Consider the following 66,217-nt stretch of genomic DNA (forward strand, 5'->3'; position numbering starts at 1 on the left):
TACATTTGCCCAGGGGCGGAGGGAAACCCGTAAAACTTCCGCCAGACCACCGGAGAAGAAGTGTGAAAGGGAAGAAGTAACAGAATAGTAGAATATTAACAGAAGATTAATAACAACAATATAATTAAACAGTACGTAAACATAACAAGAGTTTTTATAGTTTATATTATCACATTCACTGAATTTTCCACTTTTATCACTATTATCGCTGAAAAACTGTTTCTCTTCTGGCTCTTCGGCGAGGTGGGCGTAAGAGCGGCAGGTCAGGGTCGGGGAAACGCCACGCCACGAAACGCCACGTTCTCTATAGGAGACGCTGGCTGGTCTGAAGTGAACTGATTGGCCGTTTCTTGGTGGCAAGGTGGAATTACCCTTTTTCAAGTCGAAGCCATGGTGTAGCCGTCCTCAAAGTTGAAATTATTTGGATTATTCTGTACTTTCTACCACTTCTCTTATGAGTCTCGGGATATAGCAATTTTCCCTAGCCAGCAATTTTGTTTGGTCGAACTAAATTGTGTCTCCTGGTTCCGTCTAAGCATGTTCGGCGATTGCCGAGAGTCGGAACTGGTAATTCCCGGAAGTTTTTCAATTCAAAGATTCATGGAAACTTCCATCAGAAAGACGTCGCGGAAGCCTTAAAATTAGCCCTTGACTTACCAAATCAATTACTAAATTTGCGATTTCGTGAAGTGAACGACCCGGATAACATTTTAAAGGATAACAACTGAAATTTTGGGGTGGAATATTTCTATCTAGTAGAATTTTCTGAATGCGCGAAAAAATGTCAAACAGAGCCACAAGGTATTACAACATTTCTTCGTAACTTGAAATGGGAAGCTCAAGAGACTGATACAATCAATTATGGATCGAAATCATTACATAGGCATCAATCCCTATAGTTCACTTGCGACGTGGAGGAATCGAAGCATAGCCATAAGCAGTTCGGACAAGAGTGGGGAAACTAAAGCGACGCAGGTTCTGTCGGGGTCAGAGATTCAAGAATTTGTATTTCTCTCGACCACAGCATAAATGGAATGAATCACGAGCAAATTATTTATGTGCCTCGTCCCCCTCATACGTGCCTCGTCATTTTTTCTGCTTTCGAGGTTGGTGTCCAAAAACTCACCACCTCAAGCCCTTGCGACGGATTACTGAGTAATTTGTTGTGGATGCAATGTTCTTTTTGTAGCTTTAAGTGTTTCGAAACTATCAACAAATATGAACTCAAGAGCACCGCCTGGCGTATCACGCGGAACAGAAATCAAGTGACGCAAGTTGAGTATAATAAAGGCCAGACCCAAGGCGGGAGGTTAAAGAGAAGCACTACGCATGACGAATGAAGTATGTATCGTAAAGGAAAACCCAATATGGTCATGTTTTCGTTATGACCTGGGGGTCCGGAATTTGAAGAGATCACCTATTTGTACACTCCCTCCGTAACAACCATTCATATTTAAGATGTCGATACACCTAATTCGCAGTTTCACTAATTTACATTTAGTACCAGGAAACCAGGGATTTGCTCGTTCAATCGACTGTTAAATATAGCCATAACATTTTTCATATTATTTTGTTATTTTCAAAAAACGTAATAATAAGAAAAAATACCATAGATTAATAATGCAAGATATATAGGAGACAAATTGGGAATCAATATCGAAAGAAAGATTAATTGTCAATTTTATTTTTTGGCATCATAATAAAAATTTGAAGCTATATTTATCATCAAAATCCTTACGTACCAATAGGTACTAGCATAATTACTCCTTTAATTACCATTATTTCTAAATGATCCATGACACGATAAACAAAAATCATTCCTCAATTTTCGTATTCAACAAAAATTAAATGCGACGACTTTTAGTTAATGCTAATACCCTTCATCCAAAGGTTTTCCCACAGCGGAAAAGTATTTTCCCACTTTCAAGTCACTTTCTCGCATCCGGAAACGATAGATTGAACGAATTTCGTAGAATTCCACCGACCGATTTTCAATATAATATGCACAAGAATTATTCTTCGGATTTAACCATTTTTGCTATCCATATGGATTGAGTTCATAAATGAACTCAACTGAAATATACTGCAGAAGGAACCTTGCCTAGGGTTATAAGAATATTTCAGTGGAAAGCAATGAATGCAATATTCCCTTGAATTTTTGGGTAGGGGAGAGGGGGGCACAGTGAGACAGCGGGTACAGTGAGACAAAATTCATAATATCGTTTTGAAATACGTGCCGAAGAAGTAATTCTGACTGCCGATAGATGTCCTAAGGACCTACATCTTCGCGGGATTTTGAATCTCTGCGGCCATTGTAGGTGTCGTTGGATTCAGAAGTTTATTTTGGTTCAGTAAGATATAATTATTCGGTCAAATACTTTAAAGTATTTTGTTTTCTGCAATAGGAATATTACAAAAATCCTTTAGTTGTGACCAAATGGAAACATTCAGAAATAATTCAGGTATATATTTTCCGATTAGCATTCTTAGGTGTTTGGATATTACTGTCAATGAAATTTTTGGGCATTCGGGGCACAGTGAGACAAAAACTTAGGGGGTACAGTGAGACACTGTCTCAGTGTGCCCCATGTGAATTGCTTCATCACATCATGTAAGTATTCTAACATCCATGTGCTTTTACGTTTTTAGTGTTTCAGTATGGTACGTAATAGAAATAGAAATACAACATTTGGGTTGTTCACAGAAGAAGAAATGTCTGGTGCAGTAAATTTAGTAATAAATGAAGGGTATTCAATTCGTTCTGCAGCAAAAATTAAAGGAGTGAAATTCCAAACACTACAAAGGTTAATTTATACACTACAACACTACAAAGGTTATTTAAATCTTTCAAACACTTTTATTATTCTGCCATAGATTCTTATATGATGTCTCATCCAGGTAAAACATTAACAATTTATGGCATTGCAGAGTGTGTAGGAAAAGCGTTTGACAAATCTATGACCATTACCAATATCAAGAAAGGTTTCTCAAGTACTGGTATATACCCTTTTGATAGTAATCTTTTCACTGATGATGACTTTATGTCCTCATCAGTAACAGATCGACTGTTGAATCAGCAAGATAGATCCTCAAATGGAGTAATGTCCCCAGTTAGTAATCATATGCCCATTTTGGCTAATTTGGGAGGCATTACCGCAGCAAATGATACAGATATTGGCGGTGCTACAGATGGTGATAACTCAACATACATTAGCCCTAGAGAATTCAGAGGTTTTCCCAAAGCACCACCTAGGAAAACTGATAGTAGACGGAGACGGCTAGGTAAAACCTCCATTGCTACGGACACGCCCATTAAAAATGCAATTGCAGAGGAAGAAAGGGCCAGAGAAGAAAGAAAAAGGAAGAAGGATGCGAGGAAAAAGCTCATCATCGACTTCAACCTTAAATCTCAACCTGAAATCTCAATGGAATCAAGGAAAAGATTCAAAAATAGGGATCCTGTAAATTCATGTTTTGAAAAAAACTATATTGATCACAAGGAAGTATCAGATTCAGCCACTGATATTGATTGCCTCCCACAGGTTGGTCCTTGTTTTGAAGAGTTAGATCAGGAGCCAGTGGAAGGTGACTATGTTCTTATTGGGTTTAGACATAAAAACACTAAGGTATTCTATGTAGGGAAAATTTTGAAGAATAAGGATGAAGATGGTGACTATGAAGTTTGTTTCCTACGTAAAAGCAACAAAATTGCAAATGCATTTGTTTATCCTCTTTTAGAAGATGCAGCATCAGTGTCAGGAAGTTCAGTAAAAATGATATTGCCTCCACCTTTCAAGAGTGGTTTAACTAAACGACAACTTGGTCATATAAAATTTCACATTGACTTCAGCATGATTAACATCCGTTAACAAGATGTTAAAGTTACTAATATTGTATTTAATATTTTTTACTTTTCATATATATGTAAAAAAATAAATTCACCTTTAAAGAAATAATTCAATGTAATCATTTGAAGATTTATATATCTTGTCTCAGAGTACCCCATACTATGTCTCACTGTACCCCTCATTGGGGCACAGTGAGACATATATTTTAACTTTAGTCTTTGAAGAAAATTTATGCCAATTGCTGAATTTTGGCATTCGAAAAAATTCTATATTAATCCTTAATATGTGCTTCATTCATACGTAAAAAAAGATTTTTACATTCAGCGATAAGCTTGCTCATAAAAAATATAATAGCCAAAACTGTCTCACTGTGCCCCCCTCTCCCCTATATATTCTTCGGGAGTACAAATCACATGTTTCAAACTTAAATATTTACATTTGCATGGTGCCCTGCAAACTACCGTTAGGGTGTGTGGCAGGGGGTCATTACAAAACAGACAATTTTGACTTTCTCCCCTAGTGTGGTCGCAGAATGTTATTCTGATCCTTTATCTTTCATAGAAAATATGACATATTAATCCTATAATTTATTATTAATCCATTCAGAAACAATATGAGTGAAAATTTTGACATTATTTTGAATATTGTAAAAGACAACACCATTAGGGACCTCGATATGACTGTATACACAGAGAAATCAAACATACATCTACATTTACATAAATATCCGGCTTTCAACCGATAAGGTGTGTGGCAGGGGGTGCAAGAATCAGGTGGGATGGGAAAGGGATAAGAGAGAGGAAAAGGGTTTAAATGGTTATGAAGAGGAAAAAAATATTCACTAAAAACACTTGTATCACGAAAATACTTGCAAATCCATGCATGTGCTAGAGGAAAACATAGTTCCATTAAAGGGTTAATTTTAACCAGTAAAAACGTTAGTTGGTGTACAAAAAAAGAAGGAATTAAATGGACCACAACCACTTACACAATATACCTCCACCATAAATGTAATGCATAAATGACATGAAATGCAATAACTGAAAAGTTATATTAATCCATGGTCATTAAACTTATGGCCCCCACCCCAAATGTCACAGGTAAAAAATATGACACCCCGCTGTGGTCAGTAGATGGTGTGATTACCCTCACAGAGGAGTGTAGGAGAAACAGGAAGGAACATAAGGAGCAGAAGGCTGCTTGTCAGACCAATGATAGAGAGAATTAGGAGCAGTAGCCAATAAAATCCTCAAACGACAACCATTGTCATGGGTGAGCACATATGCCATTAATATCAGTTGCGATTTCATGGGCAGGTGTACATAGAGCAGTATGTTTTAGCCAATATAAATCTAGTGGACTCGGATGTTATGGTATACAATGATTTTTTGGGGCAATGTCTCAATTAGCGAGTCAATAGGATTGTACTCATGAAGCTCCCAATCCAAACCATCGCCTGACTCTTAACCTCATCCAAGAACAGACCCTAGTAAAATCCTTAGCATTTTCCTCCCCCCACCTTGCTTGCCTAACATTCTCCCCACAGTTATCAACACTCCATTGCCAGTCAAAATTATCTGCATCCCTCCTTTCTGCCTCCTTACAACCCACTCACATCCCTCACCCCATCTAGCATTTGCTCATTAGTCTTCCTTTCTATCCCTTTTAATGTTTTCCTTTCTTCTTCACACCCACATCTCAAAAACCTCTTAACCATGCCATTGATTTTACTTTGGATTACTTGCACAAAAAATTATTGAGCACAAAACTTTAATCAGTTTTTTTCTGCTTCAATAAACTACATTGCGCAATGAATGAACCTATGAATTGTGGATTTGACCACATTTCTTACTTAAATTTAGAGTCTTAGGTGTAGTCATGGAGCTATGCATCATTTGCACAGTAAAACTTTCACCTATTAACATTCAGAAGTTTTAATGCAGAAAAAGTCTCCACAGAATCATGGCACATACATAACCTACACAAGGCTACAGAAATTGATTAAAATTAGATGGATTTCGAATTCAAACTCTGTGTTAAGGTCCTGTTCAAATGTATCACAATGACTGAAATGTATGGAGTACACCCCTTTGGACTGAATCACTGGAAAATATATATTGATGATTCACACACAAAAGAGGACTCTAATAAGAGTGATGAAGCATTTTTCTTATTTTGTCATTACTATATTTCTGTCAAGCTCTTGGTTAACAGAAAGCTCTACAAAAGAAAATGTGGTAAAGGAAGGATAAACTATCATATTTCTTCTCTAAGTTAAATCTGGTCAAAAAACATCTATTATCAGCAAGAGATCAACAGAGAGGAACCACATAGTCTCTAGCAACTAAGGCACTGAGAACTCTTCATGTAATACATCTTGCTGAAATTATGAATAATGAGCAGATTTGCTCAAGATTCAGGTTTCATTGATGTTCACAATTAACTCTGGTTAACTTCTTGAATAGTACACAATGAATTCTTGGACTCCTGATCATTAATTGTTTCAATGATTCCCATTGAAAATAGTCGAAGGTATAAAACTATTGCTTGCAGGAAAAAATCAGAGAATAATATTTCCATTTTTACTAATGCATCACAAAAGATAATGCCTAAGCTTCATGCTATTATTTAATAACTCAATGTTTCATTCTAACAATCTGTGAATTCATGGGATTAATGCACAGATCATAGTTCCAGTCACTCAATACATCATATCTGACACATCCCCTATGACATTAACCAATATTGTCAGTTTATTGATATTTGTCAAAACGCTTCCTATGACAACTAAACTATATAATTAATAACTTTATAAGTTTTAGTTGTTCCCTATAAAATATGCACAGGTTTAAGGATGAAAAGAGATTTACTACAAAGGCAAAAACTATCCCGTGCAATATGTAATTTACTGCATACAAATTTTAAATTTAAGATCTCTTTTTAAAAATTAAAAGGGCCATTGAGAGAAGTAGTGAGAGAGAGTGTACAATGTTTTTGTGTTTTAAAGTGGATCAATAAAATGTATTTAACAAGTTTTATTCTTTTTTTGGGAAACTCTAAATAAGGGTGAGCTTATTTAGAGCAAAAGAGTTAATTCTTTTTGAACAAATTCTTAAATAATTCAAATTCTTTCTCTATAGTTGCATTCATTCAGGGAGAAGAGGGACATTTCAATTTGCAACTACCTAATGCAATGCACATTACCATTAACAAAAATCTGGAAAAAAACCAATTACTGATTAAGAAAAGAAGACATACCTTCACCAAAAGAAACCAGTTTATGCCAACTTATAAATAACTTGGCTTCCAGTACCACATAGTTAAAAATGGTTAATTCCCTATACTTGACAGTAAAATAATAATATTTGAAAAAGGTTCATTTAAACCTTGTCATATTGTCATGAACCAAACATAGAAATTTGCTAACAACAAACAAAACATCACACATACCCTAAGGCAACTTTCAAATTTGCAAACGTATCATGGAGTAAGGAAATATGTACTGAGTATTCAGCATTGGATGAGCAGATATCACAGCTGCCTTCTACATATTAGGAAGTGCCTTAATTGAAAGTGAACGAATAGTTTCAAAAGCCTGGGGGAAATTACATGGATAATGAGGAGATGGAAAAAATAAACTTTAAGGGGGGAACTGGAATAGAAGCTAACAATAAAATAAGGTTATTATGAATAATATCAGCAAAGCATTACTGGCGTCCATTAAACAAGCACATAGAGCAATTTATAGGACACCATCAGACTTTTTCTAACATCACAATATAAAACTCCTAAAACTAAAATAAAATATGATAGGTTTGAAAAAAAGAAGCACACATAATTATAATCCATAAAACACTAAAATGTATACAACAAGGTATGTTCTTTCTCAGGTACCAGAGTCCTTGAAAAATTTAGTGCTTTAAAAATCTTAAATCTAGTGTAGGGTGACACCATACATCCACATCTGCACCCTTCGGTACTTAAAATGTTCTACACACTACACCATCATGGCCCTTACATGAATACCATTTGGTGTAAATTAAGCCTTGGAGTAACTCAAGAGGCATGGTAGTGAGGGAACAAGGGTAAAAGTTAATGAAGAAAGTGAATACACTTGAACTACTCTTCCTACTATTATTTCCAATGTTTTCAAAGAGTTGATTTTCTTTGCTAGTATTCTACAGCTTGAGTCTACAGTATTTTTCCTGGCTTGAATGAGCTGACTGTAGCATGTGACATCATTAGGAACACATGCCCTAAAACAGTCATGTATTCCTAGTGATCCAGTCATTTGTGATACATATTGCAATGGTTGCAAGCAGCAGATTAGTAAGAAAGCAAAGACACGGACACCAAAAACTATAGCTATAATCACAGTGCATGTAGAGAAGGCCAGATTGTTTGAATTCCTGGAGTAACTCCCTCCAATGCCCATTAGTTAAATTTACCTCCTGGAATCTGAATGAGCGTGTATCTAACATATGGATGACAGCAGCACATCTACCATACAGGACATGTTGATAATATTTACCAATTAATGCTAAAACCATATTTCCTACCTGCAGAAAAGTCCAAGATACAAAATGGCAACAAGTTGATTTTCAGTAATGCTGAAATGTTTCAGCAAATCAGACACATAAAAACTCACGTCTAATTACAACCTTAAACAATTTTAAATTGAGAACTTGGAAAAGTTTCATAACTAATGATATCATATCATCAAAACAAGGCAAAAATATATACACTGAGAGGATTTAATTTCAAAAAGAGATATAGGAAGCTAAATTTTGCAAGGTGCAACAAAGAATAATACTGACACAATGGACAATAAAGTAAGAAATTTTAGCTGGTTAACCTCAAAACTGCAGTTTTTCAGCACAGCAATGACCCTTTTGACAGTATATTTTCTGCTTTTTTAGTGATAGTATTCCTACCATGATGGAAAGCATATTTTCTGCTCCATCACAGATGTACCTGTGTATCAAATTAGTCTAGTAACAAATGGCATGGTCATTGACTGCAATACGAGTTGCAATTGACTGCAACTTCACCATTTAGTTATCAATCATATTATAGGGCAAATATTGAAAAGTTAACCAGCATAATTTTCCCATAAATCGAAATAAGCAAAAAAATGTACAGGACTTGGGAAGCGGATACTGACTGTTTGTCTTGAATTATGATTGGGGGTCAGTTATTTCCATTGGGACGCAAGAGCACACTTAAGTAATTTCCTCACATGCTAGCTGAGAAAATTCATCACATCTTAAAAGGAATCAGCCAGTACCTAACTTAAACAGGATGATATGGCTTCTAACTGAATGCATTATACGAGGGTCATCCGGAAAGTAGTACCCGTTCGTGCCGCATGAAGTGCTGACGACGCGAGTAGCCGCTGGACGATGTCAGATAGCTTCAGTGGCTTGTCTGCCTTCTCTGAGCCAAGTTGCGTGACGCTAGCATTGCCTGTGTTGTTTCTGTGATTGTTTACAATGTTTAAAAAAATTGAGAACGCCGCCAGTTGTGAAGTGAGGGCAGTGATTAAATTCCTCAATGCAAGAAACGTTCGCCCATGTGATATTCATCGCCAATTAAAGGAGGTGTATGGAGACAATGTAATGGACGAGTCGTCTGTTCGGCGGTGGTGTCGCAACTTCAACATGGGGAGGGGGAACACACACGACGATGAGCGTTCGGGGAGACCGTCTGTCATTACAGACCAACTGGTGAGCTCAGTTGACGAATTCGTGAGGAACGATCGGCGCGTCACAATTGATGACATCTGTGAGCATTTTCCCAATGTTTCTCGAACAATTGTTCATGAAATTGTTAAACACCATCTGCATTATGCAAAAATTTGTGCAAGATGGGTCCCTCGCGTATCTCAATGAGCTGGCGGCGAAGGACTATGCAGCAGGAATACAGAAACTTGTCACACGTTATGACAAATGCCTTAATTTGCTTGGAGATTATGTTGAGAAGTAGTTTAAAGTATCCTCTTTCAAATAAAATTTTTTATGTTTGTTAATATTTACTTTTGTCTTTTTATTTCACGAACGGGTACTACTTTCCGGATGACCCTCGTACAAAATGACTCCTAAAATAATAAATTTCTCATTTAAATTGATACATATTCCCCAGAACTAACATGCAAGCAGTACTTACATTTCCCAAAACAATTAGTGGAAAACAGCTTAAGTGGGAATTTTACCGACCACAAATTTACCCCATGGAAATTCAGAAGACTGATAATTTTCAAAATATATCCATGGTGTATGACAAAAAATACATTATTTCTCGACCTACAAAAGAAACTTGACTGGTGCTCATTGTTTTCCACTAATACAGATTTCTTAATATTCTCTTAGTAATACAACATAAAGCCGATTAATATTTTAGGTTCCTAAATACAGGGTGCAGCAACATAACTTCCTTTTTCATAAGGCAAAAACCCTACAAATAAGGAGGCTATGCTGCCGTACCCTGTATCAATAAGGGATGGGAGCTGTAACTTTTCACACATTACTAAGCTACTGGTCACAACCACTAATTTAAAATCATTTTAACATGGAACTTTTGTTTTAAGTTCATTCTGTTTAGTGAAAATTACAAAAATTTTTCCAATATGCAATAGCTTTCAGAAAATCGCAGCGAGGTTAGTACTATTGAAGACATTAGAGTTTGACTGAATTTGGACACAGAAATGTCACAATTAAATTCAAAATCAAGGAAAATCAGTCATATGCATAAAACCATACTGGTGGAACTACTTAAGGAAAATGTTGAAGGAATAGTTTTCACGGGCTTACTTTTAGGATTTATGTGGCAGAAATATTAATAGAAGTGTAGGCTCCCTAACCAAAAATTTCAAGCATTAAAAGTTGCCTTAATCAAGCAGTGAACTAAGGATCATCAACAAAAGATTGGAGAGGATAGCTAACGGTTACTTCAGAGTTCAGAAAGGGATTAGATAAATTCAAAACCATTGCGGCAATGAGATCACTAAGAGAAAGGAAGAACACAATCCGTAAGTGTTTTGAAGTTTTCAAGGTGTGTGATAGAATAAGTTGGGTAGAATTAAGGAATGTATTACCACAATTGGGTAGTACATAAGTAGGAGGGTCACAGAACTCACTTGTATCCAGCACATCAACCTGCTTTTGCATGAGTGGCAGATGGAGTCATAATGGGCAGTAAAAGGAAGAGGGGTAAGATGGGGGTGCCCATCATGATGTGCTTTCTAATATATTCTTGTAGGAGACTGAAAAAAATCATGTCAAGAACTTGACGTAGGAATGAAAGTAAGGCATTCATAATACCCAGCTTGTGGATGACTATGCTTCAGCTAGCCAGTCTGCATAGGTTTTCTGATCAATACCACGCACATTACAAAATCAGCATCATAGGTTAGGAGGAGAGTTGGGAGAGAGATGTACATAAAACCAAGATGGTTTGGCTTAAGAGAAAAAGTATTAAACATTAAAATAGGAATTTATTCACTAAAGAAAGTGAAAGTTTCAACAGAACAACCATACCTCTGAACAAATGAACGTAGTATGGACAAGAATAATTGTATTGGGCAAAGAATTTTTCTCAAAGATGGAACAGAAGAAAGGGACAAGTTTAAGAAGAGACTAGGGAAATATATTAGGCATGGAATGCATTTTGTGGTGCTTGTAAATTTGGTCGTCGAAGCAAGATGAAAGAATTTGGAGTAGAGGAGTTCAGTTTAATTAGGGATTTTAGGCTATCTGGATATAAGAGGCTAAGAAAAGCAGGCCCAGCATGTCCAAGTAAGACCAACCTTAATCAGTTAACTACCAAACAATATTATTGGTACACATAACTTCCACTGGATGAGTTTAACAGGGAATTCCAATGCATAGTGTGTGAACACAATGCTTTGGAATACACTTATGTTTAAAATTATCCAATATACATGCACATGATACCAAAGAGTACAGACAATACATAGGATGAGGTTAATCCACTGCAATTTTTAACCTCAGGATACTTTCACCGACCTTATTCAAATAAATTTCTATAATCTCTGGATTTCCCAAGTGAGTAATCACCCTAACCCTATCATCTGTACACACAGCAGATAACATGTTTGTTACAAGAAATTATACAGGATAGCTTCCTTTTTTCAAACACTAAACGCTTTCAAAAAAGGAAGTAAAGCTGTTACATCCTGAACAAACCAGCATTGGCTCTCCGTAAGCTGACTATTTAAATATCCTGAATCAACAGCATTCTCAATACCAAAAAGCAATTTTCAGCATTAGTTTCTAAAACTGAACTATGCCAAAGAAAGCCTAAGACTAGGTAACTGATAAAAATCATCATCCACAATTTCACTAAAGATCATAGAATATTTTATCAATGAAAAAAGTTTTACATTTTATGTAGCAGTTATTAATCCTGGATGCCACATAAAAAATGTCAAAAATCATCCCAACTCAGGGAAAAAAGATTTATGGGAAATTGCAGGTGATAATACACACACCCCAAATACCAAAACAATGTATCTTCCAACATGTCAACTAGTTGCCCTCATTCAGCGACAATTGTTGAAGCCAACCTGAATAAAATTATTACAATTAACAGTTGAATAAATGCCATGAAATGAAGAGCAGACAGCATCCAGCATGCTAGAGAAGTAGTTCCCTTACAATTTGTTTGATACCTAACATCAGAACTGAATTAGATCACTACAAAAGTCACTAAGATAGTTTATTATTGAAATAAAAAATATCTGTAGATAAAAATATGAATTCAGGAAATTATCTCACTGAGCCTTCTTGTAGTTCATGATTGTGAAGTAATTGTCTACATTCCAATTACCTTAAAAGTACCAACATCAAGTTTCATCAGCAATGATGAACATAATCAAGGATAAAACCAGGGATCGTATAAATGAAAACTCTTAGCTGTGATCCAAGGCTTTATTTTGGAATTCCTTGGTATAATAAATCACGATGGTACAAAAAAAGTGATTTCCACTTTAACGGTTGGATTTGGCTACACGCTCTAACTCATCCTTCTTCTTGATGGCATAAGAATTAGATGATCCCTTAGCAGCATTAATAAGTTCATCAGCAAGACATTCAGCAATTGTCTTAATATTTCTAAATGCTGCTTCTCGGGCACCGGTGCACAGCAACCAGATTGCCTGTAAGAAATAATAGTCATTATTCATATGATACACAATAAGAAGTACAGAAAAGCCACCCAACATATTTTCAGGTTTTTAGGTGTTCAACCAAGAAATTCTCATTTTAGAAAAGGGCAATGATAGTATTTATAACTTTAACTATTTCATTAGGTGCCTGTGTTACGCAATGACCATGGAAAACTGTCAATATATACTGAGAAACAGTAGCGGAAACAGAAACTACAAGAGTTTAAGCTTTAGCTTTGCATCTACAGATAATATGAATGATATTAAAAATAAATTGTAAGAAAATGGTATAATAATATCTCTTAAAAGTCCTTAACTACCATGAAATTCTGAATTTCCCTGGTTACTGTACTAACTATATAACATAAAAATAATATGTCTACATTGCAGCATGATTGACACCAGGCAGTTCCTTCTTTCATCTAACCCACATTCAAGTATTGTATTAACAAAGGATTATATATTAAGCCACTTCATGGAGTAAAAAACTATGATGACAATGATACAGAATACATTTTCAATACCAGGATCAATGTATAACATTTTTGGGGTTTATAGCCCACTGTGTTAAATCCCCAGAAAAAATGCATGTTTTCTCATCCAGATAACCTCATTTTAAAGTTACATAGGTCCCATGTCAAGCATAACCCAAAAAAAAACAATTTTTGCCATTTCATTCAAATTTAGGAATATGAGGAGCGGATAACACCCTGAATGCCCCCAGAAATTCAACCATATGATGAGTAACAAAGCATGCTAATGTTTAAATTACTATTCCACATTCCACAGTGTATTAAGGAACCATTTGATGGGATTTTAGGCGAGAAAGGAGGCTGTGATTAGAATTAAAAGCCAATAACCCCAGGATAGTTTTGTTGTAAGACTTGACTTTTTCAAATACACATCCTAATCTTCCCTGGTATTTATCTCATTTCAAGATATTGTTTATCACCACCAAGAATAATGAAAATATCACCCTTCCGGTTCCATAAAAACCTGAGAAAAAATTCTTTACAATTTGCAAGGCCATTCATTGTTTTTACAAGAATTTAGATAACTGCTATTTTGTAAAATTAAAATTTCTGTTAAATTCATATTTATCAATTAATCAAATGTTTCATATTAATTCAATGATGGACTTAGATACTCGACTGTTCCAATTGTAATAACATTTTTCTTAGGGATGAGCACTTGAGCTTTTGATTTGCTTCTGAAAAAATTAATTCCTACGAAGACTACAATTTAGAGGTTAGTTCAGTGCTGTGCAACATAGGGTGGTTCATTGCAAAATTACTAAATACAAACAAGAAACATGGAATCTTAAATTTTTTAAATGTAATAATTGGGATTTTTGGGCGCTAGCTTAAGAATCCAATATTGACTGCTCTTCCAGAAGATATGGTGTATTCCTATTCATTTAACACAGCCAGATGGTGATATGAAATCACTGTGAAATAATATTACCTACACCTAATTTTCCAATAACCAATATGAATCAAAATTTGAATTTAATGCAATGATTATCATGTTAACCTTACCTATTTTAAAGAGGTGAATTCATTCATCAATCCCCAGAATCATTATTTTTACCATTTTAAATGATTAAATTATTGGATTCCATTGAGCATCCTAAAATCAAATTAGGCCAGTTTCTTTTTTTATTCATATCTTAAAAGATTCATCACATAACACACTTCTGCATGCAGGATCAGATGTTAGGATATAATTAATCTATGAATCATCGAAGAAATTGTGATGGTTAATTGGAATCTTTAAAAAATAAGATATTTTGAACAAGAAAACCTTTTAAAAAGCAAACGAAGGGATTATACGAATTAATTGTCATAACGCCTCTTTTAGTCCCTAGAAGCAATTAAACATGGGGCTTCATTCTATAAAGCAAAAGTTAAACAGAGCTGAGAATAAAATTCGATTGGAGCAGTAGGCATTCACTGTTGTATGACACCAGGTATTGTATGAAACTGCGAGCCACAGTTTAGAATGTTAAAAAGAAACTCGCTAAATGAATGCTAATTAAAAGAGACCATTCTCAGTTGCAAAATATTTAAAATGTCAGAAAAACATTACCCTTTTAATTAAATTAATATACTCAATGTTATCTTAATATGCTTGAGTTTTCTTAAACAACAAGAACATTACTGGAACACCAACTTAATACACCAATGTCAATCAGGGATACTATCAATAAGGATCCAGATTAGGTGATACTTTCCATTAGCATATAATATCTCTTTTCCTACACCCTGGGTTAAATGGAGGAAGGGACCATTAGGTCCCAATTTCGCCCTAAGAAAGACACATATCTTACTTTTTCAGACTTACCCATAGAATAAAGGTAATGCCAAACCCGAATTGTGAAAAAGGAATATAAATCTATGCACTAGCTATGGATCAAAGCCAGCACTAAACACACCTCTTGGTTCATTCTAGGACATGATAGCATTTTCATATATTCCTGGGGCCCTACTTTATCAATACTATAAAATGCGACCTTGATTGGAATCTAGTATTAATCCAACTTAGGGAAGAATAGATCGTTGAGACATACTAACCAATATATATGGGCAAACTACACCTCACAGAACTTACCTGGTTTACCCGCCTCAATGGTGATACATCCACAGCTTGACGCCTTACTGTTCCAGCCCTCCCAATACGAGTAGAGTCTTCACGTGGGCCGGAGTTAATGATTGCAGACACTAATACTTGCAGAGGATTCTAAATAGAGAATAGGGAGATCAGGTAAGTGCTCACAGAAGGGCTAATACTGTACATGCACTATTACCAATTTTTTACAGTTTTTGAGCATAGACAAAGGTGTGTGGCCTAGATGTGATTTCTTTGTACAAAATTAATGAGACATTTGTGATGGATAAAGCGAAAATTTTAGGTGACGTTAGCAATTAAAACAAAGCAATAAATTATTTAGTTGCTTATTTGGCAAATTAAGTTTTCTAAAACAAGCTCATAAACACTAGTTCATGCTGATATGTATTCTCAAATCCATAATATAACATGGTCACACAATATCCATGCCCATATTGGGACCCATTATTCAGGACAATTAATCAGAAAGAACTAAATGCACCAAATGTGACCTGAATGACTCAGTGGATTTAACGCTAAAACGCCATAACGTCACTCGTTCAAAAGAATCAGTCACAGTTTGATTTAAGTAATTGAGGAATCTCTTTCTTCATTGGTTAAATATTCGTTCACTTTCATTACAATATAATTTCACAGCAGTGTTCATAACTCAATGGCGATTTACTAAATAATTTCATATTCGCTGGCAAGCTGTTCCACACCACATTACACAATTAAACTACAATTTATCCCAGCAAAAGAGTGAAGCAATAACAACGCTAATTTAGGAAGCTATTGCTTGCTAAAAAAACGAACGATCCCGATCCCATAGCATCATGGGTTAATTCAATCCTATTGCCATCGGAGGACAATTGATTCCACAAATTACATTTAATTTCACTGAGCATAGCTACTCACCTCCCCCGTCAGTAAATGTATTATCTCAAACGCATGTTTGACGATTCTAACAGCCATAAGCTTCTTTCCATTGTTTCGGCCATGCATCATCAATGAGTTTGTAAGTCTCTCAACGATGGGGCACTGAGCTTTCCTGAATCTTTTGGCAGCATAACGACCTGCTGAATGAGGCAAATATTTTGCGTTCTTCTCTTTAACAGCAATATAATCCTGAAAAATAAAATGTATTTATCAAATGGCGGTAATTGTGGTAAAATGGTGCATAATTAACCAGAAGAATTGTTAATTGATAGCATGTAGTTCTGATGTTTAAAATGAACTTCACACATGTTAAGAGAAAAAATAGTCGACCAATATTATGCCCTACTTGCTATCTGGTGAAGTTACACACAAAGGATAGTCACTGCAGTAGCAACAGCGGCCGATATATTGGATATTTGACCCGCATTTACTGAGTCTAATTAATTAATAAAAATAATCTTTCAAACAGAAACAAACACGAAGGTTCCAACAGCAAACCCATGTGTACTTTAATATCAGGAAATTGAACGAACCAAGCATAAAATAACAATATAGATTTACCTGAAGGGACATATCTGCTACTTCAACATCATCACAACTCCATCGGCCAAAAAGTTTTATTTCTGGTAGTTCCGCCGGCTGAGCTACAGGCATGGGCAACGGGGCTTCAACCTCCACAGATTCCGCCTCAGCGTCCATGTCATAATTTTCATCGCCCATGGCTATTTCATATCGAAAAATTGTACATGTTAACAGCTTGACATGAACAACATTCCACAGTATTTAGTGGGTAGGAAAACAACATACTGCATCACTTCCATGTATCACGTGTCACAATTTAGCTGTGATGTCTTACACCTAGCTTTATCGGCATGACTTGTTACATATAGGTCTTAAATTGTTTATTCTACTTTACCTCAATTGAAATATTGTTAAAAGCATCAAAAATCAATTTTAACCAATGTTATTACTTACTTTCGTGTATTCAACGTTCCTCCGTGGTTCACCGTGACCGGAAAGGGGTTTCCATGAGTTAAAAGAAGGACAGGATCTAGCCACCTACCACTTCCGTTTGAAAAAGGCAACTAAAATATCGTTGCGTATGTGTTTGCGCCGTCTGCGCGATGCCCAATTTCTATGCTACGTAAATATTTTAAGAGGAGGTTAGACAACAGTGAAGTGAATTGATCAAATAAATCTATGCTCAATAGAATATTTAAAAATCTAAGTAGTTTATATCGAGGCGTTTGTGTTCTAATCTTAAATTGGGCGTAGTAATATATCATCTGTTAATTTGAAGATCACCCCGATAAGCCATTGAATCTTCGGGGCAATTTGTAATCACCCTCAGAAGTGCTTTTACGTGTATATTTGAAGCGCATCATTTTCAGGGTTGGGCAAATATTGCGCTGTGTGTGACTTACTTTCGTTTCATATGGTGGTCATTTCAGTCAAATATTTGTCATTGTTTGATTTTTCACTTCTTTGATACGTATACCAGAAGCTAAATTATTAATTAATCAGAGAGGTCAACTATAGTGACTTCTTCGTCGCAGCGGCCGATCTGCTGTCAAGTGCGAAATGGCGTCTTTGTTGTCGAGGTCTTCGATCATACGTCATGTAAATTGCATTTCCAAAATTATAAAACCAATCGTACAAGTCAGATTTGCATCTCAATATTATCCTATTAATGAAGAGATCTTTGCCCTAACACCAGAGCAACAACAGGTGTTTCAAAATGCTGGTCATTGAGATATGAGTATGTGTACTCCTTAAATCTAAACTAATGTTAATTTTTTCTTGGACAGCTTCGCCAAACAGTTTTTAATTTTGCTCAGAAGGAATTAGCGCCGTTTGCCGGGGAAATTGACAAAAAAAATGGTTTTGACAATCTCAGAGTAAGTTGTTATTTTTCTTCAAATTCCAGTTACAACTAGCTCATAAGTCACCCTTTAAAATATGAATTAAACCAATTATGAGAAAACTGCCTTTTTACGTAAATAATTTATTTGTACTTGCAGCCCTTCTGGAAGAAAATGGGTGACTTAGGCCTTTTAGGGATAACGATTTCTAGCAAATATGGGGGCACAGATGGCTCGTATTTAGATCACGTCATAATAATGGAAGAACTATCACGAGCTTGTGCTGCTATTGCATTGAGTTACGGTAGTCACTCTAATCTTTGTATGAACCAGATTTATAGAAATGGAAATGAGGAGCAGAAGATGAAATACCTTCCGAAGGTATAATATTTGTTTATTTTTTAAATATATGGCAATACTTCTTAATTAGTCATTTTTAACTTATACCACAAACAGCGGGGTTGTTTGAGCTAACCTAAGCGCTTTTCCTACATTTCTAGCTTTCTTCTGGAGAACATATGGGTGCACTGGCAATGTCTGAGCCAGGGTCCGGGTCTGATGTAGTCTCCATGACCTTAAGAGCAGAAAAGCATAAAGATTATTACGTGTTAAATGGCAATAAATTTTGGATAACAAATGCACCTGATGCAGAAGTTTTGGTGGTAAGCTTAGCTAACTAGATTGAAGAGTATATTGCGAAAAGAATTTTTATGGATGGTATAAACAGGAAAATTCGATGAACTAATATTCCATGGACAAAATATTCAACGAATGTGCTATAGATAGCCACAGTCAATACTGCTTACCTAGTAATATTTCAGTGAGTTTATCATGGATGCTCATATATCTAGAAAGAGATAATCGACAAAATTAGTAGTCGGTGCAAATTTTGAAATGAGTTTAATTTCTTAGTATTTACTCCAAGTAAGGCTTTTAAAAATGCTTTATTAACTTACTGATGCTTTGATTCGAAACGTGTTATGAACATGGAATGAGTACTTTAATTTTAGAATAGGTAGGTACTCCATAGCCCAAAGCTTATGTTCACTATTTACTCATTTTTTCATAAATAGTATTCTAATCCCTTAAAACCCGACTGAAAAACTTAGCTGGAGCTCCTTTGTACCACTGCACAGGACTCTACTGAAATTGCCTGGAAAATGAATCCAAAGTAAGTAATTTTATGAAGTAGGTAGCTGGGTATCGTCATAGAGGCAGCAGCGATACAGTGCATTAATACTGTTGTGCAACTGTGCTCACACTGGTTGACAATCTCAACTGTCCTTCCTTTGCAATTAAACTGGAACACACATTATTTAAGCTTACTAGCTCTGTCTTGTAATTATAATTGTCGTTCAAGTCTTATTTTCACTATTGTAAGTGCTGAAAATACTGTACACAGTAGTAATTTACTTTCGAGTTTTTGTTATGTTATTTAAATCACTTTTAACACTCAGTAATACACATCAACATGCCCTGTTCCAAAGTTTTGTTTTATCATATCATTCCAACAAATGAGATAAAAAACAAAATCAACATCAAATTGCATAATCTCATGTAATCTGACTTCCAAATGTTGCTCACTTCATCATCTCACCCAGAAGACCCACTTAGAAATACATTAGTGCCTGCACCTTCGATATTCCAGGCACTGAGATCCTTGTATGATTAATTCCTTCAGCGCTGGAAAAGAGAAGAAACCCTAGACAGACAGTCCTAAAAGAGCTCACTAGGAAAGAAAAAGAATTGACAAAGGACCAAGACCTGATCACGAAAAGGACTGAGGCTGAGACTAAATAAAAACCTTCACAAGGTGTACCACTATCTCATATGTCATAGGAATAACTGGAAAAATAAGCAAACTGCTAAGAAAGCATTATGTTGCAGAAAAATCCTTCAGAAAAGAAAATCTGTAACATCATCCTGAAACCCAGGAGGATCGGGTAAGTGTGATGTTAGTGTACTGGCTGCCCACCTCAAGGATACAGGTTCAAATTATGGTGGTAGTAGAATTTTTGAGTGATATCTATAAGTAGAGAGGACTTGGAGTACACCAGCCCCTACATGGGATGTTAAACTTGACTCCTTGTTGTCTTTTGTTAAAGAGTAGGCCAATACCAGTGACATTTCTCTCAATCCTGCAAATCCATGTAAGTCCCATCACTACCAAACTTCCCGCTGATACCAAATGGAATAGATTACCTTGGTTGCCATTTTCCCCTATTAACTACTATACTGAAAACCCAAGTACTAAGTTCCTAATCTCATGTACAAAGGATTATATCAAGTGCACTTGCTGGAACTTCACCAAAACACCAAACAGCCATACATTGTAAAATTAGAGGACATTGAAAGGATCACAGAAAAGAAGCAACTCTGTCTCTTAGCAATTGTCAAACATGCAAGGACTGAATCAGGACACGCCAGAATTCAAAAAGAGAAGGGTGTTGACGAGGGGAGAAATCTCTATAATAATAATATATTTATTGGTCCAGCAGACACAGTGTACATTATTGAGAATACATGGCAGGTGTATAGGACTATTTTCAATTAGAGCAACTGTGGAAATTCTTGGCAATCACCATCTGCCCCTCACCCTAGTGGTGACTTGCAGAGTGCTAAATAAATTAAAATTTCATAGAAATTAAATTCTGAAGAATCCATCGTGTTTCAACCAGAAAAATGGATACACGCTCAACATAGTGAAGTGTAATTTGATTGCTCTTTACCTTTGGGTTGTGCTGGTCAGGGATTGGACTGCTGACTTGAGGGCCGGGGTTCGATTCCCGAACATGCCTTAATGAACACTCTCAGCTTTACCCAAACTATGTGATTTTTTAGGTACCAGAACTCTCTGGGAAACCATATGTGGCTATGGGAAAGGATTTGGCCCTCTTACTCTGATGGGTGAATTTGGTAAGCCGTTTGGGTCAGTATTGGGTTAACTCTGTGATCACCTATCAAACTGATCTTTGGGTCGATAACAGTGCTTATGGTTTTTTTTTATATATATTCACCTAGTTCTAATTGATTAGATTTCTAGTTAACTTATTTGAGAGGTTGTTGCCAGTATTTTTACTGATGTCATAAAATGTTTTGTTTCATCCTGTGTTATATCATCAGGTATATGCCAAAACAAATCCATCGGCGGCTAAGCCTCAGCATGGAATTTCGGCATTTATTGTGGAACGTGGAATGGAAGGTTTTTCAACGGCCCAGAAGTTGGATAAATTAGGAATGAGAGGGTCAAACACTGGAGAGCTCATTTTTGAGGACTGCAAAGTACCTGGTATGGGTGACTTAAATTTATAAACTGGCAATTCTTATAATTGCAGTGGTAGCTATTCTTTGTATATCGTTGTGTTGTACACAGGTTCTTACATTTTCCTCTATTCTATCATTTACATACTTGTGTCTCATGATGCTTCTTTTTCCATCATGTCATGAAAACAAATTATTCCTCATCATCCATTAACAATAGAGTCATATTTGGCTTGCAGTTGCCATACAACATATGGATATATTGCTAGTGAATAATCCTTCATGAAAGGTATAGAAGGCATCTCAGTAACTCCAATGGAACAATGGTCTAGTTCATTTTATGACTTCTATATTTTTTAAAGCCGATTTGCAAGATACAATACCTTAGTTTTGAAGTAAGTCTCCTCATTTTCATTACTATAATCACCCCATTCTTAATTGATATAAAATGTTAATTATATGTCGAAAATAGTTAATCAAAAGAGAAATATTTTCATCAAAAATGCAAACAGAACTATTTAGTCCTTTGCTGTGCTTTGGGGAACAATGAGTGATTTAAGGTATATTCCCTCATAATGCACTCTGTGCATACAATACTCATACTTTTAGACTATACTGTTAAGGCTCTGATCATAATTGAGTAATTTACATCTAGCTAACCACAAAATGGTCTTTTGGAATTTCCATGTACTGAAATCATGCTGCTCGATGGCTGTCACCTTCAAACATTTTGAAAATTTCCTTCAAGATCATGGTCATGATCTGTATGTCAATGGAAATCACTGGAGATCATCCTATTGTCACCCTAGTTTTGTTTTTTGCTATGTGGGACACTTCACTGCTAATGCCTTATTTGTGCTATCTCAAGTTCTATTTTGGATAATATTTGTGGCAAAGATGATCTAAAGCTGTAACTCTTTTCTCTTCTTCTTTTTCTCAGAGTTAAGAATAAATATATCTCGTAGATATAATGTTTGGACTTATCTCTGGTAATATATTGAATTAGGGCTTTTCAACTGAAGCTAGAGAGTTTTAGTTTACAGGAGGTTAGAAGTTGTTTAAAAAAATTTCAAAAGAGATCAGACTTGGTCCCTTGGTGCCCGAAGCCTGATGCTAACAATATCCAAACTTCTATTGTTACCATTGATTTTAATCTAGTTTTTGAATAAGTTGCCATAGTCATCCAGTCAAAACATTTCAGCATATACTTGCCTAAAATACATGCTGTATTGGATTGAATATTTTTTTCTGCTTGCAAAAGGAAAAAAATTAGTCTTATTTTCAAGCCCCAAGATGGAAAAACCAATCCCTAAATGCAACGGTAACATGTGTACCACGCAACTGCTTATACAATGTAAAAATTCATTAAAATTTCATCTCACCATGATAATAAATGAAAAAATTGCATGCAAGCCAGTTGTCACATAATGCCTGAAATTTGTAGCATTTAACCAGGAATGAGTCACTGTTGGTGATATCATAACCTCACTGATTCTGTGGGACCTAAAGGTGGTATTACTCCGTACAAACAGTGTGATAGGAATCAACTCATTAGGACCTCAATTCATTCAGGAGCTAGCTACCAAAAATTGCTCGTAGGTTCTCTGATTTCTGTCCTGATCACAGAAAAGAAACAATTTTTGATTCACGTGGCTTTTCCCTGAAAACTCATCTCAACGATGAACTTCTCTTTGTTCATAATAAGAATAGATCTAAGTGATGCAAAAATGCCAAGCCTCATCTTCACATCCCCTGGGTGCTATGTTTGTATTAATTCTAGGGATAGGCAGATCCTGGTCTTATTTCAGATCCAAAACAAGATCGTGGATCTTGGATTGAATTTTTTGGGTCCATAAAATTTGTCAAAAGAGTGTGAATATAATAGAATGTTGGAATTATAATATGATTGACAACTGTTCAAATTAAAATGATGCTAAGCCTTGGCTACTTTATGAAAAAAATTAATGTTAATTTATCAATATTTAATACTTATTCATTTTAGGTATGAAGAAATAAATTATCACTTATTTCTTTCTTTTAGTTTTTAGCATTTCTTGCTACACTGAGTGATTCAGTTACTGAACCACTAGACTTTGAAATACGAAATCCAGATCCTAGTTTTTTTAAATCATAAAGCAAACCAATTTCAGTTATTATTCCAATGAAACTATTGTTTCCTCAGATATTTGTATCTGAAGGTACCGAAAGGGATCATCCCTCTTTAATATTACTCCGTACATACTAATTGCCTGCATGTTTTTACAGCTTTTTGCCTTTTAAAAAGTGTTAATTTTTCAGAAAATGCTAAGTTCACATTAAATACATTGAATTTTCTTAGGGAAACTTCCATGCCAACTTCAATGGAAATGTGAATGTATGAAAAGGTTTTATCTTAAATAGACATTCTCATAAACCTTAACTTATATATTCACTGCTTTCATAATTTCAAGCCAATGTAGTAGACATGTACAAAAAAATGATGGTAGATGTGTTGTGAGATAACCACAAAATCTCCCAGATTTTCTTCCATTTAATTGCTTGCATAAAATGGTTACCATCTTGTAAATAACGTCATATCAAGAACTGATGAAAAAGTGTGTGTTGCATCTTTTATTCAGCAAACTAGAGATTTTGAATGTATTTAATAATTTTGCCAAAAAAATACTTTTGTGGAAATACGTTGAAAATTTCCTTTGTTTAAAACTGAAAGGTAAATGCTGTTTTTCCAATTTTTACTCAATTTTTATCTACCTAATCTTCAAGTTCACTTTTGCCCCCTGCATCAATGATCATCTCAAATATTGGTTTGGTAGGTAAAGGTAGGGTTCTTCTAATGTTAACTACAATGGGGTCTGTGATATTCATACATCAGGGAAGAAGGGGGGGCTAGTTCTTTCATTGTAAAACCTGCAGTTTCCCACAATGCTGTGGTATATCCCTGCTTGGGTGCTACTGGGAGTTAAATGAAATGCCTTTCACCATTAAAAATTGATTGTTAAAATAACTACTTAAAATTCTCTGCATTATCATGTGTTTAAGAAGTATCCTCAGTATGTGAGGAAGGAAACTCACTGAGAAGACAATATCATTTCTTAAATGCATAGCAGTTAGTTTATGCTCTAATTAGACTTTTTTTAATGTTGAAAATCACATGAAAGCCACCAAAGCATGGTAAAAGACAAATGGAGCACTCTTTATTTTATCAATCATATATCTGGTGGTGGTGATGAGTGACAAAAATGTTATCCTCCTCTCTGTCAAACACATTTTAATGATGAAAAAATTCGAAATTTTGAAGGAAAGCAGATTCATACTTTTGTGTGAGCTAGTAACCTTGGCCTTGGGTGTGCTTATCAATCAGTCAGAGATGACTTCCATATTTTTTCTGTAGACTTCCTCTTAATTTATTTTTTACTCCTCCATTTGAATAATGCCATACAGATGTATATGAATTCCAAATCACATTAGCAGAATGAATAATGAATGACTAACGAATGAATTATTTACTAGTGTATGTGAACCTAATTATCTTACTCTTGAACTAAAGACAGTAGTCATTTGAAAATATCAATTTCAGCTCAAGGATATTTTACTCCATGCGAAGTGCATTTGAAATTTCCATGTCAATTCCATTCCAATTTCCATTTGGGCAATATAGTCACAAAATTAAAATATCATGTTGTGTGCACAATGAGCTTTTTGAAGTAAAGAATATGCTAAATTAATCATGCAATATGTAATGATTGTACAAAGTGGTATTGAAGGCTCACAGCATGCATATTTTTGTCATTGTTAATGAGGGACTGTTATGGATCTTAATTTGAAATTTTTACTTGTTTTATTATTATTTCAGCAAAAAATCTTTTGGGTCCAGAAAACAAAGGAATTTATATTCTCTTTAGTGGACTGGATTTAGAAAGACTGGTCCTTGCTGGTGGTCCTTTAGGGTAATATTATTTTTCATAGATTGCATATTAGTAAATAACTTTGCAACTTTATTTTAACATTATGAGGTAATGGTGATTTTTAATTTGAAATCTAGCAGCATTTATTCCTTTGTAAAATTATTGCTGATAAGTAACCATCCGAAACCGTAAAATGTCCATAGTATATATCCATAGTATATATCCACATATATCCTGACCTGCTCTATATTGAGAATGCATGTCCTCATACAGACATAATCAAACATATTCATGTCTCACTTGGTTTAGGTAGTTTAAAGAAATGGTGTGTTGCACTTTCCATGCAAGAAACACTTCATACACAGTGCATGAAATGATTGAATTAAGATCATGTTACTGTTTTATTATAATTCATCCACGTAATATATTGCCATAACTAGAGTGAAACTTCTATACTTTTGAAGAGGTGAATGAATGAATAAGTGATAGATTGATGTATGTATATATTTGTAAAAACAGAGAAATGAAAACTATAATTACTACACATTGAATTAGCTGAAATGCATGTGCATGTTTAAAAACTAAAACAATGGAAATGCATACAAGTTTATTAATAAACATTTTAGCATAAGTTTATTCAGTAAAATGAAAGAGTTGTGATTTTGGTAATTTTTTGCTGTTATCCCATTGATTTCTGATTGTTTTTGCATCATTAAGATTTTTTTAAGTTTGGACTTGTTACCAAATAGCTAGAAAGTATGATAGAAAGATCAGTATGTATTCAATTTGCCATTGAAGTAAATTGTCATGCAGTTCTCTTGACTTTGCAATCGTAGCATTTTTACAGCTGGTGCTCAAATGTGTTGATTAGTTTTAAAGCTTTTCAAAATACCCTGATCCAGAGCTTAGACTAGGGACCAATTTTAGAATTTGTGGAAACTGTATTACCTTGGAGTATAAACTTGTAAATCATAGACTAAGCTAGAATAGGCATTTGTCTATCTTAAAGGAGACATAGTTGTTTTAAACTTTGAGTATCTAATTCTTTTATATTTTTTTTGGCTGACAGTAGAACAGTGATGTTGTTTTATTGGGCATAAATAAGTTCTTAACTTGACATTGGCTATTTCATATATTTGGTGACAAGAAAATCTTTTAATGCCTCCTGACATTCTTGCAAAACTCTGATCTCTATCTGGTAACAAGTATGCCCCAAACAAGTTCCATTTGCAGCATTTATCATAAAGTTGACGAACCACATATCAATATATGCAATTTTAGTAATAGTAATAATCATAAAGATCATTATAATGTGTAATTATGTCAGCAACGTCATCCATTTATTTCACCCATGAGGCATTATTGTTTCTAGTCTTAGCTGATAGGTTTTTTCAAACAATGAGCCAGGTCTTCTATATCTTGTACCTGTCCCTTTTAACAATTTTGTGTATGATACTTGAATTCCAGCTTTTAGTTATTCACAGTGGTTATTCCAAAATGTGAAATACTCGCTAAAATAAGCCAACTGTCCCACCCTATTCAAGGGAGTATATGGCCATGTTATCTGAAGTAATTGATATTTCAATGTAGTGACTATGTACATGGATGTTTCTAAGACAAATTACGCCTGCCTTTGCTCATTAACCTCTCCTAAATTTACCTCCAAGTTCAGATTTCAACCTTGGTGTAGCATTGATACAATGCATCTTAACAGCAGGACCTTCTGCAATTAAAATAACCCTAGAGAGTATGTTGATAGATAGATAAAGGTCTTTATCTGGGCAAAATTGAGACCAAATGGTCCCTTCTTCTATTCAACCCATTATTGAGGCTAGTGATGAGACCCATCTCATATACTTCAATCTAATGAGTGCCTTTAAATATATTGTCTGATACACTCTGGCACATCAAATTATTGAGAACATTAGCTACATTCATGGAGAGTTTTGATTTTCTTCATCTGCATCCCTGAATATGCACTCAAGAGTTTCAACAACTCACTAATCTGGGGATAGGTATCAGTTATTCTATCACAACTTTTCAGAATACTCTCATAAAAATATGGGTTATCTCATGACAAAGAGTTTGTGAAAATAAATTTTACGAAATTATGGATGTCATATCACACAAGGTATTGGTCTTGCAGGAAAAGTGGAAGGGAAGAAGTTGTAATTATATGGCTTCAAATAGGACACAGTCTCATGATCAACTCCTTTCTCTTTAAAGTAACTGAAGAGCAACAATTGGTGCGTGAGGATTGTAAATCATCTTTAACTGTTAGACTGGAGGAAATACCAAGTATGTGTATAGCATAGAGCAAACAACAGGCTAGGCTAATTAAATGGATTTTTTTGTGATAACTCATTAAAGTGGATTATATTTTTTCATTTCTGAAAGTTCTTGAACTCATGCCATTTCTTTTACTAAAAGTCTAACTTAACACTGCTCTTCCAAGGGATTGCTGAATGCAGTTGATAATATACGTACAAGAGAATTCTCTTTTTAAACTTTGGCATGAAACCATAGTTATGATCTGAAAATCAGTTTGATAGGTGAGGATAGAGCCCACCTAGTACTACAGGGTTCGTCCGGAAAATAAGTGTACTGAGCTCAGGAAAAAAAATTTATTACACTTTTACATATCTTAAGCTAATATTCCTCAAAATAGGACCCTTGTGAGTCGATACACTTGTTCCAGCGGTGTTCCCATTCCTGGAACGCTCGCGCGAAGGCATCATCGGGAACCTCTCGATGACTTGTCGTCGACCTCTTCTCTGCCCTCCACGAACATCTTGTGCCACCGAAAGATCATGTTTCTGGACATGGCTGACTCCCCGTAAGCCTGGTTAATCATACCGACAGTTTCGGTAGACGATTTCCCAAGCTTTACCGCAAATTTGATGGAATAACGCTGCTCCAAAAACTTCGGCATCGCGTTCCGTGACGTGGGTCGAGTGTGGAGGTTCGCGTTAACAGAGCTCCTCACTATACCACAGCTCAGAGCCGACTGCCTTTTTCAGCGTCGCTTGCCAACATACCCCCCTCCAATCGCAGCCCATCAGAGCGGTGCTGGGCGCGCCTGGAGCGGCGCGCCCAGCCCAGGAGTCAGTACACTTATTTTCCGGACGAACCCTGTAAGCTCAGTGGTATGTAAAATTCCTGCTTCAGGATAAGGGGGGCAGTTTTCCCTTTGCAAGGTATGTTTTCACAGGATGTTTTGGTACTTGAAAAATCATACAGGTTGAGTGAAGCTGGAAAATCACATGGGTTAGGTGAAACTGAGGGTGCCCAGAAGTATTCCCAGGAATTGAACCAGGCCCTCCGTTCAAGAGTCCAATACTCTATCCACGTGTCTGCCTCTTGGCAGGATAGTATAGTTGAGAAAAATTTGGTGAACATTCATTAATAATGTAACAATTAGAGAGTTAGATTATTTAGGTATTTAAATGAGGTGCAGAATGATCATAATAATGTACAAGCAAAGTATTATAAAAATTGGTGAAGGAATATGCCTGCATTTCATCTCACAATCCTAAAAATTGGATGGGATACTTCCTTGGACTTGAGCAATGAGATGTTGCTTTCTATAATCAAGTTTTAATTTTTAGTAATAATATTCAGTGGGTGTTAAGTAGTACAGCAATGAAATTTGAGTGCTTCTATCTTGTATCAGGTGTAGATGCGAGTGTAATTAGAAAATTTCTTGGAATGGAATATAAATAAACAACTTACCTCAATGAAACATATTTTTTTTTCAATGAAGTCTCCCTGTAAACAGATGCACTTGATCCAGCAATGTTCCAATATCTTGATCCCATCTCGAAAATGAAATTCCTTCAAGCCTACAATATACCCATCTACTTCGGTTGTTAGTTCTTTGTTTGAAGGGAATCTTCGATAATATCTGGAGTAGTGGCATATTTTGGCCGACCACTATGTGGATCAATATCTAAGCTGTCTTCACCAAACTTAATCTAATTTGCCCACTTTGCAACAGTTGAATATGAAGCAACAGAGTCCTCCAGAGTGTTCTGAAAGTCTGCATGAATTTCCTTTGCTTTAATACCTTTCTTTACTAAGTATTTAATCACTGCTCGAATCTCAATTTTTTCTATCTTCACAAATCACTATACGGGAACAACAACAGGTATCTGCACCACAGCTCTCTTCCCAGAGCCCTGATGCATTACATGTTTACTCATAAAGGATTACCTATCATTACGTGGGAAACACGTTGCACGGGCATCTGGTGGTGATTCTGAGAGCCTTTCTTACTACCCTCATATTTTGTTTAAAGCTGTTGTTTTTGTTTCAAGTGTGAACTTTTTCCAATGGAATTTCATCCAAATATTTTAAGCTTCTGTTTGAAAAACTTAGATCATTCTTCAATTAGCCAATTTCCATCATTTTTTTGTTTATATATTAGCTATTTGGTGGATCTTCATACACCTCATTACAAATTAAAATTGGCTGAGTTATGTACATTTTAATGGCATATTATATAATATATGTGCGCATATATACTAATGTAAATATGTATTTTTTTGGGAAAGCTGGGTTAAACTTTAATTGGGAAATATATTGTAATATTTTTTTGCTAAATCATTTTTAACAATTTTGCCTTCAAGCATTATGGTGTCTGACAAATGTAAGTAGTTTACTAATGTCTTGCTTTTACTCAAATGATTTCTTCCAGAATAATGCAGGCCTGTTGTGATACTGCTTTTGAGTATGTTCATCAGAGGAAGCAGTTCGGCCAGAGAATTGGAGAGTTTCAGCTCATGCAGGTAAGCTAAGGGCATCCTGGAACTAAGTTTGTGGAATGGCTTAATGGAATGGACACTCAAGTTTTAATAAAAAAAACTTCTCTTTCAGGGTAAAATAGCTGATATGTACTCAACCTTGAGTGCTTGCCGCTCATATCTATACAGTGTGGCAAGAGCATGTGATAAAGGTCATGTCAGTCGAAAGGATTGTGCCGGAGTTATTCTGTACCTGGCAGAGAAAGCCACAATAATGGGATCAGATGCCATACAATGTTTGGGTAAGACATCTTCATTCAATGTGATGTAAAAATTTAGGACTATAATCCAAAATTTTTTCATGGAGTGGTATTGTATACACAGGCTATTTATACTCACGCACTTGAATTAGTATTACATACTCTCTGCAAAGGATAACTAGGAAATTAGGAAAAGTAATAATATTTCTCAATTTTCCGGAAGATATAATAAATAGGTATACAATGGATACCATATTGTGAAATAATATACTATTGAAAGAAAAATAAAAACTTTGTGAATTCCACGTAAAATTTGATTGTAGTATGCAGCTTTCAATACATAGTATCATCAGATACAGTCGATAGTATGTTTTGATACCTGGGTGATACAAGTAGATATTTAGTGGAATCCACCTAGTGTTTATTTTTATTTTCACAGCAAATCAATTCACCATAGTCAAACCTGAAACAACCAATTTTATTCTAAAATAATGCAGATTGGATTGCAAGCATTTAGACAAATTAATCAATTTTTCCAAACTTTTTTATTACAAAATGAAAATTTTTACCAAGTTTTTTGTAATGAATTGTTTGTATGATCATAAACAACAAACAATTAATCCTCCACATGCTAGAATGACAGCCTCCATTATCAGGCTCATTATAATGTGCCACGGTCCATATTGGCAAATGTCATTTCAATAATGACTCCAAATGATACAATGCTAGGATGTTTGTACTTGTTGGTAACCCTTTCGATCATACTCCACTCATAGTGCCACAGTGAATTTAAATCTCAGCTGTTTGGAGGCAAGAATTCTTTGGACATTAATTTTTGGATTAATTTTACACCTTTGTATTTTTTGGCAATTTTAGGTGGAAATGGTTACATCAATGACTATCCAACTGGTCGCTACTTCAGGGATGCTAAGCTCTATGAAATTGGAGCTGGAACAAGTGAAGTGAGAAGGCTTGTGATTGGTAGGGCTTTGAACAAAGAGTACATGTAACTTTGAAATAAAGATAAATGCCATCAGTATAATATAGGCCATTACTTTTGGCTGTCAAATGTGCTTTGTGTTAAGGAGATGGATCATTGCAAGGAATATAAATATTGCTCAAGGAAATGCTGATTGATGAATCCCCATGAAATGTATGATGGTATTCGCTAAATAAATATTTTTTTATGAAAATAGGTGTCTTGTAAGTAATTAAGAATGTAATGATCATGGTTGCAGCAAAAATAATGTGGTTTACTTGTTAGATTGTATTGAGTTTAACCCTGTGAGTAATGTTTATAGAACAACTTAATAACAAAACAGATGAGTTGTTTTTAACAAAATGAATTTTTGAATGGTGGTGCTCTTTCGGATGAGGAAATAAAAATCATATCAGTGTACATTTCTTGTATGATTAATTTTTTTTTATTTTTTGGGAGTAATATTTTTATGCAATATACATACGAGTTCATTTACTAAGTGGAACTTTTTCTGAATCATTATTAACAGCAATTAAAATTGCAGAGAGGTGAAATTATCTCAATCAAAGTCAAACCAAAGCTCCCATGTACCACTGTCCTGCTTCTCTGCTGAAACTGCCCTGTAATCAAATCAAGAGTGAGGGAGTTTTGGAAATAGGCAGTGGGGTTTCAAATTGGGGGAGCAGAGAAATAGAGCAATAATCCTGCCTTGTGGGACCACTGTCACTAGCTGACAGCCTCAACTGTTTCTCCATTTCCATTGAACTGAAACCCACTTTATTGCTCCTTTCTTATGCTGCTACTGCTATGGCAACTGTTTCCACTGAATTCCTACTGTTGCTGTGGTAAGCATTGAAAACAGTAATGAAGTTTTTCACTGACAAATTACTCTGAGCACTTGATTGAAATGAAATTGATTCCTGTAGAGTTGTTACCAAAATCACTTTTAACTTCTTCGACACTCATCAATGAATTCAAAACATTTGTTATACCATATCTATGAGCAAAATGGGGTAAAAGCAAAATTAAATCACATAAAATGGCAATAATTCAAATTACAAATGTTGCTCACATTTCCTTGAATTTACTGTAGTTTAGTTGGCACAATCTCTTGTGAAAGAACTGAAAATATTTAGATATAGTCCCTCTAGTATGCTTAATCCTTTGTTAAACAACTAATTATTCACCACTGAAAAACTATTGTCTGGTCACAATGTTTCCATTGGCGTGCATCAATGTTTGTCAGCCAAAGCTAATTAGATCTTTCACTGCTGCTAATACTGAGTAATATTCTTATCCAATGTGCCTGCAATGAGAGTAAGAATGACCCTTTATTATGAGACCGTGTGCAACAACCACTGCCAATAACTACAAAGTTAATTCCTACCTTCTGCTCTAAGTTGCTTGATATACTTACATTATAGAAATCTGCTCATGCTGCGTGACCACCTCACCCTTGAAACACGGCTGCAAATTATTGAGTGATAACAAATAACTTTTTATAACAGATTCCATTTATGCTTAAATTTAACATGGCCAATAATAATCTGCTAACCTGAACAATCCTCAATCATCACTTTTGATAGGAAAGTGGTTAAAAGCATAGTGTATAAGAGCAAGGAAATTAAAGCATTGGACTAGTATCATCTTGAGTGTTAAGATGACTTATTATTGGCTAATGGTTCAGTCAGGACCTGATCTATGGCTTAGAGTAGACCCTGGCTAAGTCCAATTTCAGTGGATAGGTCCTATGAAAAGTTAGTAATGGAATTGATCAATGTAGTTGCAATAGACATTAAGTTCATATTTTGAAAACCAAATGGCTGATTAAAGTTGAAAAGCAGATTCAAGGCAGTGTTTATCTGTTCAATACAAGTCCTGAGTCAGCTTTGATTCAAGGGAGATATTTTAAGCTTAGGTATGCATTGTTCATATGGGTTTCAGAGCTATTTTGTCCTTTCTTTGTAAACTCCTGGAAACAAGTGTATCACACGAAAGAAAATACTTGCATGCAAAAACAATCAGTATTAGCTCCTATTCCAAAAAGGTTAAAGCAGCAATATGTAAGGACAAGGGGATCGAGATGGTGCGGGGGCTAACGTACTGGCTTCCCACCCTGAGGGCGCGGGTTCAAATCCCGGCGGTGTTGAATATTTTTCAGAGGTATCTCGATCCCTACTCGAGGTGCTTTGTGGAGGGCACTTTGAGTGAGTACGCCGTCCGTCGGATGGGACGTTAAACTGCGGACCCCTTGGCGCCTTTCGTAAAGAGTAGGCTAATGCCGACGCCGGGTTTCTCTCCACCCTTCATCCTTTCCTATCCATCCCCTATGGCGCAAATGACCTCAGCTGTCGGTCGCCTCCCCTCAAAACTACTACTACTACTGTAAGGACAACATAACCATGAGTTTGATTTCACGCACAGCTGGTGTGGTTCCCAGAATCATCAATTAAAGGCTGGAGAACCAGGTAAATTCTTAATTAGGGGACAATTAGTTTGAGTTCATGAAAGGGAGAGGCATTTGTGCAGTTTCCCAAGAGAGGATGCAGATCAAAATATTACAGGGCTTGATCTTTGCTGGACAGACCTCATATCATGGCTTTATAATAAAAGACTATACTTAACTGAAGGCTAATATTATCAAGTCAAAGTACCTTGTGTAATTTGAAATCAATATAAGCATAAACACTCACTGACTTTACATTGTTTACTTCTGCCAAGCATATTGGTATGAAGAGGTCTGTCCCAAAGGTAGTAGGACTTATTTTTTCCCGGATAGATGGGCGGATGGGTGGCAGTTTCTATTGTCGGGTTCGATGGAGGAAGTCTCAGGAAAATCTGGAGGCCGGTGGCAGTTGGCTCCCAGCCTTTGCAGAGCATATAACATGACCTTGTCACGCCCCATCATGAACCAATTATTATGGAACTGCTCTATGACACAAGTTTTGCGTGAAACTGAGCAAAACCCGGAAAGACACTCATGACATGGTCAAGGCCGCTTATGGTAATAATGCGATCGGTAGATCGGGTGTTTATGAGTGGTACAAGTTGAGAGCCTAGTTAAAATTAGTTTAAAAGCTATGTCAGATTGGTCATGCTGAAAATATCCAAGTTACATGCATACAGGGTGCGTTCCAAAGGTAATGCAATTAAATTTCCCGCGCCGCTCCTATGGGTCGAAGTGGGATGGAACCACTTTGAGGAGATGGAGGGGTCGCTAAGCTTTGCCCTCAGGTGTCAGCTGTGCTCTCCAAGCTGTGGAAGCGGCAAGACGTCAGTCATTGTAAACCTCTGCTCGCCGACCCTGTCACGGAAGACCAACCGAGCGGAAATTTCAAGTGAACTTTCGCAGTGAACATGAACCAGACTATTTGTATAACGTCATTACTGGTGATGAAACCTGGGTTTTTGAATACGACCCAAAAACAAAACGCCGAAGCTCGGAGTGGTACATCGACCAGTCCCCCAAGCCCAAAAAGGCAAGGATGAGCAAATCAAAAGTGAAAACAATTCTCATTGTCTTTTTGACAGAAAAGGAGTGATCCATAAGGAGTTTGTTCCTCAATGGTAGACAGTTAACGCTGCCTACTGCGTGGATGTGCTGGAAAGACTCCGAAAAAGGGTCATCAGGACGAGAACAGACAGCTCCGCAACCTTGCAACTCCATCACAACGCGCTACGAGTCCGCGAGTTCCTAGCCAAACACCAGGTGCCAACGCTGCCCCACCGCCCCAGCAGACTTCTTTCTGTTCCCTCGCATTAAGGCAGCCCTGATAGGAACCAGTTTTTCGTCCATAGAAGTGATTCAATCAGCCGTGACGAAGACCTTGCGAGAGGTCCCCGAAGACGACTTCCAGGGAGCGTACCGGTCATAAATTTTTGGAAAAAGAGCAATTCCCTCCCAAACGCCTCCTGCGTTGGGAGCACCGAAATGGAATGTGTGGACTAAATTAAATACCTAGGCGTTACCCTCACTCACGATTTCTCCTGTGTGAAACACATACGTGAAATATGTGGACAAGCTAACAAAAAATTAGGAATTACCATAAGAGTGCTGAGTAAATGTGATGAAAACCCTACAGAGATTTGTTATCTTTCGCTGGTTTGGTCTCATTTAGAATATGCTGCCAATGGGACCCTTATAAAGTTTGATCGATTGCTGAATTGAATAGCGTGCGGCGAAGAGGAGCTAGATTTGTAAAACATTGTCATGATATATGGAGTAGCGTATCCAAAATATTAGAGGAGCTAGGCTGGGAATCACTCACGAAACGAAGGTTCAATTACAGATTGATGCTCTCGAATAATTTGGAAGGGGGTTTCTTTAGCAGTTATATTGAAAATGTATTATTACCCCCGCCGTACTGCGGTAGGAGGGATCATGCTAGTAAAATTAGAGAGATTAAGTGTAGAACAGAGAGATTAAAGATGTCATTTTTCCCACGAAAGATAGGGGATCATTATAACATTGTTCGACCGCGGTAGGGTCATGTTCGGGTAAAATTATTCTGGTGTGTATTCACCCCTTGCCACACACCCTAGCGGTGGCTTGCAGGGTATATATAAATAAATACAATAAAACAAACTTATAGGTTCGCGGAAAAAGAGCATAAGACAACTGATTTGTTTAAATATGACACTCATTTATAGAGCATGCGTTTTGTTGCATAAAATTATGTTAAGTACCGCTAATTCGAGTGGTTTTGCTCTTCTTGGAGATAGCTAACACTTTATCCCCTTTTATTTTTGGTTAGACGACTTGGCAGGGACAATTAAAGAACCCCATGTTAGTCCGAAATCGTGGCCAAAAAGAGTTCGTTGGAGTGGTGTGATGTGAGGAAGCGAGAGTATGGCGGAGGGAGGCCAACGCACGAGTGCAAATGAATTGAAGTTTTTTTAGTTTTATTTAGTACCCTGCGAGCCACCACTAGGGTGAGTGACAGTGGGTGATCACGCACCAGACTAACCTTGACCCAAAACACCTTTCCCTTCTAGCGCGGTCGGACCAACGTTATTTAATTCTAATCCCTTATCGCTTAAGATATTTTTAGTACCCTGCAGACCACCGCAAGGGTGTGTGGCAGGAGACGAATACATACCAGACTAATTTTGACCCGAATATGACCCTACCAATCGGTCGAACAATGTTATTCCCTTATCATTCGTGGAAAAAATAACACCTTAGACTTGATCTCGATTTTTTTTGACAAAATCTCTCCTACCGTAGTACGTTGGGGATAATAATACATTTTCAACATCGCTGCCAAAGAGACGTCTTTCCAATTTATGCAAGAGACTAAATCTATAATTTAACCTTTGCTCCGTGAGTGATTCCCATTGTAGCTCCTCTAATTTGTTGGATACGCTAGTCCATTTATCATAACCATAAAAACAGTAATCAACCCGAAGGTCGGTTCGGTAGTGGATGGTAGAATTCACCCAGTACTAAGCCCGACGGCGTGTGAATATTCACACACCAGGGTAGGGGGGCCAGTTCCTTTCCCTGTGCCGGTTATGGTTTCCCAGGAAGATCTGGTACCCATTGTTGCCCAAAGGTGGAGCTGCAGGTGCCCAGGGAATCGAACCCGGGCCCCTCCGGTCAGTAGTCCAACGCTCTACCCCCTGGACTACCGTGACCCACAATTATCGCAACAACGTTTTACATATCTAGCTCCTCTACACCGTACGCTATCCAATTCGGTAATCAATCCAACTTCATAAGGATCCCATATATTTAAAAACGGAGACAGACCGGAACCGAGCAATTGCAGATCTATTTCCCTCGCATCCATTTCGCGCATGGTTATGGAACATAAAGTTGCTAGCTCGATCGTGAGACACCTCGATAGCAAGGAGCAATGAAAAATTAGCACGGTTTCCGAAAGGGTAGATCCTGCGAGGGACAACTTGCGCTTTTTGTTCATGATATTCTTATTTCGGGATACAGCAATGTTCCAGTGGACGCGGTTTTTCTACGACCCGCAACCAGAAACACCTTGTGCCCGCAGCCGCCGTTCCTACCGCCTTCGTCACCTGGGGAACGCCGCCACTAGGAATGCACCATGCTGTCAGGCGCTGGCTCACACCCTCATGGTCTGCCCTCTCCCGCAATGGGACCATCACACGTCTGACGTTACTGCTACCTATCACTAGAATCCCTCTCTTCCCACTCTGATGGTTCCTTCTGAGTGGTGCTCTCACAGGGGCCGAGGAAGGGTCTGCGGATACCGCTGGGCTATCATCCGATGGCACATGATACCTGTTGGAGACGGGAATAAGGTTTGCCTTCGCACTCCAATCCCTCGCCGTAGAGTTAACTTTCCCCCGCTACTTTGCTACCTTCAAATCCCCCGGTTTCCGGAACGTGAAAAACTTTCCCGTCAACCATAGACCGAAGCTAAGCCACGATACCCTCCAACGCAGCGATACGGGCCACGCACTCACCGGCGCAGGCGTGCATCGCGACAGAAGACCCAGTGGAAGTCATTCTAGCTCTATCGAAAATGCAAAATTTATAAAAAAGGCTAGGTTAAAGCAATTAAAGTTACAAATTTAATTTTTTTAAATTTCCTTGGGCTCAACGAAGGCTAATTTATCGTACAAATTGATATTACTGGCCTGCTTCACTAACAGAAAAGTGGGGGATCGAGATGGTGCGGGGGTTAACGTACTGGCTTCACACCCTGAGGGCGCGGGTTCAAATCCCGGCGGTGTTTTTATATATAGAATATTTTTCAGAGGTATCTCGATCCCTACTTGAGGTGCTTTGTGGAGGGCACTTTGAGTGAGTACGCCGTCCGTCGGATGGGACGTTAAACTGCGGACCCCTTAGCGCCTTTCGTAAAGAGTAGGCCAATGTCGACGCCGGGTTTCTCTCCACCCTTCATCCTGTCCTGTCCATTCCCTATGGCGCAAATGACCTTAGCTGTCGGTCGCCTTCTCTAAAAACTACAAATACTACTAACAGAAAAGTCCACTAGCTATTTAAGATGATGGATTAAACACAAAACTTTGAGATCGATAACAATGTATTCAGACGGCACGCGATTGAGAGCGATTACAGTGAAGCGCGGGCGACGCTGGGAGCGGCGAGACTCACACGATCGACATATTTGAATACCAAGTAACACAAAGTAAACTATCCTCGCCGCTAACCAGCTAATATTTCGCCCACACGAATACTAAATGACTGTTAAGCACTTTACTCTGTAAAAGAATAATATATTAATACAATAAAATATAAAACACTTATCGCTTCTGCTACAGAACAGCCAGTAGTTGATCACAGCCACTACCCAAATGGATCGTTGGAAAAGGGCATGTGGGTGGGAGAGATTCAAGCCTAAGCCCGCTCAGACGCGTCCGTTCACATCAACAGCCAATTTTCTTATTTTACTTATCTTCTCGAGATCCTAGTTTTTTGTTTATAGAATCACAATTACTACAAGAGAGACGACCAAGGAAGGAGAGAGAGGGAAACACGTAGAACATACTGTCTCTCCTTTGCGTTGTCTGTATGTGGGAGTGTTAGAGGGGGATAGAGAAGTAATGTAACATTGTGACGATTGTAACAGTCTGGAAGAAGAAACATTGTGGCGTGTTTGGGAACTGGGAATGGACTGAAGAGAGAGACTTGTTGCAATAAACAAGCTTCTTTCCTTTTTTAGGCATCAAGTTCCTCGACTTAGCAGGACAACATTGTTGCGTGACAGATGAGACGTCTTCTCCGATTACGCCTCACACCAGGTTACCTCAGCCATTACGCTTCTGCCCAACTGACGCCTCAGCATACTCAGTCACTTGCCTGGTGGGTTGATGGGAAGTTGGTCGAAGGAAGATTCAGCCCTAAGAGAGTCAACCGGAGAGGACAATCTAGCCACTGGAGGCAGATTCGTTGAAGTGGAATCCAATGGAAGAAAGTACCGGAGAACTTCGTCATGAAACGGTTACTGCCGAAGACGAAGAGGCGTTGGAAGCTTTTTTAAAAAATGGTTGGTTTTGCTTTCAGGTATCTGTTCTTCGATTAATTTTCTATCATTCAGTCTGGAACATTATTGTAATTGTACTCTTTAGTTTCCTCAGGTCCAAATCTGACTTCATTGTTAAGGGAAGGAGGTTTTGATGGATTATTTTCTGATGATGAATTCTCCGAAGTTGAAGAATTAAATAGTCCCCAAAGTGAAGAAACTTCAGACACATTGGATAAATTGTACCTATCAGTTCTGCGAGTATTATCGAAGAAGATATCTAGTGCTATTAACCAGCTGCAGGAAAAACGAGTAAGTAGGAGTTTTTTGTAACGACGCTTAAATACTTGTACACATCCACATAATACCCCGCAAGGGCGTGTGGTGGGGAGTCACCACCCATGAAAGAAAAACCCGGGACTAGTGATCATTATGACTTTATTCCGGGAAACTGCGGGTGGAGTTAAACAAAACCTGAAATTCATATCTCTACAAAAATGTATTCAAGAACAAACAAATACTCTTTTTCGTAGCTATTTGGTGTAAATCAATTAAAACTTCTAATAATTTAGAGTTATAAACCAGATAATAAAATAGTTGAAATATCTATTGAGGATAAAGTTTTGTGAGAATTGCGACGAATAATTACCAAATTCACATGATTTGATATTTTTGAACCAGCATATATTTTTTTGAAATCCGCGCAATCTAGTGGGGGAGGGGTAATTCTATAAGTGTTATTTTGTGATTTTGCTAACTATTTTATCATGCAATGAATATTTTTACGTGGCCGCTTTATCTATTCTTTAAATCCTCCTGAAAACCTATCGCGATCAAATGTTTTTGTAATTTTTTTCAATCGTGTTTCCGTTCAACTGTATGATTTTAACCGCTCAATGGGAAAATTTTGTGTTGCTGAAAGAACGCATTCCGTATCACCATCCCTGATAATGTCGCATTTCATTTGAACAATTTCAATTTTGTCAATACTTTTGCAATAATAATAATAATACTTGAAAATGGTATGTTGTATGTGAATTTAAAAATTTTTTTGCATAAAAGTAGTGCAGTAAAATAATAGGGCAATATGAACACGATAACTGGTTGTTTTAAGAAGTAAAAAAATGAGGTCATTAGAGAAAATATTATTAGTAGAAGTAAAAGCTGGACCAATAAATTTTGTCATAATTTTGGTGTATATGTCATCATAGGAAGAAGTTGAAAGGGATAATAATCAGAAGAAATAATTGCATGTGTTCCTGGAAATAAACTTTTGATAGTGATTTAGGGTTGGAATGTGACTGTGAGCAAAGGGAGAGATTGTAGTGGAGTAGGAAATAATGGTTTAGAGAAGAAGGAATGACTGTGGAAAGAAAGCAATTGAGTTCTGCAGAAGTCAAGGTTTCACCATAATGAACATTTGATTCAATGACAACAATTGGCATAGGTAATAATGGAAAATGCCTAGGGATATATATCTGACTAAATTATGGCTAGATACAGGATTAGGGACAGTGTGATTAATTTGTACAATTTACCAGGAGTGGATACAGTTCGAGATTATGAATTTGAGCTAATGAAGTGTAACATAGGATAAAATGGAATAGGGATTAGAAAACAGCAGCATCAGCCAAGAAGGGAGCAAAGGAGTACCAGGTTAGTGTGAAAATTAATGAATGATGACCGGGAGATTGATATAGTAGAAGGAAATATTAACATATCGAAAAAGGTAACTTGAATTCTTCAAATGAAGCAGGATATTAGCAGGGCAGAAGAAGCATGGAATATGATACGAGACAATGAAAAGTTTATAGAGGATGTGTGAAATGGGCGTGCTACCCTGGAGGATAAAAGTACTGTCAGGACACAAGTAGGGAAAATCTGTACACATAATTGAAGATGTGCCTAAAAATGCATTAAATGAGCCAGGAAATATTTAAGAGAAAGGGAAGGAATAGATAGAGGATCTAAACGGTAGAGATTTTAGGCCTCTAAGTTTTGGTGTAAAAAGAGGATATGGTATCGATGGGAATAGCTTGGATCTAAGCATATTTCGCTGCGAGGTAGAAAGGATATTAAGTGGATTGAAATGAAATAAGTCTTTGCGGAAATAGGATATCCCAATGTAACTACGTTCAGGAATTGGCAAAGGTGGAAATAAGAATTTTAATGGGCTGATGTAGTTAGGAGGAAGGAATTTGGACAGAAGATTTTCTCAGATTACAGTTAGTTACATCCTAAAAAAGTAAAAGTTGGACATGTGAGTACAATGGAAAAATTAGTTTGATTTCCAATACAACTGAAGAAGTACTTAGGGTTACCAATAACAGGATGTAAAGCAGGGAAAATGGCTGCTTAGGGGGTGATCAATTTAGTTTTAGGAAGGGGTGAGATAAGTGTGATGCCATTATAGTGATGAGGCCATTATGAGATGAAAACTAAGAGTGGAATCAGAATGTCTGTTTGTAAGATTTTGAGAATGTATTAATAGCATAAATTTGCAGAACTAATGAATATATTACAGAAAATAGGAGTAGATTGGAGGGATCAGTTCCTTATCCACCATCTGTACATCTCACACTGCTCAGGTGCAAGTGGCAGATGGATAGTTTGGATGGACAATACTAGAAAGCCATTATCCATTATCACCTGTGCTGTTCAGCTTATAGGTGAAGGAAATGGTCAAAAGGTTTGGGAAGAACTGGAGATAGGAATTTGGATAATTAATAAAATTACTTTGGTTTGGTGTTGAACAAGCTTTAGTTTATCAGTCAGTCAAGGGGTCAAGTGCAATAGGTATGGGATGAGAATAAGTGTACACCAAATGAAGGTTTTCCAAAAAGCAAAAGGCTAAGTTTAATAACAAAATAGGAGTTCATAAATTAGAGCTGGTAGGACAGTTTACCTATCTGAAAAATGCTCTGGGCCAAAATGGTCCAAGTAGTTGGGACATAAAAAGAAGAATTGCATTCGGCAAAGAAGCTTTCAAGAAGAAGAGAGAATTGATGACACAGACATTGAGTAAGGATGTTAAGAAAAGGCTTGTTAAAACTTTGATATGGAATGTGGTGTCCACAGTCACAAAACTTAAGTCATTTAAACAAGATGATAGGTATGGAGTGGAGGTTTTTAAAATGAGCTTGGGGAGAAGGTTAGAAATGGTGAAATGGACAGCAAGAAAAATAAACGAGGAAGTAATAGTCATGGCAGGGGAGGAGAGAAGATTGTTGGGAGGAATCATCCAAAGGAGGCAGGAAAATGGGTGCTGAGTATGGGAGCATATTAGGCAAACGAGGAAGGATGAAGATGAGGTTCGGCATGTTTTGTGGAATTAAATACTCTTAATTGAAGAGTGGTTTATTTTTATGTTGGATATCATTTTGTGTTTTATTAGGAGAGGTATAGAAATAAATATTCTAGCCAACATCCACCTTTAATGAATGACTGCATATTTATAGTAATAATTAATATTACAAAAAGAAGACATAAAATGTCATTTTTGACATTTCATGATTGACGTTAAATGCCCTTAATGCTAGAGGCATTATTTCAAAAATTCATTTACATAGAGAGTTCAGAAATTACTTCTAGGGTGTATTTAATCAATTTACAGACTTTTTAACACCTGCAAACACACTCAACTACATGCTGTTGGTAATTGGCCCATGAATTGTTTTACAGGAAAACCTTGAAAGAAAACGTTTGGAGTTTGGCTTAGCAAAAGACAGACAACCAAGGAAGAATTGGTATCATCTTTTTGGATCTCCGTATTTTAAGGACAAGGTCTTCTTTCCCTGCTCTGGAAATGAAGATTGTTATAAAAAAAGCACAAGGAATGAAATCAATTATCATGAGCTGCCACCAATCCACCGTTGTATGTAGTGACATGTGTCCATGAATTGTAACCTCACTCCAACTATGTATCATTAAAGCTTATTATTAATCAGAAATATTTAATTAAAGGGAAAAGTTGTGACCAGTCCAAGTTAGGAATGTCTGTCAGGAATAATCTGATTGAGATTAAAAAGAAAAAACTGAAAATATCAAAAAACTCAATTCTCAAGAAACTTAAACTTGGAACTCTCACTAAGGAAAAGGAAGAAATCTTCAGACTTGAATTAGAGGATATTGATGCAACTGCTGCAGATATTGCCTCCTGGAGCACAAATAAACTGTTGAAGGATAATGAAAAGGAGTTGGATTGGCTTCGAATCTCAGTAGTCGATGTAAGTCTTTCTTCTGTATTGTTGAAATGTCTTCGGCATAATCATAATTTCTTTGCTAATATATGTTTCTTTACTATGGTACCAGTTTGATGGTCAGCGAAGTTCAGAAGAAATTCAAGCAATGTGGGAATCATGCCTCCACCCTTCAATTTGCAGAAAACGTTGGACAGAAGCAGAAAATGACAAGCTTGAGGTAATCCTGTAATTCTCTTTAATTTCAACCAAATTGTTTTACTTCGCATTAAATAATAGCCCCAAAACTTTTTGTGGCCAATCACTTGTTCAGGTTTTCAAAAAGTGCAGTAAGCATCATTCATTTTCCATGAATAATGTTGCATTTGTACGGGAAAGCATATCTATGAGAAGAGTGTTATGCTTTACAATTTTAAAATTCATTGGGTAAAATGCTATTGTAAAATATTTTATTCGTATATTCAACAAATTCTCTTTTACTATTGCCATGAAAATTCATTCTTAAAAATAAGGAAATCCTTCAGTATCAAGATTGAAGTTCACTTCAGTGAACATCAAATATTAATTCCACTTCTACAATTGTACAATTCTACAATTCCCAATATAGGTTAGGGTCAATTAAAAATATTATTGGAATTGGAGCTTTTATCTGGAATTAATTAAAACAGCTGAACCTTACTCCACAAGTGCATTATTTGAATGCTACTTGATAACCACAACTTTCACATTTGCTAAGTAGGAGCTCAAAATACCTTTTTGGGCATCATAGTATCAACAGCCAATTCTGATCTTTTCAATTTCCTCTGCCACAAAATGCTTTAATCCTTTCATTCTTTTTCAAAATAAAATACATTTAATGACATAACCATCTTTCCATTTACCTGAAAGTGATATTGAGAAAGTAGGTCTCTTTCACATTCATTTCTTATAGACTCTTTTCTCATCTACAAGGATTACCCAAATAACCTGAAGGAAGTGGGCCCAGGAACATTGTGGGTTAAATGAAAGAAGGGACCATTAGGTCTCAATTTTGCTCAAATAAAGACCTCTATCTATCAATCTTGTCAGATTATCATGACACCATCAAATACAAGGGTAGCTTGAAAAGTTCTCAGAATCACCATCAGATGTCATCACTAGTACAATGAGTTTCTCACGTAGTAATGATTAAACCTTTATGAGTAAATATGTAACACATCAGTGCTCTGGGGAGAGGTCTGTGGTGTGGACACCTCTCTATTGTAGTTCCCATATAGGTGAAGATGGAAAAAAATGAGATATGAGTGGTGGTTAAATACTTCAAAAAGAAAGGAATGAAAGCAAAGTAAATAATTCATGCAGACTCTCAGAATACTCTGGGGAACTCTGCTCCCTCATATTTTATTGTTGCTAAGTGGACAAATGAGTTTGGTCAGGACAGCTCAGATGATGATCCGTGTAGTGGTCGGCCAAAATATGCCACTACCCTAGATATTATTGCAAAATTATACGATCATGGAGGATCACCGACTACAAGTGCAAGAAGTAGTTGGCATGGGCATATAATATGTTGAGTCATCACCACCAAAGAAAGCAAATGTAATAGTAAGTCAGTAAATGGTCAGTAAGGTGATGGCTTCAGTTTTCTGGTATGTGAAAGGGATTATGCTGATAGATTATCTTCCCACTGGTTGAACAATTAACAGACAATACTAACCTCCTGGACCAGCTACAGCAAAAGATACATAAAGGCCAGGTTTGACAAGGAAAAAAGCTGCCTTTCATCAAGAAAATGCACACCCATGCACCAGTGTTGTTGCCATGGTAAAAATATGTGAACTAAGATAAGAATTGTTGTCACTCCCTCTTTATTCACCTGATTTAGCTCCATCAAATTACCATCTCTTCCCCAAGCTCAAAATGTTTCCCAGTTAACAGAGATTCTCTTCAAACAAAGAACTAGCTACTGAAGTAGATGGGTATATTGCCGGCCTGAAGAGATCAATTTTCGAGATGGGATCAAGACATTGGAACTGCACTGGACCAAGTGCATTAATGTACAGGGAGAATACATTTAAAAATTAAAAGTTTCGCTGAGGTAAGTTGTTTATTTCTATTCCATTCCAAGAAGTTTTCAAATTACCCTCGTATCTTGCCCATTGTTTAAATGAGTGTGACTTAAAAGAATGGTGCTGTGTACCAAAATATTTCAGCAATTTTGGTACTTTCCACCCAGGAGTGACTAATACTAAACATTGGTGTTTACTCTTTGCCTAATTCTGCTACTTTTTCAGGAAATTGCTTCAAAGTATAACATGGAAAACTGGGATCAAATTGCCAAGGAGTTAAATACAAATCGTTCTAGCTTCCAATGTTTTGTGCAGTATCAGAGGAATCTGAACAGAAATTTGAGGAAGAGCAAGTGGACTGAAGAAGAAGACAATAAATTGAGGAAGATAATACAAGAATGTCGTGTTGGAGATTACATTCCATGGTCTAAAGTATGGATGAAAACTTTATTCAATAAGATCTACATTTTGACTAAATAAAGTAGATAACTGTACGGTTTCCCATATCACCAATAAGGTCAAATTTGATTTTTAAACTATCAAACTTTCAATGCAACAATTTCTGAGTGTAAAAATCATTCGCCTTGACTGGGACTCGAACCCAGATCCCTCAATATCCGGTCGAGTGCTTTAGCCACTTAAGCTACCGAGGCGTCCTCTTAAACTCTGAAATTTTGGGGCTTTTAAAGGAACTAGATGTTGTGACGAAATACCGTACATACAATGTCACATGCATGTGACATTGTATGTACGGTATCAAACTTTGTTTGAAAAAAGACATTTCATGTAAATACAATTAATCATGTTATTGAGTTTAATTTGTAACAAAGTGATGGAAGTTTTCATTGATAAAAACTAGTTGTTAAAAAAGTATTGAAGTAAGAAATGGTAAGCTAACTATGGAAAAAAACCATACCTACGTATTGTAGAATAAAATTAATGAGGCTATATAATTTCTCTTCGATACCATTTAAATACTTATGCTATCCTACTTTCAGCTTTTGAAAATATGACTGTGCTTATATTTTATTGAAATGTGCTGCAGTATTTTAAATTTCCACAGGTAGCTCTTCGCATGAAAGAACGCACTAAAGTGCAAGTATATAATCGCTGGACATACTCAATTGACCCTATGATTCGCAAGGGTCGATTTACACCAGAGGAGGATTGTTTGATTGTGGCAGGAGTTCAGCGCTATGGGAAAGATTTTCCACGCATTTCTCGCTTCTTACCAGGTCGTACCTCAATCCAAATTCGTGACCGCTTCATTGGTAGCCTTCAAAAGGTTGGCCCAATTGGTAAATGGACAAGGTAGGTGGGATTCACAAACCCTTGACATTGATGTAACAACTACAGATCTACTGACTGAAAAAAATTTCTGAATTTTCTCTTTTTACAAGCACTAGAAACACTATACTGTTAGTCCCCCATTTTTTTGGGAGTCTCTGTGGAAAGAATGCAATAAGCCAGTTCTACCTCTTGCCACTTATATAATACTACTTCACTCACATCTTTCATGTCTCCAAATAAAAGAGTATACACAGTGCTAATCTCCAGTTAATGACCCCGTCTCCTCTTCATTCAGAGTTAGGTCTTTTAGATTATTTTCTTCTACTAAAACGTATGTACTTTTTTATTATTTCATATTCCATATGCACTTTTTTTTCAAAATTGCTGGCTAGAAATGATGTATTTTACAAAAAATCTTGTCTCATACACTAGAATGTAGTGTATTAATACAGTACATATTATACCACAGATTGACAAGATTTCTTGTTACACATGGTAAAATGGAAAAAGAATTCACCTGTTTTGAAAAAGAGCATGATGAGAAGGAATACAATTAGTAGAAGAGTCATTGAAATAAAAAGGAATTCAATGCATGATGATGGAATCTTTATGAATGAAAACTAATATTAAATAGCCATTTGAATGTGAATGTCAATTTTTTTTCCTTTTATTGCTCAATGGGTAAATAATACTGACTTTGATAATGCTAATAATGTGCATGTTACATTTTTTACAGTTAAACTCCACTTTTGAGGCAAAATTTATTATGAAATCAATCTTTCATCTCCAGGCAATCATACTAATTCCTCAGGTGGAAGTAGAGGGAGAAGATATAAACTACCTATTTCTCCATCTTTAATATTATGTATCATTCTGTCAATCTGTTCTAATGTCATGACATTGCATCATATTTTAGTGACAGTGTCTTCTTTTCCTATTGCATAGCATTCTGATGAATATGTATGTGAACAACCTAGAGATGAGATCTTGGATGGTGCTCTTTTACAATTGCTCCTTTCCTGTTTACCTTTCCTATCTGTTTCCTCTTCAAGCTTGCTTAGGTTTAAGGAGCATGTCTTTTACAGAATTAGACTTTAGGAGAGAACAGAAGTTATGAAGAAACATAGAGGAATATTGCAGGGAAAACAAAAGAATTTTTTAAAGTAGGTGCTAGTCTACATATTTGGGCTGTCCAAAACCTGCTTAACAAAATAGGATACTAATAAATGGAATGAAAAGAGGTCTACGTGAGGAATAATGAAATTAGCCTTGATATCTAATATCTTGAAGATATTTCCATCCCAAAATAGAGTATACCTATGTATCATGAGATGTGAAGATGGTGAACAATGTATTAATTTAATTATGCGAACATTCATGGAAACCATAGAAATGTTTAAATGAAATTGTACTTTGAAATCAATACTTTAACTACTGGGAATCATCCTGATGGAGGCAGAGGAATGAGAATGCTAAGTATTTTTCATTTAAAGATTTGAAATTTTAATTTCCCTGGCGATTGTATTAAAACTTTTAGGGTGAAAGTCAGTGGATGAGGGCAAGAAAATGTTATGTATGCGTACTTCATATAGAAATATTAAAAATTATGGATTAAATAAAACTAATGATCAATGAAAAATCAATATGGGAAGTGCAAAACCCTATAGGATAAAGTATAGCCTTGGGCCATACTTTTCTTGATTTTGCACTTCCTTTATTGAAATATTTTGGTCTTTAAGCTTCATTCAGAGAAAATACTGATTAAAATGGAAGTGATAATAAATAAAATTTGATATTTCAGGGAGGAAGACAAACTTTTGATGGAGCTTGTTGACAAACATGGTACAAAATCATGGAGCAAAATTGTTTCCAACTTTGCGGGCCGCTATAGAACACAAGTACGACATCGCTATTTAACTTTGAGGCGATGGATGACTAAATATCCAGAATCGTCCGTAAGTATCATTAAGCAGCTCAATACTATAAACATAGCAAATAAATTTCATCTTTCAAATATTTCAGAACGAATCCAAATGCATGCATGGAGTGATGAAATTAGACATAGTTTTAACTTCTATCCTTCCTTTTCTAGCTGCAGTATGCTCCCAGTAGGTATCACGGTGAATACTGTAACCGTCAGTCAAATTTGTGGTCACAGGTGAGGAGCATTTTGAAGTCCTCTCTAAAGAAGTCGGAAAAATACAAGGAGGAGGTAAATAAGTTTAGTCAATAAAAATTCTAAAGGCACATACAAGTCTTCATACGTCAAATACTTGCATTTGATGCATTTTCTTTGTAAAAACTAGCATTTAGATAAAGCCAAGGTTTTCTACTAAAAACTGACGATTGAAAAAAAATTATTTACAGAACCCAGGCTTGCTAAATCTTTGGTATTTTTTTCCTAATTAATGCAAGAAAAGAAAATCAGTCATGCACTTTGAAGTCAATCAACTCATTTTATGTGGTTTTAGTTTCATCATGGCAATATTAACATTGTTCAAGATTTTGAATTGTTGGTTTGTTTGATGCAAAGCAGGAATTCAGAGAGGATAGTCTTCTCATGCTTAAGAGAAAGCTTAATATGGTGAATCCACGAAAATGCGGACGAAAAGTAGGCTCTAGAAAGCCATTTACAGCAGCTGAATTGTTATTATTGGAACACACCAAAGGCAGTCACATTCTGAGAAGTGGAAGGCAAAAATGTATGTATAAATAAAGAAATTACTTCTTAGCTTTGATTGTACTGTGCCATTAAAACCATTTTCTATGAAATATGAAAAATCCAGTCAACTTTAATGAAGAATGCCATTATAAAAGGAAACATACTGTGGGACTTCTACTTGATTTGTTCCAAGTACGACTGGCATTTCCTTTTGACAGAAAAGTAATTGAAGATGATGATACACTTGATACAGCTGATAAGTATGTGTTACTTTCATTAAAGACCGTTTATGATGAATGCATAGCACGTGGCTCTTTGAATGTTCCATCAGGCTCCAGTACAGGTAGGAACTATTCTTAGCTTTTTATGAAATATCAAAAAGAACCAAAAATGGACAACAATATTAAAGCCTTTAAATCCCTATTAAAATCCTTTAAATTCTCACAGGAAGTTTTGGCACTAGTTGGATTCCTCTTCACTTGCCTTTGGTCACTCCAACCTTTCCCATTGATGGAGATATTCCTCCTTCTGTTGGCACTGTGTTGGGACTTCGCACTGCTTTTACAGCAAAAGTGAGGCTCACAAACTACCTCAATACTCCAAAGGAGAAAGTGATAGCATTACCTGCATGGCGTCCTCCTAATCTTGGTGCAGGAGAAGATAAGGTGAAGCGTATTTCTAAGGAGGAGAGTGGGAAGCTCTTTGCTGAAAGACTTTTAAGTCTTAGTCGGTGGACATATCATTTAAAGAATATCAAGTAGGTTAATACTTAATCTTGTATTTTTTCATGCCATACCTTGTATTTTTACACAAACGGTATTTTTTTCTATCTCAATGTAGTTAATCAAATTTTCTCTGAAAAATAGTATTTAGACTTTATTTACCAGTCTGAAACTGTTTACCTTCAGAGGAAATGATAACTCTACTAAAAGCAAACTGATGCTTTTTAGTGAACTATTTTTTTAATATCGTCTGTTTAAAATTCATTGAAAGAACATAATTGAGCATCTTTAAGGATGCATCTCTTTTCAATTCATCATAACATTTTGTTCACCAATTCTAAAGATTTTTACATGTACAGCAGAAGATAGTATTAAGCCTTTGTACCCAGTTTTTCTATAGAATACTGAATTTCTTAGCTTCACAATCAAGCATAGAGCAAATTTAACATTGAATAAAATGATTTAAATGAAATTGCAATCATTAAAATTGTAAATGTTATAAAATTAATTGTAAATGAAACAGTTTTGGAGACTATCATGCATTCCATAAACACAGTAATCAACCTGAAGGTTGGTTTAGTAGGTGATGATAGAGCTCACCCAGTACTATTCCCGGCAGCATGTGAAATTAAAAAATCAATTCCTTTCCCTGTCCCGGTTATGGTTTCCAAGGAAGATCTGGTACCCAAAAAATCTCACAGGAGGGTGGATGAGGTTGGATGGAGCTATCCTTCAACTAACAATGATGGGTGTTGGGCAGATTGCTACTAGTTTCTCATTTAATTCATTTGGTTGCATTCCAAATATTCTTTTCAATTTGATTGGCTCATGTTCATTTAGAAAGTTCTTCCTTCTTAACTACTGGCACATGGAAATCAACTCCTCATAAAAATAAAATTCAGACTGGTGAAATTATGCTTCCATTTTCATTTGTATTTTTTTAAGAAAAATGAGGAATTCAGGCAATAGAAACCATCAAGACTGCATGAGTTAGTTACAGCTCTTCAGAGAAAATTATAATGCAAGGAAAAACAATGGTAAAAGTAAAAATGTCCATTTGTACTTACAAAGCTTAAATTGGAGAACAAAGGAAAAGAATCAACCTTGATAGTTTTATATATTCTATTGTTTCAGGCTTCACTTCGTGGAAGTAATTAATATCCATTACTAAAAAAGAAAGAAAGACTCGTACTTTTCCACAGATTTTATTATACGCTACAACGCGTTTCACCGACTTGTGGCATCATCAGGTACAAATTTGCAAAACAGACAGAGCAAGCATATATACCCTCAGGACAGAGTGGGGGCGGGGAGGGTTGGAAGGATTTGAGAGGGGTGGGGGCTCGCAGGTGCGTTGATGGATTGTTTTGACCATTTCCAGGCTAATTTCTCTGAGAGGAGTGGGGAGGGGTATGGGAATAATTGCTCATTACAAAGTGTCGTGTTGGGGTTCACCAAGTGCCTTCTAATCTCTAATTGCTCGAGAGCGTCCATTTTTAATCCTTTTGGGAGTGTGTGTAATATCTCTGGGACAAAGTCACTGCTGTGGTTGAATTCTAGTTAATGCTTGGCGAAGAGAGAGTTGTCATTCTGATTTTTGTGACACCTAGCGTGTTCCTTGACTCATAACTTGATATTCCTGCCGGTCTGACCGACATAAACGCTGTTGCAATCCTCGCATTTCAGTTTATAAATGCCTGATTTGAGAAGGCTATCCTGGGTGTCTTTTCCATTGGCTAGAAGTTTGGAGAGGGTTATGGGTGGGTAGAAGGCTGCTTTGAGTGAGGTGGGTAGGCAGTTGGAAATCCTATATGAAATATCTCCCAGAAACGGGATCGAGCACCACTTAAAATCTTTAGATACTGCGGGCTAAGATACGAAAATGCTTTTTATGGCCATTGCTTTTTGTTTTTTCCGTAGTAATGTGTCAACTAGTTTGGGGTTGAAACTATTGTTGGTAATTTATTGGGGTTGAAACCATTGTTGGTAATTGTAGCAATTTATTTACTTGCGTACCAATATCGGAAACTTTGCTTAGGGTGGAAGAACTACTCAAGGATTCCACCATTGCCCAAAATATCTCAGACGAATTGGTCCCCCTCATCAAAATGACAGTTAACCAGAATTATTTTAGTTTCAACCACACCCTTTACAGCCAAACGGATGGGTTAGCTATGGGTTCACCACTGTCCCCCTTCCTAGCCGAAGTCTTCCTCAATTCTGTAGAAGAACATCTTTTTAATGCTGACAATCAGCATAACAAAAACGTGGGCTATTGGTTTTGTTATGTTGACGATATACTATGCCTATGGACCGGAACCAACCGACAGTTAGACTCCTTCCTTAATTTCCTAAACACTCTTCATCGGAATATCTCCTTCTCCATGAAAAAGACGTCAACGGCACCATCAACTTCCTCGACTTGACAATCACAATTAGGGATAATAGACACGAATTTGCAATTTATAGGAAACCCACATATACAGACCATATAATTTCTAATGATTCCGCACACCACTTTTCTCACAAACACGCAGCCCTCCACTCCATGATCCACCGCCTCCTACACATCCCCCTTTCCCCCATAAACTTCAAAATTGAACTCGTGAATATCACTAATATAGCTACCAACAATGGTTTCAACCCCAAACTAGTTGACACATTACTATGGAAAAAACAAAAAGCAATGGCCATAAAAAGCATTTTCGTATCTTAGCCCGCAGTATCTAAAGATTTTAAGTGGTGCTCGATCCCGTTTCTGGGAGATATTTCATATAGGATTTCCAACTGCCTACCCACCTCACTCAAAGCAGCCTTCTACCCACCCATAACCCTCTCCAAACTTCTAGCCAATGGAAAAGACACCCAGGATAGCCTTCTCAAATCAGGCATTTATAAACTGAAATGCGAGGATTGCAACAGCGTTTATGTCGGTCAGACCGGCAGGAATATCAAGTTACGAGTCAAGGAACACGCTAGGTGTCACAAAAATCAGAATGACAACTCTCTCTTCGCCAAGCATTAACTAGAATTCAACCACAGCAGTGACTTTGTCCCAGAGATATTACACACACTCCCAAAAGGATTAAAAATGGACGCTCTCGAGCAATTAGAGATTAGAAGGCACTTGGTGAACCCCAACACGACACTTTGTAATGAGCAATTATTCCCATACCCCTCCCCACTCCTCTCAGAGAAATTAGCCTGGAAATGGTCAAAACAATCCATCAACGCACCTGCGAGCCCCCACCCCTCTCAAATCCTTCCAACCCTCCCCGCCCCCACTCTGTCCTGAGGGTATATATGCTTGCTCTGTCTGTTTTGCAAATTTGTACCTGATGATGCCACAAGTCGGTGAAACGCATTGTAGCGTATAATAAAATCTGTGGAAAAGTACGAGTCTTTCTTTCTTTTTTAGTAATTGATAGTTTTACTTAGTAATTCGTTCAAATACTGATACTACAAAAAGAGATTTTTCCATTTCTTGCTTCTTGTACTCCACCAAGCAACAATGTGTACAACTCATTTTATACATGTATGTGAACCTTCACATGGCAGTTCACATAAGTGAGTGCCACCAAGTTTTTTTATGCCTCTAACAATCAATCATCAAATCCTTAAAATACTGTAGGCAAAATGACAAAAATAGTGTACATAGGTAATTGGTTTAATGACAATTTATATGTTTAATTTTTTCTCAATTATCTTAATGTTTCTTCAAGTTGAACAATATGATATTGAGTTGAGCAAAAAATATTCTTCAAGTTTAATTGTAATAACCCTAAATTCCATCAAAGTATCTCATCTTCAACAGAATTATAGATTGTATCATCTTACCACCATGATTTACATATAGCAAGTAAATGTGCAACATATTGAAAGGTTAATAAACAATAATGTACTACAAAAAAACATGCTTACGTATTCATAGAAATTTGTTTTGCCCAACAGGCCTCAAATCCATGGAAATGTTTTTTCCAAAAACCTGGAGTGTCCCAGGAATAAAGAAGAAAATGTGGAGCTGCCACAAATACCTAATCCAAAAAAATGTGTTCATGTTGTGGAAAAAACAACTTCATGCAAGTAAGTTCATTAATATTCTGCTATTACCACTGAGAATGCATGCTATTATAATTAGGTAGTCTGCCATTTAAGGTAGATTTTGAGCAGAGACAGGCTGAACAAGCCTCATTTACTTGTACTTACCTTTCCAAACACTACACAATCTGACATTGCGATAAACCCATCTTCGATTCTGCATACTTCCTTCCTCCCATCATTCCAACCAGTATCATAGTCCTTGTCCAACTCCTTCCTTGCTTGCCTAATATTTTCCCTTTTACCACAATCTTCAGTATTCCCTCACCAATCAAGATGCTCTGCCATCCACATCTCCTGCCTCCCATTGAATTCTCCCAACGATACCCTGTTCTCCTTCACCATGCCTAGCACTTCTTCATTGGTTTTCCTTTCTGCATATTTCACCTCATCCGTCCTTTTCCACATTCACATTTAAAAAGCATTCAACTTACGCTTCTCATCTTGCCTCAATGACCATGTTTCCATGTCATACAAAACCAAGCTCCATACCAAAATTTTCACTTATCTTTTCTTATCATTCTTGCTCAATGTGTGATCTCCTTACTACTTTGACCATAATTGGTTAAAAAACTTTGAAGATAGGTAAAATGTTACCCAAGCTCTAGTTTTTGCTTTAGTTATTGCCTATTTTAATAATTAACTTAGCCTTGTTCTTTCCCAAAAACCTCCTAACTTTTGTTTTGCTTATTTTAATTCGCATCTCATAACTATCCAACTTATTTTTAAATATGCTGAGCAATGACTATTTCTTTTGTAGATTGGCAAACTGAAACATGATCATCTATACACCCAATTGATTTTATAAATTACCTTCTGAATTTCATTCCTATTTCAAGTTCTTCCCATCTCTCTTTTACCTTTTCTTCCCAGAATATGTTGAAAAAATGGATTGTAATAGACTGCTCATCATAGTAATACCAATCCTGACTCTCCATCCACCACTTGTGCCTAAGCAGTCTGAGATATCTACAGGTTATGAATTAGCCATGTCTCCCTTCATCATCATCAGTATTTCAATCCTAGGATTGGTTAGCAGCCCATATCTTTCCATCCCACTATATTTGAATGCAAGGCAAGGCTGTATATTCTAGGGAGAATAAATGTGGTGGTTTCCCAGGGCCTTCCACATTGCTGTACTGCGGTCGATGCCGTGAAATTCACTCCCGCCTGCAGCTGTGGTGGCTGATGCCGGACCAACCCACTTGGTCTGTGCCACCAATGCCTAATATCTCCCTCCAATATAATCCAATTTTCTTCAATCAGTTTGCTCTATCAAATACCTTCTCCAAGCCTATAAAACAAACACTATTTTCATATACCAAGGATAAACAAAGTGATGAGCTACTGAATTTAGAAATAACTAGTTGACCCATTACTCTAAAATTTCAATTATATACAGGTGTTGAACCTCAATACAACTGGGGTTCATTGCTTGTCTCATATACACAATGTATACTCCATTCTTGTCTAGATATCCATAATAATTACTGACACTTGTTACAATATCATGAAAAAGATCATTTGTTAATCAATACTCCATTACTGACAAATCAATTTTTATGCAGGTCATTGAAAGGAGCTACGAGTAAACATTTTTCAGAGGGACAAGTGATACAAAAAGAAAAGAAAGGAAGAGTAAATCACAATAAAATAAACTCAGACACACCAATGAAGAAACCTAAACAAGGCAAGGTGCTGGGAAGGAAAATTCAAGGAGGTACAACAATACCTTGTCGGAGGAGTGCAAGGCTTTCCAATATCCAAGAGAATAGTAGCCCTAATACATGAAATATTAATGTGATACATTTTAGATTATTCCATGCCATATGTGTAACAATAACACTTGCTAAACTCATCAATAATAAAGTTCATATTTATGCTAGAAGAAAAATGACTTGTACTGTGAAATAGTGCTGTTTTAGTTTTTATATTAAAAGGCACTATAAATATTTGAGAAAAAAATTTTGAAACAATCATCTATTAATTGCCTTAAGCCTTCATTTTAATTTGTTATCTTATATAATTCAGTTTCTTTTTAAAAAAAGCCAATATTCAAGTAAGCAACGGAAAAGTTTCCATTGGTTGAGGGGGAAAATTGATCACAGTACACTAAAGTTTAACAAAACATTTGACTTTGAAATAAATGGACTGGGAAGCAAATACTACAATTCTGTATTTGGTCAGCAAAAACATGATGCACTTTCATTTATAAATGCTTTAGATGCCTGGCATATTGATCTGGAAAGTTTTTGATTTAATGCTTATGCTGCACTGATTGTATCTGGGAAGGAAACGCCTAGCCCACCAAAATGAGTAGCAAACACTGAAAGGATGCGATTTTCTTCATCTGTCATTGCTGCTCACAATGAGAGGGTCTGAGCGTTGGGAGGTGCACAGTTTCTGCACACCATCCATACCTCGTTGATCATCTCTTCCCCGGTGTCCTCGAGGAGTTCCTCCTTCAGGTGGGATTCCCGAACTTCCTGGACGGTATTGCTGACTTCGCTGTCCAGATTTTAGAGCTGTCGCCGAAGGTCCAACGTCCGATACCGCTGCCAGCGCCGACGGATGTTATTTCGGCGCGTGATAAGTCTTCGAATCGGAGGAGGAAGTAGCATCCGAAGATAGAACCAGTTAAACTCCCTCCTCGGTATCGCAGACTCCATGGCAGCGGTTACTGTGCAAACGAGATGACACACCATGCTGTCTGCCATCTCGCTCGTCGTCAGCTCCATTGTCTCCCATGGCAGTTCTCCGGCGATTAATCTCCGGTTGCTCTATTAGGGATGGGGGGGGAAAGGAGAAAGGGTGGAGAAATACTCGGCGTCGGCATTGGCCTACTCTTAACGAAAGGCGCCAATGGGTCCGCAACTTAACGTCCCATCCGACGGACGGCGTACTTACTCAAAGTGCTCTCCAAAAGCAACTCAAGTAGGGTTCGTGATACCACTGAAAAATATTTGCCGTCTCCAGGATTCGAACTCCTCTGCGAGGGAAGCCAGGACGTTAGCCACCGCACCATCCCGATCCCTTTCATGATCTTCCTCGTTTTAATTATTTTATATGTATACATTTTATATATTATGTAATGTATATATGTTATTATGTATTCTATATATTATGTAATGTATACATTTTAGGTTAAGATTAATAAAACCTAAGTTTTGATTTTGAGTGCCAGATGCGTTACCTCCCCCTGTGCCAAGCGTACCCTTGCGATGGCTTACAGGGTACTGTATAGAAAAAGAATGAAAGAAGCGAGATTAAGGACGGCATAATCGGAATAACGCGAATGGACATATTCCAGCTGATTCACCATCATTTACATAATCGAATGTTAATCAATGTCGCGATCACTCAAAAATATTTCTCTGAAAAGTGGCAGACAAACTTTGCTATCGAGGAAGACTAGTGACTAATAGTCAGTCGGCCTTTCAACAATTTGAAATCCTGAGGGCTGGCTTAAATGTTCACGAAAAGAACTTATTTGATCAAAGAAATATCTGTGTTACGTACTCGGGTTTCAGGTGAAGGTTTAGTGCTGATAGCCGAGGCCTTATACCGGCGCATATAGTGACAATCCCTCCCAGTACAGCGATATATCAATCGAATTTTGAGACAAGGAAAACGATTGGTGGTGCCCAATTGGTATGGCTATTACAGTTAAAACATTTGATCCAGTATCTTTCTCTCTAATCTCTGTGTTTCCAATATTGGAATATTAAGATACGTAGATAAATGGGCCCGTGATATTTCACCCAGCAGCGTCACATTACATAAAGCAGGACCCACTCTCTTCGTCTTTCGGATGATATCGTATTGTCATCGCAAGCAAGCCTTAATTGAGTATATGTTAGATAAGAGTGGTTATCTCCAATAAAATATCAGTCAACGCCTTTAGGGCTTTCCTGGTCTCTAAAAATGATATATTGAGATTAATCCTATTTAGGGGTTTCCTCGTCCATAAAAAGGATGGATCCAGATTCATCCAAGGTATTGCGCCGTGGACGGGAACATATCAAACGCCCAAATATTTTCGTGTGTGTGTGAATTTGCTTTATAATTTACGATTTTCCAAATATGTGCCAGGACTTTCCGCGAAGCTCGGGTTTCCCCGATGGATCCCTTCCTCCCACCCAATTCATCGCCAAATCCCTTGGTCATTCATCTCCTCCAGCTGATCCATCACGCGTAAGCGCTAACTCCGCCATCCTCCGTGCCTAGAAGCCATATCAATTGTGGGCATTTATAGCCATAGCGGAATTCACCGAGATGTCTTGTAGACCCGCCTGGCGGTCGAAGATTCTCCTTTCCACTCTCAGAAATACAGAAAATAGTCCGCGCCAGTTTCTCCTCCGCCGAGAGACGCTAAGCGTAGTACCCATTCCTGGCTCGGATCTGCGTATCTAAACCAACCAATGCCACATTTTGGGGTCCCTCCGCGCCTGGAATCCATGTCAACTCCGGGCATTAAATAAATTCCTCAAATTTGATAGCCCCCTTCCAGGCCCCACACTTGACCATCCTCCCAATGATAGCACCCTTCTTGCACCGCTCCCGGCCCCAAACTCTCCTCTGCCCTCCCTCCAAGTGACTCCAAATCCTTCCTTCACTCCCTCGAACGAAACTACTTCATTTCTCTCTTCTTCGTCATCTTTTTGTTTGCGATAACCTGCAATTTGTCGAGAGCACATCTAGCATGCACACTGAATATGGCATGATCAACGTTTTCATTCCGAATCTATAAAGACACTTCGTTATTATTTAATAAATTATCCTTATTTACGTGACGAATTTGTTGGGATATGAACGCCTCTGTTTGACTTACTTTCAGTCGACGCAATACGTCCCGGCTTATAGCTCGTGAAGATACATTTTAAATCATTAAATAGTTTTTCTCCTGACCAGTAAATCAAGTGCACGCATATTTATGAATACAGGTTGATTCGTCTGACGGTTAAAAGGGATGAATAAATCGAGAAATAAGGTGTCTAGCAGAAAGTATCAAAAATAATGTTTTCGTATTTAAAAATTTGATGATGACCAACCTATTTGAAGTTTTATTGAGAATTATTCATCGATAGTTACCGTTCATAACCTATCTTAGGTTCAGTGACAATGCCAGGGCTCAGGAAATAAAAATGAATACGTTTTAGACCGATTTAATTCATCAGTACATTAAAAGAAACACCTGTAAGGGTAATCCGTATGCGAAGGGTGAAGAGCGAGCATTTGAGGAGGAAAGTCAGCATGGCGGAATGGGGTGGAGAGCGAGCATTTGTGACGGGGAAGGGAGTTGTGAAGAGGGAATTAAGGGGAATTTTCCATTCGCGCATTCATGTGAGGGAGTACCTGCTTCTAAATGTTCCAACAACACAAACGTATGTATGGCACAGTGGCGTTGAAAGGAACCCTTTTGGCGCACGCTGGTCGGGTCTAGGGCTACTACCTAAGGCACCTCTCCGCCGTCCCATCCCCCCTGTCTTTCACCCCAACTTTTCGAGTAAGCGTGGTGAGGTGTTGCCAATTTTCTTCTGAGGGAAATTCCACAAAACAGCGCAGTCTGTCAGTGACGAGTAACTGTTGCTCCTTCGAGGGACGCACTTGAGGGAGGACAGCGGCTGAATGGAGTGAGTGGGGCTACTATTACCCTCCATGAAGAGGATGCGACAATCATTTAACTTTTTTCATCATTATGCACACCCACATTTCAATTTCATCCAATCTAGTTGAATAATTTATTGATCAGGGTGGCTCTTCGGAGCATGTATTCAACCGATGCATAAAATCCGGTATTTCATGGCCAAGGGAGAAGTGGTGGGCATCTCTTCCCAACTATTCACTGTGAGTGGGGCTGAAATACGACAGTGTAAGCGGCCGTCAAGATGAAATTCCTTCGAATGATTGAAATGGTAAAATCTATTGCCGGCAGATCTTCTTGCACTTTAAACGACGCTGTTGACTTAACTACTACGCAACACACCATTTACGACCGTCGAGCCGAACGCGATAATGCAGAAGTCACAAGTGATCACGCTCTTTAATGACATAATGGATACGGAAAAAATGGTTGACTGTGGTGAGGGAGGATGGGAGGTAGGGAGGAGTGAGGTGAGGAGGGAGGGATCAGATTTTGGAGGGAACAGATTGGATGCGTAAGTCCCGGCCAAAATGACTGAAAATCGGAAGTACTGTTGGAGCTAAGAATCCTCGGGCGATACTACTGCAGTATTTTAACGGTGCAATGCCGTACCAATTTGAACCAATTTCCAATTATTTAGTCCCCCGAAAAAATTCACTTTAAAACATGCCGATAGTTAAAGTAAAACCGATAATCTTAATTTATTCGGAGAAAGGCTTAGATCATATCCGCCGTCCTTTAAATTTGATTAGGAACTTTTAAAAAGGAATGTCAGTTTATTCCAGAAGGATCCACGTACGTACGCATCTTACCTAATTAACATTTTTAAATATATCTATCGATTTAGCCAGCTATCATCCTCTGTCGTAAAAACATTAAGTGAGATGAAGGGAAGTGAGGAATCGACGTGGTTCTAAATTTAGGCCGAGAGTTTTGAAACAAATTGAAATTAAGGCGTAATCTGTCTCTAATAAGTTTTGCCATAACTCCACCAGTATGCTTATGTTTACAAGCACTGGAACAAGTGCAGTCTGATTTCCGTCAGGATCGCAGCACTGAACACAGCCATGACTAATTATTTTTGATGAATGAACAAGTATCATATACAAACCTTTGTAGTTATCTCTAAATCCATTCCTCCGAACGACCCTCATTCAAATCACCTGTATGGCTCTTCCGAGTGTAGCCTATGATTTTGTTTGTACAAAAGTAAGACAGGTAACTCTTTATTTTACATTCAGCTTAAATGATTTCCATAGACACTCAGAGGGTATAAAGTTTTTGAACAAATGAAGATAAGGTACCCTTCCTCGCTCCTTAATGCTCTCGCTGACGCCGTCAACGAGTACATCAGAGCGAACCGGTCGAACGAGTGAGTGTTTGACAAATCTGACGAGGGGTAGCGCAGTGTACGTCTCCGCAAATTTTTACGGTAGGGGTGAAATGTGGAACTGGGATTGATTCTCGGGAGTGGGACAGATGCATTCAGGAAAACAAACACTCACGCATTCAAAAAGGGCCTCACTACTGAGAGAATATTACCCGAATTGAGCAGGGTAGCAAAAAAACAGAGAAAAACGAGAATGTGCATTGGATACGCATATTTCGGCTACAATGCAGCCCTCCTAGTTAGCTGAAGGAAAAAGGACTTACAACCAAAGGTTGTAAGTTCACTGTATCTTTGGTTGTCCCTCGATAGTGTGTATCTACATTACCTAATAACCTGCAGGCCGCCGCAAGGGCGTGCGGCTGCGGGGGTTAGGTCACCACCCGTATAAAAGAACAGAACTACATGCAAAATCAACAAATACATGCAAAACATTACCCACAGTGGCACACGTTCATTTAAAAATACTTTCATTCTACACGCATGCAAATATATATACTATCATCTAAAAAACAATGACACCCTATGATGTAGTAAGAAATTTATCCAATATCGAGCAATTTGAGAAGTAGGAAGGCGAAACTCCGCTACCACATGGACATGCAACATAAAATGGACTCCTCAAGGATGTGTGTGTGCATGTGCTCATGAACCCCCAACTGGCCCTTTGCCACATATGCCACTAATTACTAATGCTTACTCATTTACCTTTACAATTTCATTGTTTTGGAAGGTTTTAATTTCCATCTAACGTGTGGTTATTGTACAAACACAAGTACCATAGAAGCAGTGACATAATCTCAATCATGATGGTGATACACAGTCCACACTTTTCTTGATCATACCAAATGTAATCACGTGTCTTCAGGTACCACATCTCGTAGGCACAAATATTCTCTGAAAAACTGCTCAAATATGCCTAGCCAAAATTATTCAGCAAGTTTTTCCTCCACAATCTCACTTGGTTGATGATAAAAATAATTGATGCAGCACTGAGGATATAGTATAAATGTGATTGACAACTGCACAAGGCTATATATATATATATATATTTTTTTTTTTTTTTTTTTAACGTAATCTACTGGTTAAGGTAGGTTTTTTGGATGGACACAACTACCAAACAAAAATTTTATTACTCAAAACAAAACACAAAATCCATCCTACTCTATATCAGGTCCCTCTTCATCTCTGAGTACTTCCTTCCTCCCTTCATCCTGTCCAACATCTCTATCCTGTTCCTTCGCTTTCCTCCTTTGCCTAACATTCTCCTCTCTATTACAGTCTCCCACATCCCACTGCCGGTCAATACCCCTTTCATCCACTTTTCCTGCCTCCATAGGATTGCTTCCAACAAACCCCTCTCTTCGCCCACCATACCAAGTACTTCCTCATTTGTTTTCTTCTCTGCCCATTTCACCTTCACCATTCTTCTCCACACCCACATTTCAAAAGCCTCAAATCTACGTCTACCCTCCTGCTCCAATCACCACGTTTCCGCGCCGTACAAAGCTACGCTCCATATCAAAGATTTTACGAGTCTTTTCTTAATATCCTTTCTCAACATTCCTGTAATCAACTCCCTCCTCCTTGTGAAAGCCTCTTTGCCTAGCACAATTCTTCTCCTTACGTCATTACTACTTTGACCGTGTTGGTCTAAAACACTACCGAGATACGTGAACTGTTCTACCTGCTCTAGTTTTTGGCCTCCTATTTTAATGTTTAGCTTAGCCTTTTTCTTCCTAGAAAATCGCATAACCTTTGTTTTATTAATATTGATTCTCATCCCATACCTGTCGCACTGAATTTCCAATTCACTCAGCAATTCTCGCAACCCCTTGGCTGACGAACAAACTAAAGCTTGGTCTTTAGCGAACCTATCTGCGTTTACGAATTCCCCACTGACATTCATTCCTTCCTTCAGTTCTTCCCAAGCCTCTTTAATCATTTCCTCTACATACAGGTTGAACAGCAACGGTGATAATGGGCAACCCTGCCTTACACCCCTTCCTAACACTGCCCAACCGGACTCCCCGTTCCCCACTCGCACCTGAGCAGTCGGAGACATGTACAGGTTGTGGATTAGCCTCCTGTCCCTCCAATCTATTCTTATTTTCTGCAATATACTTATTAGTTTTTCCCAGTTCACTCTATAAAAAGCTTTTTCGAAATCTACGAAACAGGCAAATACCTCCTGGTCGTGTTCTATATTCCTTTCGATTAATAATCTCATTACTGCAATGGCACCACACGTACATCTCCCCTTCCTAAACCCAAACTGATCATCGCATAAGTAATCATATGCCCTACTCTCTATCCTTTTTTTTATGACCCTGAGAACAACTTTAGCTGCGTGGGATATCAAACTTATCGTCCTGTAGTCCTCACAATATGTAGCCTTTACCTTTATCGGAATAGGAACTAAAACAGATCTCACAAAGTCTTCCGGCCAGATTCCTTCCTCATAAATACTACGGATCAGCCCATATAGCCTCTTCCTCCCACATTTTCCTTAGCATTTTAAAAGTTCCGCGGGAATGTTATCCACCCCCACGGCCTTATTTAGTTTCATCTCTCTTAATGCCCTTTCTATCTCATTCTCTAGTATGCCTGGACCTAAGCTATCTTCCTCTACGTCATATTCCTTTTCAATGTCTAACTTTGTCGGCCTAAGCTCTTTACTGTACAGTTCTTCTATATATTCCTTCCATCTTTCTTGGATCTTTCCTGCGTCAACTATTACCTTACCCGCCTTATCTCTAACTGCAATCGTTGATCTCCCTTTCTTAATTCCCGATAAAGATGTAACTTTGCTGTACAGCGCACCGATTTCACCCTTCCTCTGCAGACTTTTCATATCCTCGCACTGCGTCTTCCACTATGCTTCTTTTGCTTTATTTGTTGCCCGCCTCAATTTATTGTTTAATTCTTTGTACTTCATTTTTCCTAATTCTGTATTTACATTCTTCCATTTTCGCCAGTCATCCATCTTTGTAATCATCTCATCCGTGATCCATGGTTTCGTTGTCCTTTTAGCGTTAACGGTTCGAATAGTGTCTTTTGCGGCTTTAGACAACCCTTTCTTGATACTTTCCAATTTTTCTTCGCTAGTACTTAGCTCTTTATCATCCTCCATGATTTTCTCTACCGCCTGTTTGTATTCCTTCCTTTTCAAACCATTTAATGCTTCTACATTCCATTTTCTGACTCGCCGCCCCTGCCTTATCTTTTGGAAACGTACGCTACATTTCATAACAACTAAATTGTGGTCATCCGCATCCGCTCCCGGGAAGCTGTGCGAATTTATCACACTGTTCCTAAACTTGTGTCTAACCAGGATATAATCTAGCTGATACCTTTCTGAGTCACATGGCATTTTCCATGTATACCTGCGACTTTTGTGGTGTCTAAACCAAGTGTTGGTGATGACTAACCCCTGTTTCCTGCAGAACTCAACTGCTTTCTCCCCGCGGTCATTCCTCGTGCCTAAACCGTAGTCCCCGACCTCGTCACCATCTCTTCCTTCGCCTACCGTCGCATTCCAATCCCCCATCACTATCAAATGTTTCCCTGCAGGAACACACGAGAATACTACCTTGATCAAAAAGTTCCCGGAATAACCACCGTGTGGCGCTCCCAACGTTCCGATTTGAGTTCTGTTTTTTTTTGTTAAATTGGTACATCTGTTGTTGATATTCCCTTTAAATCTTAGTGTCATAACTTGACATTTGCAAAAGTTACGTAGCCAAGAGTACCTCTATCTCTGTGTGTGTTGGCGATTTTTTACAATTGCAGAAATGGATTTAAATTTGCAACAACGAACTTGTATTAAATTTTGCGTAAAAAACGGAATTAGTGGCGCACGGACGTTGGAAATGTTGGAAAAGTGTTTCGGCGACGATTCTCTAAAAAAAACGGTCGTTTACCAGTGGCACGAGCGGTTCAGAAGTGGTCGTGAGTCAATCGAAGATGATGAACGCAGTGGCAGACCATCGACATCGAAAGTCGGTGAAAAAATTGATAAAGTAAAAGAAATGTTGGTCAATAACCGCAAATTAACCATCAGAGAAATAGCGGAGGACTTGAACATTGCCTATGGATCCGCCCAAGACATTGTGGTTAATGATTTGGGTTTCCGTCGTGTAGCAGCAAAGTTGGTTCCAAAAGACCTCAATTTCATGCAAAAAAGAGACCGTGTTGACGTCGCAAAAGACATGATTTGCGAGGCTGAATCCGATCCCACATTCATCAAAAGGATCATTACTGGAGACGAGACGTGGGTTTATGAGTACGACACGCAATCCAGACATCAGGCAAGTGAATGGCGTTCACCAAATGAGCCGAGACCAAAAAACCACGTCGTTTTCAGTCAAAAAAGAAGGCAATGCTGACGGTTTTCATGGATTACAACGGTGTAGTGCATCATGAATTTTTGCCAGAAGGCCAGACAGTAAACAAAGAGTATTATTTGGGCGTTATGAGACGTTTGCGTGAAGCAATTCGCCGAAAGAGACCAGAAATGTGGGCAGAAAACTCGTGGATTTTGCACCATGATAACGCACCGTCGCACAGTGCTATCATTATTCGTAATTTTTTGACGAAAAATGCAACAAATA

General features: G+C 37.4%; 3 protein-coding genes across 3 annotated transcripts; 2 read left to right on the forward strand and 1 right to left on the reverse strand.

Annotated features, from left to right (window-relative positions):
• Nucleotides 1-12,782: 12,782 nt before the first annotated feature.
• LOC139692602 (small ribosomal subunit protein uS7) lies at nucleotides 12,783-17,671 on the reverse strand. Its single transcript, XM_071590878.1, has 5 exons — nucleotides 17,554-17,671; nucleotides 17,140-17,300; nucleotides 16,558-16,767; nucleotides 15,643-15,771; nucleotides 12,783-13,023 (listed from the first exon to the last, which is right to left on the reverse strand). The coding sequence occupies exons 2-5, from the start codon at nucleotides 17,296-17,298 to the stop codon at nucleotides 12,856-12,858; spliced, it is 666 nt and encodes a 221-aa protein (XP_071446979.1). The 5' UTR covers nucleotides 17,299-17,300; nucleotides 17,554-17,671; the 3' UTR covers nucleotides 12,783-12,855.
• A 79-nt stretch (nucleotides 17,672-17,750) lies between these two features.
• On the forward strand, nucleotides 17,751-32,007 carry LOC139692601 (isovaleryl-CoA dehydrogenase, mitochondrial). Its single transcript, XM_071590877.1, has 10 exons — nucleotides 17,751-17,970; nucleotides 18,080-18,306; nucleotides 18,387-18,476; nucleotides 18,600-18,821; nucleotides 18,941-19,102; nucleotides 21,564-21,729; nucleotides 25,555-25,648; nucleotides 30,303-30,393; nucleotides 30,482-30,650; nucleotides 31,485-32,007. Exons 2-10 carry the CDS (start codon nucleotides 18,160-18,162, stop codon nucleotides 31,616-31,618), a joined length of 1,275 nt encoding a protein of 424 aa, XP_071446978.1. The 5' UTR covers nucleotides 17,751-17,970; nucleotides 18,080-18,159; the 3' UTR covers nucleotides 31,619-32,007.
• A 7,296-nt stretch (nucleotides 32,008-39,303) lies between these two features.
• On the forward strand, nucleotides 39,304-56,731 carry LOC139692054 (snRNA-activating protein complex subunit 4-like). The gene is made up of 14 exons (XM_071590074.1): nucleotides 39,304-39,578; nucleotides 39,661-39,866; nucleotides 43,236-43,428; nucleotides 43,518-43,780; nucleotides 43,866-43,973; nucleotides 46,027-46,233; nucleotides 46,865-47,112; nucleotides 48,893-49,046; nucleotides 49,184-49,303; nucleotides 49,628-49,793; nucleotides 49,878-50,096; nucleotides 50,201-50,510; nucleotides 54,427-54,558; nucleotides 56,142-56,731. The coding sequence occupies exons 1-14, from the start codon at nucleotides 39,497-39,499 to the stop codon at nucleotides 56,362-56,364; spliced, it is 2,631 nt and encodes an 876-aa protein (XP_071446175.1). The 5' UTR covers nucleotides 39,304-39,496; the 3' UTR covers nucleotides 56,365-56,731.
• The last annotated feature ends 9,486 nt before the right edge of the window (nucleotides 56,732-66,217 follow it).

Source organism: Hetaerina americana, unplaced genomic scaffold (genome assembly GCF_022747635.1).
Source record: "Hetaerina americana unplaced genomic scaffold, ioHetAmer1.1.p SCAF_4, whole genome shotgun sequence".
Lineage (NCBI taxonomy): Eukaryota > Metazoa > Arthropoda > Insecta > Odonata > Calopterygidae > Hetaerina > Hetaerina americana.

What these genes read in the sequence shown, in the direction of transcription:
- LOC139692602 (XM_071590878.1), bottom strand. Translation starts at nt 17,298, where the DNA reads ATGGGCGATGAAAATTATGACATGGACGCTGAGGCGGAATCTGTGGAG. An exon ending in TACATTTACTGACGGGGGAG is followed by an intron (nt 15,772 to 16,557) that starts GTGAGTAGCTAT and finishes TTCTCTATTTAG; the next exon opens with AATCCTCTGCAAGTATTAGT. An exon ending in CATTGAGGCGGGTAAACCAG is followed by an intron (nt 13,024 to 15,642) that starts GTAAGTTCTGTG and finishes TATTTCTTACAG; the next exon opens with GCAATCTGGTTGCTGTGCAC.
- LOC139692601 (XM_071590877.1), top strand. Translation starts at nt 18,160, where the DNA reads ATGGCGTCTTTGTTGTCGAGGTCTTCGATCATACGTCATGTAAATTGC. An exon ending in TGAGGACTGCAAAGTACCTG is followed by an intron (nt 21,730 to 25,554) that starts GTATGGGTGACT and finishes TTATTATTTCAG; the next exon opens with CAAAAAATCTTTTGGGTCCA. An exon ending in CTTGCTGGTGGTCCTTTAGG is followed by an intron (nt 25,649 to 30,302) that starts GTAATATTATTT and finishes GATTTCTTCCAG; the next exon opens with AATAATGCAGGCCTGTTGTG.
- LOC139692054 (XM_071590074.1), top strand. Translation starts at nt 39,497, where the DNA reads ATGGAAGAAAGTACCGGAGAACTTCGTCATGAAACGGTTACTGCCGAA. An exon ending in ATTACATTCCATGGTCTAAA is followed by an intron (nt 46,234 to 46,864) that starts GTATGGATGAAA and finishes AAATTTCCACAG; the next exon opens with GTAGCTCTTCGCATGAAAGA. An exon ending in CGGAAAAATACAAGGAGGAG is followed by an intron (nt 49,304 to 49,627) that starts GTAAATAAGTTT and finishes GATGCAAAGCAG; the next exon opens with GAATTCAGAGAGGATAGTCT.